General features: G+C 43.3%; 1 protein-coding gene across 1 annotated transcript; it reads left to right on the top strand.

Moving 5' to 3' along the window:
• Nucleotides 1–27,385: 27,385 nt before the first annotated feature.
• LOC147885584 (uncharacterized) lies at nucleotides 27,386–58,408 on the top strand. Its single transcript, XM_087396154.1, has 9 exons — nucleotides 27,386–27,467; nucleotides 27,557–27,612; nucleotides 27,701–27,734; nucleotides 27,835–27,929; nucleotides 28,019–28,177; nucleotides 28,261–28,299; nucleotides 28,617–28,709; nucleotides 57,944–58,042; nucleotides 58,283–58,408. The coding sequence occupies exons 1-9, from the start codon at nucleotides 27,386–27,388 to the stop codon at nucleotides 58,406–58,408; spliced, it is 783 nt and encodes a 260-aa protein (XP_087252280.1).
• Nucleotides 58,409–58,745: the final 337 nt, after the last annotated feature.

Raw genomic sequence — 58,745 nt, 5'->3', positions numbered from 1 at the left:
GACGTTAAATATTTTTAGGTATGTTTTGTGCCAAAGCATTCATCCATTTTTTATTTTGATAGAAAGGGTTTACTATAGTGGCAGATGTGCTTATGGATGCAAGAGCTCGTGGCCTAGAATTCTAATCTGGGTGTAAACCTTATGTGTTTTTAACTTGCATTGTGACCTGCAATGTGTATTAGTTCAAATGACATCATTTGGACACAATACTTTGCATGCACCTCAACCTAGGTGGTATATACTTGCATGCAAAGTGGTGCACCCATCCCATAAGTACTTGTTCAGATAACACACCTGGGAGCGCATTTTTTTATGGTTGTGCATAACACTAAGGGGAAAAACTGTGTATAATGCAAGATCGATCATGCATAGCATATCTGATGGCCATAATACTATGCACGCACCTCAACCTAGGTGGTATTGAGTTTCATGCAATGTTTTGCACCCATCCAATAAGTACTTGTTGGAATAACAAACTTAGGAGCATGTTTTTTTACGGATGTGAATCACACTGAGCCAAAAACGGTGTTTAATGCTTAATCGACAATGCAAAGCCTATCTGATGGACACAATACTTTGCACATGCCTCAACCTAGGTGGTATTTACATGATTGCAAAGTGGAGCACCCATACGATAAGTACATGTTGGAATAACACACCTAGGACCATGTTTTTATATGGCTGTGCATGACACCAAGGCAAAAATGATGTTTAATTCTTGATTGACTATTCAAAGCATATGCGATGCGCACAATACTTTGCACATACCTCAAGCTAGATGGTATGTACTTGGATGCAAAGTTTCATGCCCATACAATAAGTTCTTGTTCGAATAACACACCTAGGACACTGTTTTTTTATGATGGTGCATAACACTAGGGGGAAAATGGTGTATAATGTGTGATCAACCATGAAAATCATATCCGATGGTCACAATACTTTGCACGCATCTCAACCTAGGTGGTATTTACATGCTTGCAAAGTGGCATATCCATCCAATAAGTACTTATTGGAATAACACAATTCGGACCATGTTTTTATATGGTTGTGCATGACATTGAGGCAAAAACGGTATTTAATGCTTGATTGACACTGCAAAGCCTATCTGATGGACACAATACTCCTCAACCTAGGTGGCATTTACATGGTTGCAAAGTGGAGCACCCATCTAATAAGTACATGTTGGAATAACACACCTAGGACCATGTTTTTATATGGTTGTGCATGACACTAAGGCAAAAACGATGTTTAATTCTTGATCGACCATTCAAAGCATATGCAATGGGAACAATACTTTGCACACACCTCAACCTAGATGGTATGGACTTGTGTACAAATTTGTGCACCCATACGATAAGTTCTTGTTCGAATAACACACCTAGGACTATGTTTTTTTATGGTGGTGCATAACACTCGAGGGAAAACGGTGTATAATGCGTGATCGACCATGCAAATCATATCCGATGGACACAATACTTTGCACAAATCTCAACCTAGGTGGTATTTACATGCTTGCAAAGTGGCGTGCCCATCCAATAAGTACTTATTGGAATAACACACCTATGGCCATGTTTTTATATGGTTATGCATGACACTAAGGGAAAAACGATGTTTAATTCTTGATCGACCATAGACAGCATATCTGATGGACAGAATACTTTGCATGCATCTCAACCTAGATGGTATTGAATTGGGTGTGAAGTGGCACGTCCATCCGATAGTACTTGTTCAGATAACACACTTGGGAGTGCATTTTTTGACGATCGTGCATAACACTAGAGGAAAAATAGTATATAATGCGTGATCGAGCATGCAAAGCATATCTGATGGACACAATACTTTGCATGCACCTCAACCTAGGTGGTATTGAGTTTCGTGCAATGTGACGCGCTAATCCGATAAGTACTTGTTGGAATAACACACCTAGGACAATGTTTTTTTACGACACTAAGGCAAAAGCGGAGTTTAATGCTTGGTCGACCATGCATATCATATCCAATTGAATAAATACTTTGCACAGATCTCTATTCAGGTGATATTGATGTGCATGCAAAGTGGCATGCCCATCCCATAAGTACTTGTTCGGATAACACACCTTAGAGCGCTTATATTGACGGCTAGGAGGAAAATGTTGTATAATGCATGATTGAGCATGCAAATCATATCCGATGGACACAATACTTTACACACATCACAACATATATGGTATTAACTTGCATGCAAAGTGGTGCACCCATCCGATGAGTACTTGTTCGCATAACATACCTAGGAGTGTGTTTTTTACAAATGTGCATCACATTGAGGAAAAAATAGTGTTTAATGCCTATACGATGGGTGCATACACCTCAAACTAGGTGGTATTTACATTATTACAAAGTGGAGCACCCATCCAATAAGTACATATTGGAATAACACACCTAAGACCATGTTTTTATATGGTTGTGCATGACACCAAGGCAAAAACAATGTTTAATTCTTGATCCACCATTCAAAGCATATAAGATGCGCACAATACTTTGCACATACCTCAAGCTAGATGGTATGGACTTGGGTGCAAAGTTTCGCACCCATACAATAAGTTCTTGTTCAAATAACACACCTAGGACTATGTTTTTTTATGATGGTGCATAACACTAGGGGGAAAACTGTGTATAATGTGTGATTGACCATGCAAATCGTATCCGATGGACACAATACTTTGCATGCATCTTAACATAGGTGGTATTTACATGCTTGCAAAGTGTCGCATCCATTCAATAAGTACTTATTGGAATAACACACCTACGACCATGTTTTTATATGGTTGTGCATGACACTAAGGAAAAAACGATGTTTAATTCTTGATCGACCATACAATGCATATCCAATGGACACAATAATTTTCACACATCTCAACCTAAAGGGTATTGAATTGGGTGCGAAGTGGCGCACCCATCCAATAGTACTTGTTTAGATAACACACGTGGGAGCGCATTTTTTGACGGTTGTGCGTAACACTAGGGAAAAAATAATATATAATGCGTGATCGAGCATGCAAAGCATATCTGATGGGTACAATACTTTGCACGTACCTCACGCTAGATGGTATGGACGGGTGCAAAGTTGCGCACCCATACGATAAGTTCTTGTTCGAATAACACACCTAGGACTATGGGTTTTTATGATGGTGCATAACACTCGGGGGAAAACAGTGTACAATGTGTGATGGACCATGCAAATCATATTCGATGGACACAATACTTTGCACGCATCTCAACCTAGGTGGCATTTACATGCTTGCAAAGTGGCATGTAAGTACTTATTGGAATAACACACTTAGGACCATGTTTTTATATGGTTGTGCATGACATTGAGGCAAAAATGGTATTTAATGCTTGATTGACACTGCAAAGCCTATCTGATGGACACAATACTTTGCACACGCCTCAACCTAGGTGGTATTTATATGCTTGCAAAGCAGAGCACCCATCCAATAAGTACATGTTGGAATAACACACCTAGGACTATGTTTTTATATGGTTGTGCATGACACTAAGGCAAAAACGATGTTTAATTCTTGATCGGCCATTCAAAGCATATGTGATGGGCACAATACTTTGCACTCACCTCAAACTAGATGGTATGGACTTGTGTTCAAAGTTGCACATCCATACGTTAAGTTCTTGTTTGAATAACACAACTAGGACTATGTTTTTTTAATGATGGTTCATAACACTAGGGGGAAAACGTTGTATAATGCGTGATCAACCATGCAAATCATATATGATGGACACGATAATTTGTATGAATCTCAAACTAGGTGGTATTTACATGCTTACAAAGCGGCATGCCCATCCATAAGTACTTGTTGGAATAACATACCTAGGACCATGTTTTTATATGGTTGTGCATGACATTGAGGCAAAACGGTGTTCTTGATCGACCATACAAAGCATATCTGATGGAAAAAATACTTTGCATGCACCTCAACCTAGATGGTATTGACTTGGGTGCAAAGTGGATTTAGGTTTATCTTAGATAATGTATTTATATTTTTAATTAATTTTACATTAAATGTATCTTTAATTTAGTTTACAATGTTTTGCTATATATATATATATATATATATATATATATATATATATATATATATATGTATATGTATATATATGTATATATATGTATATGTATGTATATGTATATATATACATACATATACATATATATACATATATATATATGTATATATATACATACATATACATATATATATATGTATATATATGTATATATATGTATATGTATATATATGTATATGTATGTATATGTATATATATACATACATATACATATATATACATATATATACATATATATACATGTATATATATACATATACATATATATACATATATATACATATACATATACATACATATACATATACATACATATACATATATATACATATATATACATATACATATATATATATATATATATATATATATATATATATATATAAGAGGAAAAAAATGAAGGATTTTTTTTATGTCTATCATTTTGCCATTTTATTTTTATTTATTTTACATTAGTTTATAATTTATGTAATTACATCCTCTCTATTTCATGAGTTTGTAATTTTTATTTATTCTTTAATTTTTAATTCATTTTACATTAAATGTATATTTAATTTAGTTTAAAATATTTTGCTAAATTAAATATACTTTAATTATATGTGAAAAGAATCAAACATTATATATATATATATATATATGAGAAAAGAAATGAAGGATATTTTTATGTGTATCATTTCATCTTTTTATTTTTATTTATTTTATCTTAGTTTATATTTCATGTGTTTAAATAATCTCTAATTTTTATTTAATCTTTAATTTTTAATTCATTTTACATTAAATGTATATTTAAAATATATTTAATTTAGTTTAAAATATTTTACTAAATTAAATATACTTTAATTATATGTGAAAAGAATCAAGTTTTGTTTATAACTCTTGTCTTGCAGGTAACCTATGAAAATGAATATGAAAAAGAAATTATTTCTTGCATTTTCTTCGATTCGACGATTGGTATAGCTTAGATTAGCATAGATTAGTTTATCCACAGAGGAGAGAACTCCAAAACAATCAATCAAAGCCATGCTCAAAAATTCTCACTAGTTCCTAATCGACGTCAGTCCTATGTTCACATGCGATTTCATACTCATAACACAACCCTATGAGCAAAGTTTCAGATGATAGATGACACATCAGAGTCAAAGTTTCAATGGGCATAGTTTTAGTGGACACAATGTAATTGTTAATTAAGGATCATAGTTTTATTTTTGCTCATCTCATTGTAAAGCCTTATTGGCTATTATTTTTTAATTTATGTACATATATTGAGCCTTGTAAAGCCTTTGGGGCTATTTTTGATCATCCATTCAAAGATTTTGTTCAATGGACACACACTTAATTGTATCAGTGGGCACATTACAGCTTGGGCACATTACAGTATGATGGGCAAAATGCATTGTCTTTCAGCTTGGGCACATTACAATATGATGGGCAAAATGCATTGTCTTTTAGCTTGGACACATTATTGTATGATGGGCAAAATTCATCTTGGGCACATTACACTATGATGGGCAAAATATATTTTCTTTTAGTTTGTACTTTAATGCCTTATTGGCTATTTTATTAAAGCATTGTTTCTAAAGTCTTGTGAATTATTTTTCATGTAGGGTTTTCTACTATTATTGAGCACTCTCAAGAGATTAGAGATTTTGTCTCTAGCACCATCTTACATTTCAATGGGAAAGAGTATGCCCCTGGTAACTTTAAAGGGAAGTGGACTCACATGCACATGGGAAGAAAAGTTTGGTTTCTCATTCAAAGAAAAACTGAGCTACATCTGATGATGTCGAGAAAAGATATGGAGCAAAATGAGGAGCCATGGAATGCAAGCTTCTCTAAGAAAGATATAACTTCTAGCATGGTTGTGGGAATTACTATGGAACCAAATAGCCCATACTTTGATATTTTTGTGAAGTGTTCACAACCTAGTATTGGGGGTTATCATTTTACCTCATCAAGAGATCTAAACAGGTTCGCAATGCCACCTCCTCCACCATCAAACTTTGCAGAATTACAAACTCCATTATAGGCTCTCATGGATGAATCGAGTACATTTTCGAATGCAGAGGCAAGTGGGCTGCGTCAAAAGATTATGGTTGAGTACTTTAAGACATCATCACTCAAGATAGACCATGAATTCAATCAAAGAGTAGGGAGGGCACAAGCAGGATCAGGTGGATGCTAGTTTGGTTCAGAAACAAAGAGGAGACAAGCAGGATGAGAGAGCTCCTAGTTTGGCTCAGAAGCAGCCTAGACAAGGAGCCCCACATCAAGGGTCTGCACACAAACTCTTTGAGATAGAAGAAGAAGTAGATGTTGCGTTCCAAATGAAAAATGAAGAAGCGACACAACCATTGTGACCTAAAGAAATACAAAAGATAGAGGAAGAGGAAGGACGCGAGCCACAGCCACTTTGGTGCAACCTATCAAAGGAAAAGAAAGATGCAAAATAGAAAAGATTAGTACTGCAAGGGTCACAATTCCAAAGGCTACTTTCACAAAAAGACAACGTTCCTCCATTCAGAAAGTACAGGTAAAAGATAAAGAGGACACAATTCCAAAGCCTACTTTGAAAAACAAGCAACATTCCTCTACTCAAAAACTTTAGGTACAAGAGAAAGAGGAGGATAGAGAAAATATAGAGGAAGAAGAGTCAGATCAAGAGGTTGAGGAAGATCAAGATGAGCTCATGTCAATAAAGAATCTCAATCTGTGTCTCAATGAGACGATCATAGTCGATGATGTCAGATATATATGGGGACAAAAGCCCTATGCTGTGAATGCTCGAGATGTGGAGTCTCAGCATCTATTTTTACCAATAATAGGAATCTTGATATATCTTATGCGATGCAAATACTCAAGGCTTTGGTGGATGGCAAGAAACCCGTGGTCTCTAATGTGGTCTTACATCCAATCATATTCTATCCAAATATAGGTAGCCGTGACAATGGACTTATGTTTGAAGGACCTACCCATTTTGAGGAGACTTTTGGCAAATTCTTCACACAAAGCCTTCGACAAATTCTGCATGAACAGGGTGAAGAGGCAAATTCCGAGAAATTTTTAAAAGAGGCAAAGAGAAATTTCTTGCTGCATTGTAAATTTGAGCCGATTGATGGTCAGCATTATGCATATGCCTGTAATGAACTTGCTAGACAAGCAAGGGACTCAAGAAGGCTCACTGTAGAGAAAATGTCAAAGGTTCTTCCCTTCAATTTTTATATGGCTACAATATGCATTTTTAAGCATCAAACAAAATATTTGATTGAGTCCAAAAGACTGAATCATGATATTTTCGCAAAACGTAAGATAACCTCGACATCAGAAATCCTAATAAAAGCAAGGAATCTATGGACTACACTTGGTTCTCCAACAACACATTTGAAAAGAAATACCACAAAAGCGGATGCAGACACGTAAGTCAACTTTTATACATGTTTAAGTGCAGTTGTACCAAGGGGAAGTCTAGAACGGGAAGAATCTTTCACAAGTTTAAGGTAGCAAGAAATAGATATGCTGACTACACAAGTATAATTTTTTAACATGATGAGGTGTTTAAGCAAGTTGTGGCAGTTTGTAGTGCATACGAGAAGGGTGAGGTTCTTTCATAGCTACTCTCAGGTGGTCAGGCTTGATTTACAAATGTGTGGGCTAAAGGTGGAACGGATTTTACTTTTCAATGCTTGATGTCAATGGCGTTCGCATCTTTACTCGATGTAGCTTGATGCATGACACTTTGTTCTTCTATGTGCCTTAATGCTTTATGTGTGGATGCCATGCTTTGTGCTATGGTCATCTCATGCACTTGTGCTTTTGGCATGCTTTTTGACAGCGATGTGTGCATTCATGCTTTGATTTATCATTTGTTGCAAAGGTTTGATTTCTTTCAATATTGGCAGTGTCTAATTGCTAACAATGATTCTGACTTGACAGGCACGTAGAGTTCAAAAAGGCAATCACTTTTCCTTTTTGGAGTGTGTCATCCGAGCATGTCATCTTGGTTGAATAACAGAGAGCTTTGAAGCTGAGCGTGTGTCAGGAGCAACCACTTTAGAGTTTTAAGGCACTGGCTGGAGCCATACATCTCTCTACTATGCCTTGTTGTCTAAGGCTCTGACATGGGCATTACTGACTATGATGCTATTTCATCAGCCGTCAAGGCAAAGGTGGGATGGAAGTCGATTACGGATGGTGGGCGTGGGCTATAGCAGTGCCCTTGAGCTGCTGTTTCTTGAGCAAGCAGGGGCCATGCTTTAGCCGAGAAGTTAGTGGAAGTCGTCTTCTTGTGAAGCTGGTGAAGCATCCATTAGCTTTGGAGATGTGGGTCGTTGGAGAGCACTGCTTTCGAGAGTTAGCCACTGTCCTAAGGTAAGGAGCTAGAGCCTCGTATGGCTTTTGGAATCCTTTGATAGAGAGAGGCAATTGAAGGAGGCTATTCACAGTGTGAGCAGACTTGCAAGTCTTCATTTGTAGAGCAACATCTTTGTAGGAACACCTTTTGCAACAACACCTTCTTCACAGGAGCATCAATCTTGAAATGTCTTCCATGGACATAGTTTCACACATAACAACTCTCCCTAAAGATACTATGGGTGTGCCAAATTTTATCTTCTCTATACACAAAGCATGGGAAAGAAAAAAACTCACTAATCTACCTAAGCTTGTGAAGCACCTAAGCTCTGATACCATGTTAAAGTGCAGATCATACTAGCCTATACACACAAGATCAACGGAAGAACTAAGGAGGCTCAAAGCACACTAAATAAGACATGAGAGGGAGATAGCAAATCTATATCTCTTGCAATGTGTGTGTGTGTACTCAACCATACATGATAGGCCTCTTATATAGAGAGTGCCCTTTGAATGGTCAACACATGTGGGATCCTCTCATCCACATCTTTCCTTGTGGATATCCTCAATCCACATCTCCACATCATGTAGTCCACATCCTAGGGTGGCTACTTTAATACATTCCTTAGCACATACCTTAGCCTTTAATCTATGTGCTCATGGCACCATATCTCTCAATACAAGTGCCTCAACTAATGAGGAATCCCAATCCTCCGCATTATCCACAGGCTCCCAATCTTGCTCCAGTAGTTCCAATGCAACAACTCCAAACTGAAGAGTAGGAACCTCACTATGAGTATGAAATAGAATACCCTATGTACTACATGGATGGTGCTGAAGGACTCATCCCGGTGTATGCAAATCAATGTAAGACCCCCACATATCAAACACCCATCAAGTGTTTTGGTTGTGGAGAAAACCACCACATAGCAGAATGCCCACACAAGGGTAACCCCACTTCATTCCAACTTGTGTGTAGGGAATGCGGAGTGTTGAGATATCAAGCTCTATCCCCGACATATCTCCTGGATGACTATCATTTATGTCACCGTCTATGTTAGTTGTACTCGTGGTGTAGTTAGACTACCACGTATGTTTTGGTTTGGGTTCACATATGAACCACGTATTCTAGGTTTTGACATATAGGGTATTTCCCTCTTCTATTGTATCGTTGTTGTGTGCAAAAGTGAAGAAAGGCTTCACCCTTCAACCTTGTGTCCTCTCTCTTTTGTGTGTTGTGAAGAAAGCTGAACTTGAGTCTCCTATCTCTCTCCCTCTTTCTTTACACGGAGTTGGGCATGCTTGCATGGATTTCCCACTAAGAACAAAGCCTCGGCCAACCACGAAAGTAAAACTTAAAGTACCCTTGGGGATGATAAGTGTGGAAAATCATAGTGTGGCAACACCAAGTGTGGCATCACAGCCGATCTTGATCATAACAAGGCAAAAGAAAGAAGCGGCATGGCAAAAACTCCTTTCATTTCAAAAAGCAAAGAGCCCTCTGGCAAAACAAGCCATGCCAATCCCACAACACAGTGAGACCATGCCTAGCACATCCATGGAAAGTGCCACCCAAGGAGCCAAGGAAGCATACCCCAATGCTAAAACTAAAAAGACGTGCTACCAAGATTGAAGCAATTGGTTCAACAAGAACAAGAAAAATTTGAGGTAGATAGGATGGCAGCAGCAGAGGACAGAGCACCATCAGCACCTAGCATTGACACAGTGATTGATCCCAACAACTTCCAAGAGGTAATAGAACAACATGCAAAACATCCCCAATTGGATGGCAATGCACTAGCAAGCTTGATAAGCTACCCAGTCACGATGCCAATTGGTACCTTACTAAGAAATTGCCCTACAATGTGGGAAAGTTTCAAGGGATGGATTGAATCTTCACAATACTTCCCCCCACCTGAAGAAGAGGAAAAGACAATTTTGGTAAAATTCGATGCTCGAGATGACATAAAAAATGTAACCATCCCGCTGGAGCATAAAGCCTTTGGTCAATACCCGGCAATAGTGGATGGCAGAGCCGGAGTAAACATTCTGGCAAGAGAGCTATATGAAGAATGGGGTCTACCTCCAATGCAGAAGGCCACATTTAACATCCGCCTAGCTAACCACACAAAAATGAAGCCATTAGGTATCGTTGACAATGTGTCAACAAAAATTGCTGGAGTAAGATTCACACTCTAGTTTACTATCTTGGATCTTCCCAAGGGTGCCACAACATACCAGATATTGTTGGGAAGACCATGGCTTCGAGAAGCGTCGGTACTCCATGATTGGGGCACCGATAGGATCACTATCCAAAATAGAGAAACTGCTATAAAGATAAATCTGGGAACAAGGGAAATCAAACCCACTATTCCTAGAAACGTTGAAGACACGTCTTCCACTACAGCCACCAGTCATGCATCCCTTGAACCTACCAATGCACAAAAGCCCATAGAAGGGGATACACAAAGTGACATCAACAATTGGATACAGACGTTGGCTACAATAGATAATTGTAAAACAACACATCTAATGTTGCCAGATGTGGATGCCCAAATGATACAACTAGAAGCACCAATCTGGGATGATGAATCAGAAGTAGTGGAAATGCCAGTCTTCATGACAGGCGTCGAATGGGACAGTGACCCTGAAGAGTCCATAATAGAAGGCTATGGTGTCGACATAGAGTGGGATCTGGAAACAGAAGCTAATAATGCATCCTTGGAAGGCCAAGTATTTGACAATGACTTGGCAATCCTACAAGCACTCATGGCCATTGAATTCCCCAAGATCAACCCTCCATCACAATCCAAAGGCAAATGGTCTAGGAAAAAGAAGGAGGGTGTATAGTGCCACAAGGCCAAGATAGAGCATTACAATGAATTTGAAAGAATGCAGACAAGACTGGTAGAATTGTACTTAACTAAGCCCACAAAAGCACCTGAGTCCCCAAATTTTAAATGGGATCTCTAAGTGCTTGAAGCTCTTTGTATGGCCAAAGAACCACTCCTTGGGAGTGCAACTCGTGTTGAAAATCCATCACTGGTCTTACTAAGCAAAAAACTTAGAAAGTTCAAACCCAATGTGAGAATGAAGAGTGAAAAGGTCAATAGTAACAAAAAAGAAGAACAAGGGAACACAAGTGAATTGGACCAAACATATTCCAGTGAAGCTAGCAGCCAAGCAAGCACCTCAAAGTGCCATGCAGGCCTAAGGGAAGTTCCCGATTACTTCAAAAACTACACTAGAGGAGAAGCAACAATAGCAATGCCTAGGCTAGTCAGGGAATTAGAGCTCAAAGAAATAGATAATATTGAGGATACCCTAGTTTATGAAGGACTAGCCAAGACAAGGAAACTGAATCTTGCCTTGGACGATGAAGAAGAAAAGCCAGTATACATCGGTGAACAGCTCACTCTAGAAGAAGAAAATGAATTGAAAGCATTGCTAATGGAATATAAAGATTGCATGGCTTGGTCCTACAAAGAAATGAAAGGGATTTCCCCAGAAGTTGCAGTACATACCATACCAATAAGGGAAGGATCCAAACCAAAATTATGTGGACCTTACAAGACAAATCCCAAGTATGGCACCCATGTCTATGAAGAACTAGAAAAACTACTAGAGGCTGGTTTCATTTATGAGATCGAGCATACCAATTGGGTGTCACCAATTGTGATTGTTCCTAAGAAAAAAAAGAAGCTCAGAAGATGTGTGAATCTCAAGAACGTCAATACAGCAACAATCAGAGATCATTATCCCCTACCATTAACTGAAACAGTTTTAGAAAGGGTAGCAGGATTTGAAGTGTATAGCTTCTTGGATGGGTTCAGCAGGTACAACCAAGTACAAATTGCACCTCAAGATCAGGCAAAGACAGCATTTGCCATTGAATTGGGTATTTTTGCATACAGAGTCATGCCATTTGGCTTATGCAATGCCCCATCTACTTTTCAAAGGGTAATGTACACCGCCTTCAAGGAATTTCTCAACAAGTTCCTACAAGTCTTCCTCAACAACTTGTGCGTACACTCAGGAAAAAAGGATCACTTGAAATGCCTTGAAGAAGTGCTTTAAAAATGTAGGGAGTATGGAATCTCTTTGAATCCTCTAAAATGTCAATTCTTGGTCACACACGGAGTAGTCTTGGGACACATAGTCTCTCAACATGGGATTGCAACTTACATGGACAAAATAAAGATCATCATGGAACTTCCCCCTCACTAAATGCCAAGGGAATTCAAGTCTTCACGTGACATGTCGGATACTATAGATGATTCATACTAAGGTATGCCATGATTGCAAGGCCCCTATACAAGCTCCTAGTCAAATTCATCTGGACAGAAGAATGCGAACAAGCATTCAAAACCCTCAAGTGGAGATTGATCACAGCCCCTGTTCTAATGGCACCAAATTGGGACATAGACTTTCATGTACATACTGACGGTTCCAATTATGCAGTAGGGAGTGTGTTATGTCAACCTGGCAAACATAACAAAGACTACCCAGTATACTTTGCAAGCAGACAGCTAAATGATGCGGAGGTGAATTACACCACAACAGAAAGAGAAGCCTTGGCAATGATCTACAGTGTGAAGAAATTTTGACACTATCTATTGGCTACTGACTTTATCTTCTACACAGATCATCAAGCCTTATTATATCTTGTGAATCGGCCATGTACCACAGGCCGAATCACTCGATGGCTTCTATTGTTACAAGAATTCGATTTCAAAATCGTGGTGAGAAAAGGAGCTCAACATTTCATTGCCGATCACATGTCATGATTGAGGACAGGAGAAGAGCCGGAAGGAATAGAAGATGATCTACCAAATGCCCCATTATTTCAAATAGATGCTGTGCCTCATTGGTGTGCAGACATCATTGGGTATTTAACGGTAGGAAGACCACCTCCTAAAATGAAAGCAGTGGATGCTAGGAAACTAATCTAAAAGCTGCACCCTATCAACTCATTGCAAGACAACTATACAAGATGGGCAAGGACCACGTTTTAAGGAGATGTGTGATGCCACATGAGATCATGCCAATCCTCAGTGAAGCACATGAAGGCATTGCAAGCGGACATTTCCAAGGGGAAGCAATAGCAAGAAAAGTCCTCGTAGGATACTGGTGGCCATGTGGGTGGCCAACACTTTGGTCAAATGCCTATGAATATGTGAAAAGCTGTGATGCATGCCAACGAACTTCTAAACCACAACACAAAGACTTCAATCCCCTAACAACAGTCATTGCACAAAACCCTTTGAGAAATGGGGATTGATTTTGTGGGTCCCATCCATCCAACAGCAAAAGGAACACAAGCACACTACATCATTGTGGCCATAGGTTACTTTTACTAAGTGGGCTGAAGCTAAAGCCGTCAGAAAGGCAGATGCCAAAAGCACAGCAAGGTTCTTGTACGAGAATGTGATCACCCAATTTGGATGTCCCGTTGAAATTGTGTCAGATAGAGGCACACATTTTGTCAATGAGGTCATCCAAGAACTCTTGTCTGGCTTTATGGTGATCCATAGAAAGAGCACACCTTACTACCCCCAAGGGAACGAGCAAGCCGAATCCACCAAAAATTCTATGTATCGTCCTCACCAAGGTAGTAGAACCAAGGCATTCTGATTGGGCAGAGAAACTACATGTAGCCTTATGGGCATATAGAACCACACTCAAGGTCAGTACAGGAAATACACCTTTTCAATTGGTGTACGGCCTTGAAGCTGTGGTCCCACTGGAATTTGTCATACCTAGTCTACACATAGCAGTACATCCATATCTTCTCTCCTGTTATTCTGACCTTTGCCTCTTCCTGTAGTTCGTTGAAAGAAAGACTCTACCAATTAGAGAAGCATACAGAGACCAGATTAGTTGCCTATCATGCCATGACAACAGAAAAACGAAGAAGGAAGGCATGGTTTGATAGAAACCGCAAAGACAAAGACATCAAAGAAGGTGACTTGGTTTTGCTATACAATACCAAAGTCCATAAGGGCAAGCTCAAATTTCTAGGTCAAGGACCCTATAGAGTCAAAAAAATGAATCCCATCGGAGCTGTGCTGCTAGAAACACTGGATGGAGTCTAGTTCACAACAATAATAAATGGGAGCCGACTGAAGCGCTACTACATCAACATGCAAGCCATCCCCGACAATAATGAAGATTTGGGGGTCCTAAGTCTTCCATAGTTAGGACTAGATTGTTCCATGAGCACTTACTAGCATATGTACGCCTTCGCACATATAGGTAGTTTCAATCGATTTCAACCTAGGGCTCAAAGGTGATGACTATGTCCTAGTTGCCCTATGATTCCCTTAGCAAATTAAGCATATAGGAGGAATGCCTACCTCAGCAGTCATGCATAGTGCACCCACACATTTCGAGCACCACGAATAAATTACACAAATAAAAGCCCCAAGAGATACTTGTTGTAAATCCACACACACAGCACCCTCATCACAAAAAGAGTAAAATGCATTAGCCACTCACAAAAGAAACATGCACTCTTAGCACATGACACTACATTGGCACTGTCAATGACCTGATTCATGTGTGCAATGCCAGGGTGAAGACAGTCTAATAAGATGGAAAAAAGGTCTACAACACCATCGACAAAGCGACACCATGCCAAACGGCCTAAGCCTCACGGCCTAAGCCTCAATGTCAACAGCCCTCCTCAAATCACTAACCTAAAGAAGGACACGGTGCAGACTCACCTACCTAGAGGTTAGCACCAAAACAATCACACCTAGTGGTTCTGGACAGTGATACTGATGAGCAAATAAATGCAACATGCCAAGAAGTACTGCCACAGAACCAAGGGATACTAGAGGCAGGAGAAATTGAGCCAAAGCAATTGACTATGCAAGATGCTGGTGTAGAACACCTTGAGGACCAGACCAACAAAGAGCTAGCAATAGATGGAACAATACAGCTTGTATGGCCATGAGTCTCAACGTTCGCCATGTCACCCAATGCTTATAACTTCTTGCAGTCAAAGGGATTAGGTAGTCTTTTTAAGAAGCTAAAGTCCTCACCAACACCTGCTATGACCGAATACATTTGTCAATTGATAACATCATATAAAAGCAGAGAGTTGAAGAAAGATAAGTATGGAGCAGTAACATATAAAGAAAAGACCTTACAGATCTACCTTAGTAGATCCACTATGCAGGAGTCTTTCTCATTTCCAGATGTACAAGAAGAATATCTAAAGAAACATTTGGATGCAAGATTCTCTGAAATTCAGGATTTATTCCCACCTAACACAAAGTCACAAAGTGGGGGAATACGCCATGAAATGATTCTAGACCCCATATGCAAAGAGGCAGCTAAGTTTCTGGCTGACATTTTCAATCATTCAGGAGTGAGAAAAACCTATATGTCAATAAAAACTCTTATACTCCTTGGTAGAGCAAAACTACAAGATTGGGCTCAACACATACCCTTACTGTTGACCAATTATGTATCCACTACCCATAATGGCAAAAGCTACATTGCCCATCTATTGGCCATAATAATTGGGTTTGCAATAGAGCAAGAGGATGACTCTACACCCCTCTCAACATAAGATATAGAGGACTTTGAAGCATTGATATTATCTCCAGAATGGGAATTAGACCCTCCACCTACTCTCAATGAGGACAGCATGGAAGGGCAACAATCCGAATAGACTCTAGAGAATGACAATGTAGAACTCTGCCAAAGAATACTGCAACTCAGTTCAGTCTTGCTCCCGCAATAAAAGGACTCAAACATGGAAATCCAAAAGGATACCATTCCACATAATGACTTTGCAAAAGAGCTAAATAACATACCTCTCCAGGAATCACAAGTCACCAATATTGACAACTCCACGACTCTAGAGTCACAACCCCCAAATGTCTCTAATGGCACCATACAACAAACTCTTGTTCAAATCATAGATCAAAATTCCACATGGGCGCATGGGAATCAACTGTATGACCAATACAAGCAAGGCCATAGCACATTACAGATTATACAACATCATAGCCAATAGTTATAACAATGGTCTCAATTATTTGCTACCATGGTGTCAGATGAGGAGGAAAGAGAAATGGAAAGACAGATGCTCCCATCACTCCAATCCAAAGTGCAAAGTGCCGAGACTAAAATTATGAAGCTCAAGGAAAGCATGGCAGAACAAATGCAGCAACAACTCCTTGCACACAATGCTCTAGCAAAAAGTAGAGAGGATGCCCTACAAGCCACGGTTTCTCTCCAAGATAAACACCTACATCTATCTAAGGCCTTGAACCAAAAGGAAAAGGTCGAGTTATCCCTCTCCCATATGCAAGCCACTTGTGATGATATAAAAAAGGAATTGGTGCAATTAAATGAAAGAATATTACTTAAAGAGGATCAACTCCATGCCACATTAGACACAAACAATGAGTTGCAAAATAGCCTCAAAAAGGGTGAACATCAAATTCAAGCACTAAAGAAGGAAGGCATGGAATCAAGGGAGATACTTGTGCACACCAAAGTAGAACTGGACACTTAAGAACAAGAGATATTCAACTCCGCGTGCTTAATGATCAAGTTCCAGGGCATCCAAAAGCAGCTCAACAATTCAATAGTCTAAAGCTTGCATACATCTCCACATTGGGTAAGTATAAAGATAAGTGCATGGAGTGGCAAAATCCAAAAGCTATAATTTCCAAGTTGGGAATTCAACTACTGGGTCAAGCCGATGATGATGCGGAGGGATCAGCACAAGATCTTTTGATACAAGGCATCACTACATTATACCAAGAGCCAAGAGCTTGTTGCAGTCCTCCAGCAAGAGGATCACCTTGAAGGAAGAATACGCATACTCTGGAAACACTTGCAAATCAAAATGTTACATGCAGTATCTGGTCTTGATTGGACCAGACCAGTAAGCACAAAGAATCTCTAAGATCTATGCCAGCACATGGATGAAGGTGAGAGGAATGTGTTATGTCTCTCAGTACATGCAAATCTCATACGGGTAAAGGCTGATGCAATACTACATTATGAATGCTTGATGGGAAGCCCCCCTTTTCGGGTAATAGCTGGACTCCTACCTTTACTGCAACAATCACCAGCAACTTCCATGGGATACAACTCCCAGAAAGATCCAAAATTAAAGCTGTCAATGCCTACCAGAAGCGATAGGGATCTGCCAGAGAAATATGTGGTCTACCTTCAATCTAATCTCCCCTATCTTGCCACTCTCTATTCTGATCTACTCACATCCCTACTTAACTCCAGTACTATCCTCCATACCTTTCCATAAATCCACGCTAATCCATATTCCTTGCCATGCCTCTTTGCCCATGCCTCTCAACACTATCGTCTAATCCAAGAATCTAACTCCTATCATCCAGTTACACCTAACTTTTTTCCAACACTTGACAATCCATCCCTTGAGGATTATCAAGTTGCTAAGTCAACATCCCTACTTCTAACTTCTCGAATTCACTACTTGCTTCGACCTCAAGCTTTTCCCCTATAACATCTTCCGCTCCCCCAAGACCACATGTCCCTCCAATCTCCCTTGAGTTTTCTAATTCCATCAATGAGCTTCAAGAATTGGATAATCCAATTCACACACCCACAAGGGAGTTGCAACAAGATACAGATAGGATTCCCATGCCTGGTAATCCCATTGGTGGTTTTTGGAGGCAATACCCAAACATACAGTCAAGAGGAGGATGGGACCTCTCGGGAATTTTAATGAGTATCCGCCAAGCACAAATCACTGCAAACATTAGCATGAAATTAGAGCCATAGCCTGCTTGGCGTAGACCAAAGCTACTTAATAAAAAGTACCTCCTTGAATACATGCAGGCTCCATCTTCCTTTCACACGCATCCCACATTTGATGCGGTGCCCCGTTGCTACCGGTGGGATGCCAATCATCATGATCCAAATAATGTAGATGCTCCTCGTAATTGCCCTTTAATCAATAGAAACTCTAAAATCAAATGGACAAGCCAGGAAACACTCATTAGAGCCTTGGATAGACATTCATTAATTATGCAAAGCAGTTATGACAAAACACTCAAGGAAAGTGCAAAATACAATGAAGCCTTAGCAGTCATCTTGGAGGTGTCCCTCACCATTGACAACCATTTGCTCAACCTCAGCTTCAATCCAAATCAATAGATAGATGCTCAAACAACAAGGTGCCTCTTTCAAAGGGCCATATCTCTTCAAGGGCATTATGTGTGTTTGTTTGAAGAAATGGTTGACACTGGCTTCTTAAAAACTAATCAAGCAATCTACGGTGTTCGTGGATTACAAGGAAAAAATCGACAAGAAGCTCGCTCCATCTATCACTGCCGCCATCTTTACCATACTCATTGGGTAAAGACAACCGCATCACAACATCGTCTGAAGACCCAACCATAACCCGAGGATGGGTAATCAAATCAGTCCAAGGGAGTTGTCAACCCTGTGGCAACAAGGGCTAGAAGTGTAGTCTAGGACAACAACTATGAGAGCATTGTGTGTGTAGAGTAGCGACGAAGCTCCGCTTGTAATATCTTGAGCCTGAAAGATAGTATGATAATCTTAAAGGATGAGGATAGCCAAAATCCTCTCTAGAAAAGATCCAATCATACTTGCAAAATCAGGATCTAGAGAGAGAAATACTAAAAGCCTACACTTTCGGAGGTCCCTCCACTTTGAGTAGAAACCCGAGTAGAAACCCAAAAGGTCCCTCCACTTTGTGTAGAGACCCAAAAGGTCCCCCCTAAAAGTGGAGAGACCAACATGTATAAATATCTCTCAAATGGAATGAAGCTCACACTCTTTGGGATTCACTGTTCAAGCTCACTATTGTGTTCAAGTGATTGATTTCCATTGCGTCCATGCTCTCTTACACTATCGTGTTCTAGCATGCCCTTACCCTTGCACTCTCTACCCTTGAACTCCCTCCTCTTCCTCCTTCCTCCCTCCCTTGAACTCCCTCCTTCTCCTCCTCCCTTCTCCTCCAACTCCTCCTCCTTCCTCCTCCTCCTCCCTCCTCCTCCATCTCCTCTTCCTCCCTCCCTTCTCCTCCCATCTCCTCCTTCCTCCCTCCCTTGAACTCCCTCCTCCTCCTCCTCCCTTCTCCTCCATCTCCTCCCCCTCCTTCCTCCTCCTCCTCCATCTCCTCTTCCTTCCTCCCTTCTCCTCCATCTCCTCCTCCTCCCTCCTCCTCCTCCTCCTTCCTCCTCCTCCTCCCTTCTCCTCCTCCTCCCTCCTCCTCCATCTCCTCTTCCTCCCTCCCTTCTCCTCCCATCTCCTCCTTCCTCCCTCCCTTGAACTCCCTCCTCCTTTTCCTCCCTTCTCCTCCCTCCCTTCTCCTCAACCCTTACCCCTCGAATCTGCAAAGGAGACTAGCTCTCCACTCCTCAACCTTGGACTCCTCAACACTGAACACTTTCCACGCTTCACCCTACACCTCTCAACGGAACACGAGGGCCTATGCTACACTTGTGAACACTTATGCTACAACGAGCAACAACACAATTGTAGGTGACCAACACCCTCGGAACCTACACATGGGTAAAACACCGACAACAAGTGTATGAAACCATGGAGGCCCTCAAGAAAAAGAAAAAGGTGGACATTCGTTTCCAAATTGATGTAAAAAATGCACCATTTCTAAAGAGGATGCAACCCATCACAGAGAAGGGCGCATATTGCTAGAGTCAAATGAAATTGATGGTATACACTCTTCCAATGTGGATGCTCATTCATAAATTTTAGAATTTATTTGTAATTTTAGTTGTGTGATCTATAGTCAAGTTAGTGTATCAAGCTATGAAAAGGAAAACTTTGAGTTATTCAATGTTAATTGTAGGTTTCTAGCTCTAGGTTGCACCAATTCTATGCTTTTGGAGTTTATGTTGAAAACAAGTATTTTTTAAAATTAGGGTTTTGAGCCCTATATAAAGCAAAGGAATTGTAAATGAAGAAATAAAAATTTGAGTTATTGGATGTTAATGATGAGTTTTCAGCTCAAGGTTGAACCAAGTTTATGTTCTAGGAGTTTATGTCGAAAACAAATATTTTTTAAAATTAGGGTTTTGGGCCCTATATAAAGGAATTGGTGCTCATTTTCATTTCATTGTTTTAAGAGCTCCCACACTTCCACACTCCCAAACTCCCATGTTCCCACACCCCCTCCCAGTTGCCCCAATCCCCCATCTCATACCCTCTCTCCCTCTCTATCCATCCCCCATGGCCAGGAAAAAGTAGAAGGTGAGGAATCTAGGAACACTAGTTATGCCAGAAGAGGAGAGCTCCTTTAGTGATTCACCCTCCTGCCCACCATCAGTTTAACAACCCTGATGTGAGAAGCTTCTAGTGTGGAAGCTAGAGAGGCAAAGAAGAAGAGCGGGACTCGGAGACAAAGAGGGAAGAAGAAAGTGAAGGGGTGTGCTAACAACATCAGGAGCAGAGGTCAAAGAACAACCAAGAGCAAAAACATCATCCATAGTAGCCATGCCCTCCTTCACAGCCACATGGTCCACGCGCACCCTTAAGGAGAGCAGGTACCTCTACGTCCATGCCAAAGAGGTCCTCCTTGAGGGAGATAGTATAGGTTCAAATGAGGCACTGTGGCACTTTGGGAGATCCATAGATATCAAAAGTCTATTGATCTCCTCATCCCGAAGGCGAGCTTCTCCAAAGTCATTCGTGAGCCCATGTAAGACATCAATGAGGGCCCTACGAATAGCTAGTTTCGTAGAGGGGGTCCAATAGGGGTGGGGGCGGCCCCTTGGCTGATGTTGCCCTTCTTGCCTTGTAGCACACAGTTGAGGCCTACTTGATAGACCTCATGGATGATGTCTAGCTAGCTGCCATCCATAGGAGCAGGGTCACTATGACCACGAAGGATATGAAGTTCATCATACGGCTTAGGAGAACCAAGAATAGTTAGGTTTTTTTGTACTATGCCTTGGGCAATTCTAAATGTTATATTTTGCTCTTATAAATATAATATAGTGTCCTTTTCCTTACATGCAATATGAAAAAAGAAAATGATATTTTGCCTTTGTCTTTGCAACCTCATTTTAAATTACATGCAATTCAAAGAAAGGAAATAATAACAAAAAATAATATTTTCCCTTTGTCTTTGCAACCTCAATTTAAATACATGCAATTCAAAGAAAAGAAATAATAAAAAAGAAAGAAATCAATTGAAAATTGTTGTCTTTATTGATCTAGAGTGCGTTTACAATGATCAACCCTTTAGGGCATATTTCACTCTAGCTACACTTGTTTTGCTAGGTTATGCACCCTCTTTGGCTTGCCTGACAAGAGAGGGTTGAATGATTTCATTCTCAATTACTTGGGGGTCATTGACACCAGTTAGCCCTACAATGGCGATGATGCTATGGAGGGGTCCAAATCATGTGTCTGAGAACAAAAATGGAGTAACACTATGCTTTATCAAAAAAACACGATCAATGTGATAGATAGGCTTCATCTTTACCATCTGACTAAGAATCATGAATAGGCCCTGAACTTGATAATTTTTAATTTTCCGTTTGGCGATAATTGCCGATGGAAGACCAAAAAATGATGGGCACCGTGTTCACGTAAGAAGAATGCAAGTGAGGAAGAAGTGTATGCAAATTGTTGGGAGAAGTTTTGGATGTGCAATGATGATAAGGACCTACACATTGAGAGCAAGCAGACTCAATAGTATGGAGTTGGACACCAAAAGGAGGGAAGAAGTCAAAGAAGATCAAAATTCCACCTAGAAAGCAGAAGCAAGCCTAGTACAATGGTCTTAAGGTGTTGTTGTCTTTAAATTTTGGCTGGTATTGAGTAGTTAAGCTCATTGCCTTTCTATTGGTTGAATTTGTAACAATTGCCATTAACAATGTTCTGATGAATAACAAGCTTAGCTTAACTTAGGACATTGCTTTAAACAAATGGCATTATATCTTTACACCGGCTACTATTATATAAATGTGTTGATAATTCAAAAAAGTTAACTCTCTTGTATGGCATTGCAATATTTTGCAGGTTTTCATGTCAAATACTAAATTATTTAAGGTGGGTAGTTGTAATTGAACAAATTTTTTGAGTTTACACAATAAATAGTTCATTCCCAAGGTTAATGAAACATCTCACTTATTTTCTCATTAAAATGAAATCAATGCGATCATTAAAGATCATATAATTCCCAAAATTAATGAAACACTCTAATTAAAATCTCAAAAATAACAAAAATGAAATTAATTAAATTTGACATTCTTAGTTTAAGAGCCACTATAAATGCAACAAGAGATTCCCAAAATTAATTAAATAATGGACACAGCAACAAACAAAGATCCACTATGTATAAAACAAGAGATCCACTCCGCTTGAGCCAAGATGAAGATGGGCCAAAAAGATGATATCCTCAAATGGGAGAGTGTAAGGTTCTCTCTCCCAATTTCATCTTCCAGTCTTTACTCCCTTCCATCTATATGTTAATGATAGGATTGCATCTATCTACTACAATTAATTCGATGCTAACCACCCCTCTTAAATTGCATTGGATAAACAATTACAACCTTATATAACGTATTTATGGATTTTGTGGAACAAGTCAATTTGAATGCATAGTGAAAAAGATATGTACATAGTATACAATTACTTCCCCCTTTAAGTTGTAGCTAGTTCTAGGAAATACCAAGGTGCTACAAGAAGGAGTTGAATGGTTGAGAAAGTGGCTTGGTGAATCTATCTACAACTTGTTTTTTGAATAAGATCTATCTCACGATTGAGAATTTTCCTTGTGATGAAGTGATAATGCACATCAAGATGCTTGGTCCTGGCATGAAACACTGGAATGGAATGCTCCTCATGTTGTCAAAACAAAGTGTGGTAAGATCACCTGAAAGAATTTGAAGCTGCGAGAGTAATTTTCCAAATTAAACTACGTCACATGCAATGTTGGTTTATCCTTAAGGTGGTTACACACCGAATGTTGCCCCAAACAGATTAATGAATTCATGCAAAACATAATCTTGCTTTATGCACCGCTAGAGTTGGTTTCTCAGCTTTTATGCACATGGTTTGCCTTTGAGTGGGTAGAGAGGCTTGGCTGCCCATGTTTGGGCGCTCAATTTACAATGAATCGCTAGGTGACATAAACTTACTTGTAGATGAAGCGCTAAAAATGAGGAGACCATGTTTTGCAGAGCACGAAGTGCTTGGTGTGTAATGTGTGTGCACACACTGAGATTTTGGCTACCAATAGGTTAGGTGGAGCTTGAGTACACCTCAGGATGGACCTTCACAGGCTAGGTTCAGACCAAGTGGCAGCAAATGAGGCGGACAAATGGACCAACCATTTTGTGCCAGGAAGACGCACACCCCTTTTGCAAGATGGCGGGGCCTCGAGGTGTTTGCGTCACTACATGAAGGGTGGTGCCACGTAGGAAGGGGGTGCCAAGTAGGACACATGGTTCCACATAGGGATGGTGCTTAGCTGGTTGCAAAGCTCAAAGGAAGACAGACAACTACCGAGAGCAGGTAGCTACATTACTAGAAAATAAGTTTTATTTGAATTTTGTAATTTTAGCATATAGCCACACATGTTGTTTTTAGAAAATTGAAATTTGCACATAGCAATTTAAATTTAGCACATAGCACCTTGCATTCAACGCACCCTTTACATTTTGCACATAGTCCTTTGTGTTTGACACATAACCACACATTTGTATGGGGGGAGAGTTGGCACACTTCCTCTCCAAAAATTATAATGCCAAGGAATGTGCACATATCGATTGCACTTAACACATAGCAATTTGAATTTGGCACACATCACTTTGCATTTGGTTTATAGTACATTGCATTACCACATAACCACGCATTGTCTGGGGGGAGAGTTGGCACACTTCCTCTCCAAAAATTATAAGACCAAGGAATGTGCCCTTCCTTGGGTTCATATGAATTTGCATTTAGCACATAGCAATTTGCATATAGGACATGGTAATTTGAATTTGGCACATAGCAATTTGCATTTGGTTTATAGTACATTGCATTAGCACATAACCACACATTTGTGTGGGGGGAGAGTTGGCACACTTCCTCTCCAAAAATTATAAGACCAAGGAATGTGCCCTTCCTTGGGTTCACATATAGCACATAGCACTTTGCATTTGGCACATAACACTTTGCATCTAGCAAATAACCAACAATTGTGTGAAGGGAGGGTTGGCAAGCTTACTCTCAAAAAAATATAAGATCAAGGGATTTTCTCTTCCTTGGGTTCTTACCACTTTGTATTTAGCACATATCAATTAACATTTTGTCATAGCATGTTTCATATAGCACAAGAAAGAGAGAATAATAATAAAAGATAATATTTGGGGTGAATCTTATGTAAAGAAAAGCAAAGCAAAAACTTGTTGGAATCCTAGTTAGTGCCAAGATTAATGTCTTTTCACTCTTCTAAGTCTTCTCCATTGGTGAGTGCATCCACATCAATTTGCTAGAGTTTCTAAAGCTAGCACTAGAGCCCTTGAGCTCTGTCATACAAGGAGGTTCTTCTAAAGAGAGTTCACCAGGAAATAGTTGAGATAAAAAAGAATTCCATGCTCTGTCTGCAGATCTTTATAAAGAGGGTTGGTGCATTCTAAAACTTGATCTTTAGCCTTGGGGGTCTAGGATATTCTATGAAAACATAGCTTTAATATTTAATGGTATGCGCAACCCATTTCCCCTTTCATAAGTTTTCTCAAGCTTCCTCAAATGTTATGTGATCTCAGCTCTCACAAACTCCACCGTTGCAACCTAAATAGGATCTTTGCAACTAAGACCAAGAAGTAGGTCCCTCCTCTGTCACACCCATAGGTCTTTGAATGTATACGAAAAATAAAACAGGAAGATCTATCTAAGTGCACTATATTTCTAGTGTTCTCAGGACTTCCTAGCATCAATATTTCAGAATACCTCATTGTGATATGTCTTACTCTTCTTCTCACCAGCCTTGGATTGAAATTGCACAAGCTATTGAAGCTGCGAATCAGGCAACGTGGACTACCATGGTACTTCTTTCTTGCACGGGACACCATCACCCTGATCAAAGGCTCAGCGGACATTGTCATCGAGTTCTTCTGTAAGTGCTTTGCGCATAGGGACATTTTCGTCTCTGTTGCATGTTGTGGTGAATTGATAGGAAAAGAGACTCGATTGGGCTTTCGCTTGTTTCTAAATAGTCAACTATAAAAATCAATTGATCTCTGCATTTAAAGCGACATTTTCGTTGTTTGAAATGACAAAATACCTTCTTAAATACGTAGTGAGTGAGCAGCTCTGCATGCTCATGGAACCTCTTGGTTGCGGTAATGTTGTGCCATATATTTCGTAATGTATCAACAGCTCGTTGACTCCTGGTAGCATCCGTAGAGGAAGCAATGGCACAAAAGGCCCATTTGCAACCTTGTACAGGGTAGATGATAATGCGATTTGTAATTAAGAGTGCAAAAAAATCTAGAGATCAAAGTCTGCACTGGTGGAGCGAAGTACACATATGACTGGAAAATGTCCACAAACTGTATTGATTTGCATTTTTCTTGATCCTATATAGAGGCTACTTTAATATATATGTAGATGTAGATAACTTTGAGTTTTTGGAGGGATATTAGTAGATATGTATTGCCTTTGGATTTTCAAATTCCTTGTAATCTACTATCGCACAAGCACGAGAGATCTAGGGCATCATTGTTGGCAGCTTCTGTGGCTGTATTGCGGAGCCCTCTACTCCTAAAAAAGAGAGATGTCACGAGTAGCCAGCAGGGAGAAGAAACAATTGCGCTCGAACTCTTCCCCAACCATCATCCGCAAACTGATCTAGATGATGAATTTTCTATATTTTGATCCTTTGAACTCTATAAGCCAAGTTATTCATTTTATGCTACGAATTATCCCATCGTGCCCCAGGCTGTCGGGACAATCAATTCCTATACTAAAGATGAACTCACAAAGATTTGTGAACGTTGAATCTTGAATTCTACCACACGGCTTCATTCATACTCATTCCGCTTACTCCAACAATTGCGTTGTGCAATTTATCAGTAAAACTTGATTTTGTAATTGGATGATGGAGGGGAGATGTCGTTGACGGTTTTGTCACGGCATTTCGTTGACGGAGTTTTTTCTACGATGTCTGCGAGAACATTTTGTTGCCATTTTTTGGCTTTTGTAGTTCTTGTTACCGGCTCAGCCGGTTTGTAAATATTTTTACAATGATAAATAAATAAAATGTTTTTCGTGTTTTTGTAATTGAGTTTCTATGTGTTTTTGAGTGTAATATATTTGTTTTGTTTTAATTACAGTTGATTTTTTAAATTTGTTTGTAAATTTAATATGGTCTTCGTAAATTAGCCAGTCAACTTTAATGTGTGCGATTATGATTATTAGAGATCAAAGATCCAACGGTTGGGATGGCATTTCCGCCGACCCCAGCCGTTGAAGGAGAGGAAGAGAGATGTGCTGAATGATACGAGGAAAAGAGCAGTTACATTTCGTGCCCTTTCCAAAATATTACAAAAGAAATAAAATGGAAATTAATCATGACATGTGGCTAAGGAGAGCTGAGCTTTTCATTTCATGGCACAATGTTACATGCCTAAAAAGAATCTAAAGCTTTGAGAGTAACCTTCCAAATTAAACTACTTTACATGCAATGTTGGTTTATGCTCAAGGCGGTTAACCACACACGGGATGCTACCTTGGTCGGACTATGGGATGGTTTCTCAACCTTTCTGCAAATGGCTTGCCTTAATGAGATGGTTTCTCAACCTTTTTGCAAATGGCATCACGAGCCTTGGAAGGGGGATGCCACGTAGGAAGGGGTGCCAAGGTGGCGCCACGTAGGCAGCTATCCCAAGCTGAAAAAATGGAACACAGACACAGAGATGAGGGAAGCCATGGTGATCTTCATCGTCTTCTTCTTCTTCATCGCCCTCGGATTTCTTGCATGGTTCATCTTTCGATTTGCAACAGCCGATGGTAAATCTCTCCTCCTCCCTTCCAATTCTGCATTTCCATCCATCTCTCTGCTCTGTATTTCATCTTTTCCCTCCGCTTCCCCTTCGCAGGTGACCTTACCTTGCTCCGACACGGCCCTGCCCGTCGCAGCGCTGTCGGAAACAAGGTTTGCTTTCTTTTCGCTTACCGCTTGCTATTTCAACTCGATCAGGTGCTTTGGCTTGAACGTCTTCGCACGCCGTTTTTTCCTACAGGTTGTTTGGATCACTGGAGCGAGTCAAGGCATTGGTAATCTGCTTTTGACCTTTTGAGACTTTCGTTTCCAGCGAACACGGGCCTCGAGCACCGTCGTAAATTCAAAAATTTGTTTTTGCTCGAAAACTTCCAGGAGAAGCTCTTGCTAAGGAATTCGCACGGCTGGGTGCAAAACTTATTCTTTCCTCCAGAAGGCCAGAAGAGTTGGAGCGGGTGAAAGCTTCCCTTGTAGTGCGAATCTTTATCCTCACTCTTTTGAGAAAGAGAATTAGAATTTAGAATTGCAATTATAGATTGTGGATGCGATGTTAAATGAGCTGTTCACAGGCAAGAACGCGCCAGATAGTGTGGTAGTTTTGCCAGTCGACCTCGCCGCAGGTGTTGCGGCAATCGAGGAGGCAGTAAAAAAGGCGGAGGCCGCTTTTGATGGAGCGGGAGTCGACTACATTGTCCACAATGCTGCGTCTGCACGTCCCGTAAGTTGCTTCACTGTCGTATAATATGTCCAGTCACCAAGCTGTCCTACTTACTCATTTGCGCTTGGATTTTGTGTATATAGAAAATGGCGGCCCTTGACGCAAGCGAAGACGTCTTGAAGGTACACTATTACAGTTACATCGTGAGCTCGATTAAGAGGAGCCGGAAAGGAATACTGAAGAGGAAGCGAGCGTGAGTGTGGAAGTAAATGTCTTCAATCTACGCTACGTTGTTAATTGATGTAAGGTGTGGTTGGTGCATTAGTTCTAGCAATGTCCATAAGCATCACCCTCTTGAGATATAAAACACCCACATGGAAGAGGGAATGAGCTTGAGCGTAAACTTTTCAAATGCCCAAATGTCTGATGTGTGGTAAATGTGAATGTAATTGGGACAATACAACTGACACATTTGACGTGAATGTAATTGGTCCAGCAGGCTATATTTGACGTGAATGTAATTGGGACAATACAACTGACACGTTTACCTGTCCCTTCTATGATTGGCAGAGGCCAAGGCAATGTTGTTTTGGTGCGTTTTCTCATCATCCAATCGTGTTTTGATTATTGTCACACATTTCCTTTAATCTTCTACAGTGAAATCTATTTTCATGAAAAGTAGTGGGCTGTCTCTTAAGTTATGTCCTAATGGCAAAACGATGATGGATGCTTTTGGTTGTGTGAACTCTATGATGTTCGTTTACTCTACGAAAGCGTTGTCTTTTGGATGTTTATCGTTTTAGTGAGTCGAAGAAAGATATTATAAGCATAGTTAGAAAAGCTCATCAAACTCAGCTTATCATAATATGTACGCGTGAAGATAAAATGTTTAAGAGATATTGCTGTATAAATATGAGAAACTATTGAGTGTGAGGCCTGTTAAAGGGCCAGCCTCAAAAGGCCCAATCATATCTTGGAATAATTTAGCGACTCTCTGCTTGTCTTGAAATAGCTATGCGGAATTCTTCTTTGACATTCATTCCCATCTTTGAAGATGGCATATGGCCAGTTTGACCAGAAGCCTCCCTTGAGCTAGACAGGAACCTAGCATAGGTTAGACATAGGAGTAGATTGGAGGATAGGGAGTGATGGTGGAGATCCTCAAATCAACTCCTGAAGAGCACCATCATGGTGCCCGATGTGCTTGGTATTTTACAAACTAACACATATTAGGACACTTGCTGGATTAAAGACTGACTTTGGGCACCCACTGCGGAGAGGACTGTGCAGGTCTGGTGACCAGCAGTCATAGCGATAAAATTGAATCATGCATTATTGAGGTGCTTATGATCATTAGGGAGGACTGTGCAGGTCTGGTGACCAGCAGTCATAGTGATAAAATTGAATCATGCACTATTGAGGTGCTTATGATCATTAGGAGCTGAAGGGAATTCATGATCCCCAATAGCCAGCAATTGGTGCAGTTTGCCTGCAACAGTCTTGAAATTGTCTCAAACTGCATAAAGCAGTGAAGCCACCTCAATAAGGGTGTTTGTGACATCATCTACAGCATATTGTCGCTGAGGTAAGGCACCAAAACCGCCTCCATATGCTGTACCTTATGCTGTACACGCCTCTTCTCTGCCACACGTCGCCAGTATGCTTCAGTAGCTACCAAGGATGAACTTGACCTGCTCATCTTCTATGCACCAACTGTGGCTCTTCTACCTTGCTGTAGATCTGTCCCTATGTTGTGCCCTAGAAGGCTCAATCTCCTGCAGGCTGAACTTAGTAATGCCCCCCCAAGGGAGCCCTTTTATAGGGGCTGAACTGCCCTAGGATTGGCCGACTTGGCGAGTCCGTAAATTGTTACATGACTGGCCCCCAGATCTGACCCGACCAGACAACAGATTGTCGATTGTAGTCTGAGGCACTGCCAATCAGCTCCTTCCCTTGTCATATGTAAGGGCCTTGTTTGCTTTTACAGAGAGGTCCATTCCAGGTCTTACCATGCTTACGAAGGAGTTTTCATGTCTCATTGGCGTTTCCCCAGCCCCTTGGTGCACTCTTTGGGCTCATGGCTGGGCTAATACCAGCCTTATGCAAGCCTTGAACCTGTTTTCTTTATTATAGGTCAAGGTAGGACCTTTCAGGTGGAATCCCCCACAGTTCTCCTTGATATTGTGGATGACTAGTTGTTGGACTCCCTACATGGCAGAGGATCAGAGTTGTGGGATGCTGGGGAAGTGTTGGACCATTTACCAGAGACCAGGCAGGGAGGAGTATGCCTTGTTGAGGCTTTAGCTTAGGAGGGATGCCCCTTAAGAGAGCTGCAGTGGGACCCTTGACAGTGGCTTTTGGCATGCCTAGGAGGGCTGCCCCTTGAGGGAGCTGCAGTGGGACCTTTGACAGTGGTTTTGGCCTTTCCCCAGCCCCTTGGTGCACTGTTCGGGCTCATGGCTGGGCTAATACCAGCCTTATTCAAGCCTTGAACATGTTTTGTTTATTATACCCCCAAAGTTCTCCTTGACCTTGTGGATGACTAGTTGTTGGACTCCCTACAATGGCAGAGGTTCAGAGTTGCGGGATGACTGGGGAAGTGTTGGACCATTTACCGGAGATCGGTTAGGGAAGAGTATGCCTTGTCGAGGCTTTAGCTTAGGAGGGCTGCCCCTTGAGAGAGCTACAGTAGGGACCTTGACTGTCATGAGGGTGTGAGTTTTTGAACTTGCGTGTGGGCAGGACCCTGGAAAGATAAGTGGGCAAGGCCATGGGATGTGGGTGTGCAAAGTTTCCCCCTAGGGATTAATGCTTTGGGGGTGAATTTGTGGATTGGTCCAAAGAGGGGGCAAAGGACCCTTAGAATTCAAGTTGGTCCATTGGTTGGGTCCTAAAAATTGCCCCACTAGAGGGGGCAATGGTGGAAAATGAGAAGGGGATGCCACATGGCATTCCCCCAAGGCTTGGATGCATTTGGCAAGCTTGCTTGTGGAAGGACCCAGGAGAATCACATAAGAAATCACGACGAGGCTGGTCGACGAAAGAAGAGAAAACAACGGATTCTATAGGAGGTTTGGCTAGTTCTCAAGCTGCACACCAGCAAATTCCGTGAGTTGCACATTGTAGTATGGTGGCATGGATCATGAGACTGAGTACGGGGTTGCTATGTACGGAGCTGTTGTATGGACAATTGTGTACGGAGCTGCTGTACGGATGATGAGTTCGGCTGCACGGAGTTGCAAGCCTGTGTACGGATCTCCAAGCTGCACTTTTAGGTCCATTCTTGCTATTGTGACCTCTATACAAGCATGGCGAGGAGACCATACACGATTTTTCAGTGGGTAGTTCAGATGCTACAGCCACTATTGAGGATGATCCTTATGCTTTCTTGACTTGCAGTTAGGATGCATGCTCTCTTAGTGTCAATGAGACACTGAATACTTGGTATTTTGATAGTGGTGCTTCTTAGCACATCACTTCTAAGAAGAGCCTTTTTGCATCTCTGCATCCTCCACCTACTAAAAAGAAGGTGACTTGTGCAAATCATTCTTCTTATTCAGTGTGTGGAGTGGGGGACATTATTCTCACATCCAGTGATGGCACAAATTTCAGAATTTTGCTAAGTGTGTAGTTAGAGACAAAGAGAATGACTATGCTTTGATGTTGTCGGGCACTTTGTATCGGGGTCTTTTTTAGCTTGATATATATGAGAAAAGATCCGATCTTGCACTTTCAGTGAGCACTCCCACTGCTGTGATGCAGAATGTGGAGTTATGGCATGCCAGGTATGGGCACATGAGCTATGGCAGCTTAATGACACTTCAGAAGCATGCTATGGTTGATGCATTGCCTCCTTTAGAGTCACGTCCTCCTCATGCATGTGAGGGTTGCATCCTTGGCAAGATGCATAGATTTCCTTTCAAAAAGGATGGTGTGGTGAGAGCTACACGCAAATTACAGCTCATTCACAGTGATGTCTGTGGTCCCATGAGCACACCTGCTTTTGGGGGTTATCTCTATTATGTTACATTCATAGATGACTTCACCAACTACACTTGGGTCTATCTTAAATGGTGCATTGCCCTATCAGCTAGATTTAGATTTAGATGCTCGTTGGGGAGAGACTAAAATGAAAACGCTTAGACTTCACAAGCAATTGTAGCTTGAATGAAGAGATTTTGGACTACCTTTTGATTAGCCTTCTCCTTTAGTGCTAGCCTTCGTCATGGCTGAGTCTGCCCTTCACCTCCGCAGTGCCGACAGAAACTCAGTACGAAGACTTTGTATAAATGGATGCTCAAGTATGTGTGGGTGTGTGGATTTGTATGTGTGAGAGCATATTTTTATACTATGGTCTACACCCACTATTAAGCGCTGATGACGTCAGTGGGGATGTCATAGTAGCTAGTCCCTGCTATGCATGATGGAGTTTATGGTTTTCAACCTTGTGAGTGACTATCATGAGATTGAAACTGCACTATTTTGTGTTTTTAGAGGATGAGTTTGGGAATGTTCCTGGATTCATCTAGGTATACTCTTGGGTCTATGGTCTTAAGGCAAAATCAGAAGTGTTTATGCATATTCTGTGCCCACTTCATCATGAAGGAGACTTCCACCTTGAGAAAATCCGCACTCTTCTGGAGTGGTCAGTAGTATGTCTCTGATCAATCTGTGCCTCAAGCGACAATCTGATAACTCCTACCGCCAAACCACACATCGACTTCTCCCACGTGAAGCACAGCTGAAAATTCACCTTAGCACCATGGGCGTGCCAAAGGTCCAATCCTTGTGGCCCCATCCACTCGTCCGTCATGCGTGAAATCAGATCTCCCAGCATAGCATCAAACACCACTGGGGACGACTTCTCCAACCCTGTGGAGGCGAATTGGAATCTCCAAATTGGGTGTGTATGGGAGCCCACTACGTTGATCAAACCCCCTTGCGGGGCTGCAAGATCACAAGCGTTACCTCTAGGGACGGAGGGTAAGAGTCTGGAATCTCTAGATAATTCCAGGGCCCCAATCTCCAAAAGTCCCACGGTGAGGGACGCCCAGGCTGGAGAGCTGCTGACCGAGAGGACGAGCCTCTTCCCTTTGGCTCCCCTCCGAATGGAGAGAGGGGACGGGATGTTGCGATGAGGAAGCGGAAGGGGTCGTTGTCTTACCCTTGCTACTGCAAGGGAGTCGAGGCAGGTCCTAGGGAGGGGGGGGGAGGTTGAAGAACTTGCTAAGGAGGTGGAGGGGGTGAAGAGACATGGTGGTAGGGAGAGCACCAATCTAGTACTAGAAACAAGGAATGGAATGGAAAGATGGAAAGCATGATGGAAAAGACAAGAAAGTACAAGTGCAAGGCAATAACCAAAATACTCATGATATTAAGCTTGATGTTGACTGATGTCATAGACAATAGACAAGTACAACACTATATAGTATGACACTAGACTCTAGAAAGCCATAGTGTATATGGGATAGCTCCCAATATGACATGTGGCATGTCTAGGACTCACTAGACTATAAAACACACCTAGAACACTCATTTTAGACTCACTTTGGCTTCATATTCCAACACCCCCCCATGAAGGCAAGGTGAGAGACTACTGGAATGGAACCAAGAACAGAACATGACAATGACGGTCTAAGGTGAGGGACTATTGGAATGGAACCAAGAACAAAACATGACAATCATCAAACTGTGCACCCTATGTAACTCAAAGGCTAAAGTCTGAGCGTGTTTAGAGGTTGATCCAAGCACTCTCATGGCTTGAGACTCAACATGCTTAGAGGGCCGAGGCTCACGTTATAGCATGGCTACATGACCAGCTTATAAGTCTAGGAATACACCAACATCCTGGAACTCGGCCAAGCCTGATAACGAGACCTATCAAAGCCAATACATGGCTCCCACAATACATTCCCCTCTAAACCTATCAAAGACAATACATGGCTCCCACAGTACATCCCCTCTTGGCTTCATAACAAGACATGTTAGAAAGCCACACACCAAAATAGAAAAACCAATACATCTTTTTAGGAGGACTATCCAAGGCAGAGGACCTTTAGACTTAATGAAAACCAAACACTCAATATATATCATTTTAGGGGGACTACCCAGGGCAGAGGACCCCAAAATACATTAAGCGTGTAGTAATAAATAAAAATCTCTCTTTGTGAAAGAGATGTCCTCCAAGTAGTTAATGCACATGTGTGCACATCCCTGCGAGTTGATGACGATGTCAATGAATCGCTAGGTAGGAATGCCCCAAAATATGTGTCGGTGAAGTTCATGGGATGATGACTCTCAAAATGCAGGAAGGAGAGTCATCAATGTCGAAGTAGAAGCCTCGGGTAGCACGACCAATCGGGAAGTCAATCAATGCGAAGTACCTTAGGCACCAATTGAATAAGCAATGTTGACTGATATTTAAAGACTCAAGACAAGTACAACAATTTATATGCGCAACTAGACTGCGCAACTAGACTCTAGAAAGTCACAATGCCTGGAAAGTCACAATGTCTGTGGGAAGCTAGCCCTCTAAGTGGAAGAGAGGACCTTCCAATGAGGAGGAGGAAAGGTGGCTTCATGACTACCCTCTTACCTCAACCTCTTGGAGGTGGCTCTGATACCAAATGAAGAGACATGGTGGTAGGGAGAGCACCAATCTAGTACTAGAAACTAGGAATGGAATGGAAAGATGGAAAGCATGATGGAAAAGGCAAGAAAGTACAAGTGCAAGGCAATAACCAAAGTACTCACATGATATAAAGCTTGATGTTGACTGATGTCATAGACAATAGACAAGTACAACACTATATAGTATGACACTAGACTCTAGAAAGCCATAGTGTATATGGGATAACTCCCAATATGACACGTGGCATGTCTAGGACTCACTCGACTATAAAACACACCTAGAACACTCATTTTAGAGGGGACGGGTGGTAAGGATGACCGAACAGCCCCCCTCTCATCGCCTTCCAGTTCTCCAACTTGCTGTCCCTCTGCTTCATCGTTCTCCCTCCTGACGCAATCTCCTAGCAGCTCGTTGCTTGCAACGTGCTTTGGGATTCCGTCGTCACTGGTGTCCACTCCTTTCCTCACGATTCTCTTTCCCTTCCCTTTGGCCTTCAGAGCTCCTTCACTCCACATTCTTCATGGCCGATTCAGTAGACCCTGGGCTCGCTATGGGTGATCAAGATATGAACTACCATGCGGAGGACCAGGGTCTCTACGACGATGATTTGATTACGAAGTGAATTCACCACTGCTCTTGATGAAAAGTTTGAGCAGGTTAACACGAATCAAATGGGGTTGACACAACAACTCCAAGGGATTCAGACTACACTCATACTTTTGACTAGCACTGTTTAGGCGCTCACACTTGTGGATGCCATGCCTTCAGTGTTAGGTCCGAACATCACTCCAGATCCTTTTCCCGAAGATCAAAAGTCTCGTACCAAGGAGGTTGTTGACACTTGGTTGCACAAGTGGCAAGTACACTTCCAGTTTCACCCTTACCCGGATGACAAGAAAATACAGCTTGCAGTAGGGTTTATGTCAGGAAAGGCTTTATTGTGGTGGAAGGAACTCCGACCCAAGCTTGCAACATGGATAGAATTCGAAGAGGTCTTCAGGAAAGAGTTTCTGAAGGAGGAAGATTATGATATCGTAGGCAAGCTCAAAGCCCTTGAAATGTCTAAGCTGAATCAGACTTTTGAGGTTTATCTTCAGAGGTTTCTGGATTTGCAAACCAGAGCTACAAAGATGGATCCAGTGACCTTGTTAGGTTTCTTTGTGGATGGTTTGCTTGACTCGTACAAGTTATAGATCAAGAACAATAAGTGTACCACTTTGCAAGAGGCCATGAATTACGCGCGCATCTATGATGATACCATGGCCAGCGCAAAGGGAACCACAGTTGCCGACACGGGTGGGAAGAACAAGAGGAAGTTCTTCCAGTCTACCACTGGTACCGGGGAGTCGAAGTCTTTAGACAATGCCTCCAAGAAACATTCGACTCAGGCGAAGAATGGTCGTGCCCGTTTCCTTCGTACCTTGAAGCTAAAGAAAGAAGGATGTTGCTTCATATGCGAGGAGCGGGGCCACACTAGGAATGATTGTCCTAAGCGCAAGAACCAGAAGCAAGCGCCGGGACCGAAGCTCCATGCGGGTCTAGGTACCAAAGCTAAGGGAGCTAATCAAGTTTCGATGACAAGTATTTCTGTAAATGTCATTACCAGCCCACTTTCTTGTAATTGCACTTTTAATAATTCGTTATTTGGCTCCCATGATCTTTTCCGAGTTTATGGAGAAGTCAGGGACCAAAGAGTGCACATTCTCTTTGACCCGGGCAGCTCTCACAATTTTGACCACTTGTTTAAGCTGTATGGTTTGCCCTCTGACATAGTTAGCGACAGGGACTCGAAGTTTACAAGTAACTTTTGGACACTTGTTTTTGAGAAGTTAGAAACTAGTTCCTTAGATCATGTACAATCTGATGGCAGTACAGAGAAGGTCAACCAATTGGTTGAAGATATGCTTCAGGCATATGTTTCTAAGAGACAGTCTTCATGGGAAGATTATCTACCTATGATAGAATTTGCTTATAACAGTGCAAAGCATTCGAGTACTGGTTACAATCCTTTTATGCTTATGTATGGGTTTCAACCTAAGTCATCAGTTATGGTTGGGTTAAAGGGATCCAAAATGTTGCTGCAAAGACATTCTTGCAAGACATCCAAGAAATGTTGCAGTTTGCCAAGGAGTCTATTAGAAGTGCCCAAGATCGGGACAGATTTTATGCTAATAGACATCGTTCACCTAGAGAGTTCTCTGAAGGAACGATGGTATATTTGTGTATTCCCAAGGAATCCAAGAGCCTAAGTACTGGTTTGGTTCCGAAGTTATCCCCCAGATACTGTGGTTCGTTCAAGGTTATTAAAAGAATTGGACCAGTTGCATATAGACTAGAATTGCCTCTTGATGTTAAAGTACATCCAGTATTTCATGTCAACAGAAGAGTTATTGGGTGTGGATGATCTATTTGTTTCTCCTCAAGAAATAATAGAAGTTACAGATTTAACTTTTATTCCACATGAGCCTAAGAGTATTCTTGAATTTCGTGAAAGGCAGATTCATAATCGAACTATTACGGAATACAAGATCAAGTGGAAGGATCGTGTTGAGGAGGATGCAACATGGGAGACATTACAAAACCTTCAGAGGACATTCCCGGGTTTTTAAGCGAACTCAAGAGTGAGTTCTTAGAGGAGGGGAAGTATGTCATGTGCACGGATTGGTATCCAACGTGTACTGGGTACACAAGACTAGCTCAGGTAGCCTGGGGAGGCTTAGAGCTAGGTAGGCTTGATTCTCGGGTTGAGTGGCAAGGTATGAACCAGTTAGAAGTCTTCGCTATTTTTGGCGCTTGGGGCCCGAGTCTATATAAGGGGCCCAGGGGTTCATTTCTCAGGGAGCAAGTCTTGTTCCTAGGTGCTAGGTCTGATCCTGGATTGAGTCGCGGACGCGCGCCTGCATCATAGCGTAGCCCAAGGCCCAACAACAGATCCCAGGCTTCACAGCGCCACCTGGTGGTCTGGGACACCAAGCTAGTTAGGATCTGGTTGGGAGTTCGTGCCTGTAGCTCAGCTCGTGGCTTGAAGGGGACATCTCCTGATTTGGGATCGCATCCCGTAGATGTCATGGTTGGGCGGTGAGCAGCCTGCTCAGTTTTCTCACGTTTGGTGTGTTCTTGTGTTTGCTTGCAAGTCAAAGGTTTCAGGAGTGCTAGGGTTGTGTCAAAGGGTGAATGCGGACGTTGGACCTCCATCACGAGAGGATCATTTGGCTGAATAGTGGCCCCTGCCGTTGGGGGGTGGGATCTCCACGTATGGGCTCCTGCTGCCCACTGCTCCTCCGCAGGTTCCTCTTGAAATACTCTCTCTCTCTCTCTCTCTCTCTCTCTCTCTCTCTCTCTCTCTCGTCCTCTGCCTGCGGCACTTTCGAGCCTACTTGCTTGGTTTCTTTTTCTTTTTAATCTGGGTCCAGTCCCCTTCTGAAGGGGTCACCTAGGGGGTCTGGGACTCCTGCTGCTCTTGTCTGGGGGGTGCTGGGCCCTGGCCTGCTGACTCTGCCTTCTCTGCGGGGGTGGGGGGGAAGGAGCTTGGCCTTGGCCGTGGGGGCAATCTCTGGCTAGGTGACCCATCTGTCTGCAACGAAGGCATTGGCTTGGTAACCCAGAAATGGCTCTCAACCAACAGTCTGATCATGGGGACCCCATCGTCTGCTACCACTGATGCAGCCGAATCTAGCGGAGACTCCAACACAGTGCCAAATGCTTGACCAGTGTAGGGGAGGATGGCTCTATATTCCTTTGGGAGCCCCGGGAAGCGGAGTGTAACCGAAAAACGGGGAACATGGTGAGTCGTGTCCATGTCCTCCACTGTAAAGCCATGGTACCAAGGGAAGAGGTACACCAAATGCGGGCCAAGGAGGATGGGGCTCTGCTCCACAAGTGTCCAGGTAGTGTCAGGTGTCATGTGCACGGATTGGTATCTGACGTGTACTAGGTACACAGGACTAGCTCAGGTTAGCCTGGGGAGGCTTAGAGCTAGGCAGGCTTGATTCTCGGGTTGAGTGGCAAGGGTACGAACTATTTATAGGTCTTCGCTATTTTTGGCGCCGGGGCCCGAGTCTATAAAAGAGGCCCAGGGGGTTCAGTTCTCAGTGTGCAGTTGGGAGCAAGTTTCGTTCCTAGGTGCCAGGTCTGTTCTTGGATTGAGTCGTGGACGCGCGCCTGCATCTTAGCGGAGCCCAAGGCCCAGTGGCAGATCCAGGGCTTCACAGCGCCACCTGGTGGTATGGGACACCAGGCTGGTTTGGATCTGATTGGGAGTTCGTGCCAGTAGCTCAGCTCGTGGCTCGGAGGGGACATCTTCTGATTCGGGATCACATCCCGTAGATGTCATGGTTGGGTGGTGAGCAGCCTGCTCAGATCTGATGTTGTGTGTGGTTTGTTTGCAGATCAGGGGTTTCAGGAGTGCTGGGATGTGTCAGTTGGTATCAGAGCCAGCTCTTGAGGTAGGAACTTCTGATGCGGGAATTTTTGACGAATTTTTCCTCCAGGTATGCGCTAAAATTCGAAATTTGTTGCTGCGTTTTCTGCTGGGTTCCTGGGTTAGCAGGGGTGGACAGAGGTAGGAAAAGGAAGAAGAAAGGAGGGAGAGATTTCGAGATTCCTGAAGGAGCCTGTGAGAGAAGGCTGTAGGAAGCTGGAGAGAGAGCAGAGAAGTAGGGGAGAGAGGCAAAAAGGCTGCGAGGGAGGCGGAGAGGTGACGACTAGGCTGTACGGAACCAGGCGGGTACATGAAGAGGCGCTGTAGGGCAGCGAACAGGCTGTGAACAGCCTGTGTAGAGGGTGCTTTTTTCGAAAAAAGCACCCCCTCCAAAGCTGGGGGAGCTTGGCCTTTTTTGGAAGCAGGGCTTCCTAATAAGGCTGCCCTGCTCCCTATATAGATGGGGCAGGGTACTAGCCCACCCACAACCTCGCAAGGTGCCTTGTACGCCTGCGCCAGCCCTGCGTCAGCCTATCGTGCACCTGCGCCAACCGCCATACAGCCTGCGTCAGCCGCTGTACGGCTTCCGTCAGCCACTGTACGGCCTGCGTCAGCAGCCGTACGGCTTACGTCAGCCGCCGTACGGCTTACGTCAGCAGCCGTACAGCCACGTCAGCTGTCAGTACTGCTGCGACACTTGTACGGTCAGCACGATTCTGGGATCGCTGCAGGACTCCGTACACTACATCCGGCATCGATTTCAGCTAGACTCCGGGATTGTTGCGCCTCCGGGTTCGCCAGTTTTCAGCATCTCCTTCCGTCATCATCTCTTGGGACGGTTTTCCTCTGCTCCATTCTCCTTTTGCGCTTCGATTCAGTCAGTTATTTCTCTCAGTTTCTATTCAAATCAGATTTCAGTCATGTCTGATGCTCCAAATCCCGAGTTCACCATGGGAGAGTAGGATTTAGATTACACTCCTGTGGGAGAGGAGGATCAGGGTCTCTATGATGACCTGATAACCAAAAAGGCCTTCAGTGAATTTACGACTGCTCTAGATGGAAAATCCGAGGAGGTCAATGCTAATCAATCGGGGTTGACACAGCAACTCCAGGGGATACAAGCAACTCTCACACTTCTGGCTAGCACTGTGCAGGCACTCACGCATGTGGATGCCATGGCTTCAGTGCTAGGCCCAAATATAACTCCAGACCCTTTTCCAGGCGACCAAAAGTCGAGAACAAAGGAAGTAGTTGACACTTGGTTACACAAGTGGCAGGTACACTTCCAATTCCACCCATATCCAGATGAGAAAAAGATCCAGCTTGCAGCAGGGTTCATGTCAGGTAAAGCCTTGCTATGGTGGAAGGAACTCCATCCTAAGCCCGATACATGGACAGATTTTGAGGGGATCTTCAGGAAGGAGTTCCTGAAGAAGGAGGATGATTACGATATCGTTGGCAAGCTCAAAGCCCTCGATATGTCAAAATTAAACTTGACCTTTGAAGTTTATCTTCAAAGATTTCGGGATCTGCAAACCAGGGCTACTAAGATGGATCCAGTGACCTTGTTAGGTTTCTTCGTGGATGATTTGCCAGACTCCTACAAGTTGCAGATAAAGAACAACAAATGCACAACGTTGCAGGAGGCCATGACTTATGCGCGCATATACGATGATACCATGGCCGGTGCCAAAGCAACCACAGTTTCCGACACGAGTGGAAAGAACAAACGCAAGTTCTTTCAGCATACGACTGGTATTGGGGAGACGAAGTCTACGGACAACGCCTCCAAGAAAAACTTGACTCCAGCAAAGAATGGTAAAGCCCGTTTCCTTCGCACTCTGAGGCTCAAGAAAGAAGGACGATGCTTCTATTGCGAGGAGAGGGGCCACACAAAGAATGAGTGTCCCAAGCGTAAGAACCAAAAGTTGGTGCTTGGACCGAAGCTCCAGGCGGGTCCACGTACCACAGCCAAGGGAGCGAACCAAGTCGCGATGACAGGTATTTCAGTAAATGTCATTACCTGCCCACTCTCTTGTAATTGTACTTTCAATACTTCGTTGTTTGGTTGCCATGATCTTTTCCGAGTTTATGGAGAAGTTATGGACCAACAGGTTCACATTCTCTTTGATCCGGGCAGCTCACAATTTTGTTAATTACAAATTTGTGCAGAAGATGGGGCTGTCCACAGTACCTAGCAACCATACCTATGAGGTGCAGCTTCCAGCTGGGAAGCAGTTTTGGGATCGCAAGGTTGAAGCGCTTCCTATCCGGATTCAAGCCTACACGGGAGCTCTTACATGTTATGTTATGCATCTGGAGCATGTAGACTTGTTGATCGGGATAGAGTGGTTTAAAACCCACAATATTCAGATCGGATGGACGGAGCATACGCTTTCTTTTGTAGATAAGGACACCCAATTTTGTATTCAGTGTGATAAAATTCCCTCTTCTCAGGGGCCTATTGTATCTGCGATGCAGCTTCGGAATATATTAAACAATTCTCATTATGATGTCTATCAGTGTGTTTTGATTCCGCTTTCTTTATTTGTTGTTTCTGTAATTAACAAGAATGAATTAAGTGTGTTTGAACACCGTGAATTGAGAATGTTGTTAGATAATTTTCAGGACGTATTCCCAGCTCAACTGCCGGAAGGTTTACCTCCAGAACGGGCAGTATCGCATAGACTTAGTCCCAGGGGCTCAACCTATCAGTGTTCCACCTTATAGGATGAGCCAGGTAGAGGAGGATGAGTTAGCTAGCCAGCTACAGGATTACCTGAATATGGGCTATATTCGCCCAAGCAAATCACCTTGGGGTGCACCTGTCCTCTTAAGAAAGAAGAAAGATTCTTCCTGGAGAATGTGTATAGATTATAAACGATTAAATAAGGTGACAATTAAGAACCGCTATCCTTTACCTCGTTCTGATGATTTGATAGACCGTTTGGCCGGAGCGAAGTATTTCACTAAGATTGATTTGCGTACGGGTTATCATCAAATCCGTATCTATGCTAAACACATAGATAGGACCGCATTTGGGACTAGGTATGGTCATTACGAGTTCCTCGTATTACCTTTTGGTTTGACCAATGCTCTTGCTACTTTTCAGCAGATGATGAACGATTTGTTTAGGGATTTTCTGGGCAAATTTGTTGCAGTGTTCTTAGATGACATCTTGGTATATAGTCGAATGCTAGAGGATCACATAGGACACCTCCGGGTTGTCTTAGTTGTTCTAAGACAGCATAAGCTCTATGCCAAGATGAGTAAATGTGACTTCTTTATGAAGGAGATCATTTACTTAGGACACAAGATTTCTTCTGAAGGTATTAGCGTTGATTTGGATCGTATCCAGAAGGTTTTAGAATGGCCTATCCCTCAGACTGTGAAACAACTTCGTTCTTTTCTAGGATTTACGGTATTTCTTCGGAAGTCTGTGCGTGATTATTCATATATCATGGCACCCTTGACAAACATATTGAAAGGTCGTGGACGCAGGTCTACCCAGCCGATCTCTTGGAATGATGCAATGAACAAGGCTTTTGAAACCTTGAAGCTTTCTATCAAGGAAGCACCTGTTCTTGCATTACCCGATCCTACCCGGCCTTATGTTTTAGAGGCCGATGCGAGTGATTATGCGATTGGGGCAGCTCTATTCCAAGAGGGCAGACCTGTAGCTTTCGAGAGTAAGAAGCTAGACGACACTCAATATCGTTGGCCCACACTAGAGAAGGAACTTTATGCTGTAGTGTATGTTCTTAAGGTTTGGAGACACTACTTGTATGGTTCAAAGTTCCTTGTATTGACTGATCACCCGTCAATTAAGTATGTGTGTGATGGATCAGAATTGAGGGGAAGGAAAGCTAGATAGGTAGAATTAATGCAGGATTTTGATTTCGAAATACGTTATCGTAAGGGTTCGTTGAATAGTGTGGCGGATGCCTTAAGTCGAGTTAAGTTTGTAAATGCTCTGTCATTTACGGAAATATCCTCAGACCTATTTCAATCCTTGAGAGGGCTATACGCAACTGATAGTCATTTCAGTTCTTATTGGCAGAGAGTCCAGAATGGGAGCTCCATGGTTGACCAGGACTCAGGGATTGTGCCACCTAGGATACAGGCGGCGGGAGGTCAGTGGATGATTAGGAACGGCTTGCTGTTCCGGAATGAAAAGATTTGTGTGCCTGATGTTCTGGACCTTAAATCCAAGATTCTCTGGGAGTGTCATGATGCTCCTAGTGCTGGACATCCGGGTATACATAGGACTCTGTCTCTTGTGAAGCATACCTTTTATTGGCCTAAGATGCGTGCATTTATAGAGAACTATGTAGGTTGCCGGGTTTGTCAGGTTACTAAGGCAGAACGCCTTAGGAGCGCGGGCTTATTACAGCCTTTACAGATTCCAGGTAATAAATGGGAAAGTATTTCCATGGATTTTATTACTGGTTTGCCTCGAACGCGCAAGGGTCATGACTCTATTTGGGTCATAGTCGACCGTTTGATAAAAATGGCTAGGTTCTTACCTACTAGAACAACTATTTCAGCTGTTCAGTTGGCTCACAAGTTTGTCGACCACTTGTTTAAGCTGTATGGTTTACCATCTGACATAGTCAGTGACAGGGACTCAAAGTTTACAAGTAACTTCTGGACACTTGTATTTGAGAAGTTGGAAACTACTCTAAGTATGAGTTCCTCGGATCATGCACAATCCGATGGCAGTATAGAGAAGGTCAACCAGTTGGTTGAAGACATGCTTCGGGCATATGTATCTAAGAGACAGTCTTCATGGGAAGATTATCTACCTATGATTGAATTTGCTTACAACAGTGCAAAGCATTCTAGTACAGGTTACAGTCCTTTTATGCTTATGTACGGGTTTCAACCTAAGTCACCAGTTATGGTTGGATTAAAAGGAATTCAAAATGATGCTGCTAAGAATTTCTTGCTAGACATGCAGGAAATGTTGCAGTTTGCCAAGGAGTCTATTAGAAGTGCCCAAGATCGGGACAGATTTTATGCTAATAGACATCGTTCACCTAGAGAGTTCTTTGAAGGAACGATGGTATATTTGCGAATTCCTAAGGAATCCAAGAGCCTAAGTACTGGTTTGGTTCCGAAATTATCCCCCAGATACTGCGGCCCATTCAAGGTCATTAAAAGAATTGGACCAGTTGCATATCGACTAGACTTGCCTCCTGATGTTAAAGTACATCCAGTCTTTCATGTCAGTAGACTGAAAGAAGTTTTGGGTGCAGAAGATCAACTTGTTTCTCCTCATGAGATTATAGAAGTTACAGATTTGACTTTTATTCCTCACAAACCTGAGTGTATTCTTGAATTTCGTGAAAGACAGATTCGTAATCGTACTATCACGGAATACAAGATTAAGTGGAAGGATCGTATTGAGGAGGATGCAACATGGGAGACATTACAAAACCTCCAAAGAACATTTCCAGGTTTCTTAGCGAACTCAGGAGTGAGTTCTTAGAGGAGGGGGAGTATGTCATGTGCACGGATTGATATCTAACGTGTACTAGGTACACAGGACTAGCTCAGGTTAGCCTGGGGAGGCTTAGAGCTAGGCAGGCTTGATTCTCGGGTTGAGTGGCAAGGGTACGAACTATTTATAGGTCTTCGCTATTTTTGGTGCCGGGGCCCGAGTCTATAAAAGAGGCCCAGGGGGTTCAGTTCTCAATGTGCAGTTGGGAGCAAGTTTCGTTCCTAGGTGCCAGGTCTGTTCCTGGATTGAGTCGCGGACGCGCGCCTGCATCTTAGCGTAGCCCAAGGCCCAGTGGCAGATCCAGGGCTTCACAGCGCCACCTGGTGGTATGGGACACCAGGCTGGTTTGGATCTGATTGGGAGTTCGTGCCAGTAGCTCAGCTCGTGGCTCGGAGGGGACATCTTCTGATTCGGGATCACATCCCGTAGATGTCATGGTTGGGTGGTGAGCAGCCTGCGCAGATCTGATGTTGTGTGTGGTTTGTTTGCAGATCAGGGGTTTCAGGAGTGCTGGGATGTGTCATCAGGGGAGCTCAGTTGGATGAGGAAGACACCTCTTCCGTAGATTGTGACCTCCTGAATGTGGTCACCCTCTACTGCCAAGCTCACCTGGATCCACTCTCGCACTTGTCTTGTTGTGGGTGTAAGGCCCATAATTCTCTCCATGAGTGCCTTGTCTTGGAGGGACGGAACTGCTTGCTGTACCTGTTGCTTGTTGGTTGGAGAAGGACCTTAACGGCTGCGGGATTTGAGGGTGCTGCCATAAAGCCCCTTTGCCCAGACCAAGGGTCACCACCACGATTTTCTTTCTCTGAACAAGCACAAAAGCTTCCGCTGCAAAGAGAGAAAAGATAAAAACTGGGTAGGAAAGCGAAGAGGAGGGGCGGGATGAGGCGGAGAGATGTCGATGGAGAAGGTGGAGAGGAGGCGAGGAGGGGAGCGGAAGAAGACATGCTGAGGGAAGGAGGGAGAAGGCGGGGAAGGAGGCGGAAAAGCAAGGAGGGGGCGAAGAGGCGGGGGGTAGGAGGTGGTGAAGGCAGGGGAGGGAAGGAGGTGGGGAAGGCGAAGGGGGAGGCAAGGGGGCAGTGGAAGGAGGTGGAGGGGCAGTGGGAGGCGAATGAGATGAGGAAGGCGAGAGATGGCGGCGGGAGGACGAAGAGAAGGCGGGGGAGAGGAGATAGCAGGGGGAGGAGATGACGGGGGAGAGGCAGACGAGGAGGGCGGGGGGGAGGCGGAGGAGGCTGCGGGAAGGAGGATGGCGGGGGGGCAGCGGGATCGGCCAGGAGGCAGCGGGGGGCAGCAGCTCACGTGGGAGCTCAGGGATGCATCATAAAATTCGATAATCGGATCGGTACAATCCTACTAAGATGCCATTCTATTCAGCTCGCCTTTTCACCAACTTCTTAAGGAGGGGAGGCTATGGTTGTCTCTAGTGAAGTATTCCCTACTATAATCGGGTTACAACAAGGAAAACTCAGCAACTATGTCTTACACTGATGGAAATTGGGATATGGAAGGGCAGTCCTTTAGGATGAGCAATTTGAGCAATCTACGCATGAGGGAGCCTCTTAGGATGATCAGAGTGTTGAGGCACAGCAAGCTGTAAATCCCTTTGGTGTGAGTGCCTCTCAGTCTAAAGGGTCAAAACAGGCTGAGGATGTAGAGGATGACAATGCTTTGTTTAAGGCACAATTGATGAGTGGGAACACTCACGCAGCTCTCTCAGGACCCATGGTCTCTTGAGTTTATGCATGCTCCTTTGAGGTCTAAGGAGAGAGAGGCATTCTCATGCAGGGGAGCCCAGTGGGGTCTAAAAATAGTCGATTGGTTTGATGCCATTGAATGGACTGCCCTCAATAATGCCAAAGGCATAGGGTGCTCCATTGCAACAATTTTTTCATGGTCCTGGTATGGATATGCATGGCCAAGTGAATAATTTTCAGAATGCAAATCAGGGCAGCAAGCTTTTCCCCAACCCTCTTTGCAGGTGTTCCAGGAAATGGCTGATCAAGCTGTAGATAATCCTGGAATGCTTGGAAACTACCCAATGGCTCAGCCTAGTATGCACGGAATGCAAGGGAATATGTTTGGGGGTATGCAGCCCGCAATGCATAACATAATGTATGGGAATATTGGCAGGCAGCCAAGAATGCAAGGTAATTTTGGAGCTCCCATTTGTATGTGCTTTAGCGATTTGCTTAGTAATGAAACACCAGATTTTCGCGTATTTAGTTTTGCAAAGGATACTAAGTCAGGCGATCCATAATTTGTTGTCTCCTTGGATAAAGAGGGGACGGATTTTCTTAATCAGTTTAAAGAGTGTTTTTTTGACTCATTGCCAGGGGAACTTCCACCCAAGAGGCTTGAGGATCATGGGATTGATACAGTGCCATAGAGTGGTCCACCAAACCAGCCACCATATAGGGTGAGTGTAGCCTAGCAGGAAGAGATCATGAGCTATGCGAGGGACCTTTTAGAGAAGGGGCTGATTCAGCCCGATTCATCTCCTTACTATTCACCGGTGCTTTTAGTGTAGAAAAAGGATGGTTCATGGAGAATGTGCATTGACTATCGTGCATTGAACATAAAAGTTTCCCTACTGCAAGAATAGATTATATATGGGATAGATTGGAGGGATCCACTATCTTCAGCCGCATAGATCTCACTCTTGAGATGTGTCCAAGACAGCTTTGAGGACCAGCTTTGGGCTGTACGAGTTCTTGGTTATGCCATTTGGGCTTATGAATGCTCCTACCACCTTCAACTGGATGATGGATAGAATCTTCTGGGAGCACAGATCTTTTATGGGCACTTTCTTTGATGATATAATATTGTACTCAAAAGATGAGGCAGAGCATAAGAAGCATTTGACAAAAGTATTTGCAGAACTCAGCAAACGCAGGCTGGTCATAAATGCAAAGAAAGTGAATTCTTTATGTTTGAGATTCACTTTTTGGGACACATTGTCTCCAAAGATGGAGTGTGCAGGGACCCTACTAGGATGGAAGCAATCCGCTATTGGCCACAGCTGAAAAACTTGCATGAAGTACGAAGCTTTTTGGGCTTATGCTCGTACTACAGGCGGTTCATACACCACTTTGCTGAAATTGCTTCACTCCGCTATGCAATGTAGAAGAAGAGATCATCTTTTATATGGGCTGATAATCAAATTGTAGCATTTGAGATGCTAAAGGAAAAGCTTACTTAGGATCTAGTATTGATCTTTGCAGATCTTCAAAAAGCTTTTGCTGTCCAAGTAGATGCATGTGGAAAGAATGGCCTTGGAGCCATCATTGTGCAGGATGGATGGGTGATGGCCTATGAGAGTAGGATTTTGCAGGATGATGAAAGACACCTGAGAATCTATTAGAAGGAATTGCTGGCTGTAATTCATGCCTTTCCTACATGGAAGCACTATTTACTTGGGTCTGATTTCATAGTACAGACAAATCATCAGTCTTTGAGATATTTTCTCACTCAGACAAAGTTATCTGAGAAGCATATGGGGCCAAACAAATGGCCAGAAAGGCCCGAACTGGCCGACCAGAACTGGCCGACCAGATTTGGCCGACCAGAATTGGCCGACCTGATCGACCAGAACTGGCCGACCTGATGGGTCAGGCCTATAAAAGGCAGTAGCCCCCTGGCTACTAACTCACTTTTCTTGGAACAGGCTGCTGCACACCTGCGCTCCAGCATTTCTGCCGCCTCTGCCTCCTCTGCCTCCGCTCTTGCATCCTCTCCAGCATCCTCTGCATCCTCTCCAGCATCCTCTGCTTCCGCTCCAGCATCTCTGCCTCCTCTGCTTCAGCTCCAGCATCTCTGCCTCCTCTGTTTCCGCTCCATCATCCTCTCCTGCTGCTGCTCTAGATCAGCATCGACTTATTTCTCTACTGCTGCTGTATTATTTCCTCCAGATCTGTAGCAAACCTTTGCTCTTCTGGCAATAGGTTGTTGACCCAGATATGGTTCAGTTCCAGCTTGTGGAGCTAGTGCAGAGCCCACTTCAGTTGGCTGCTCTGGAGGACTGCTGTTCGCTCCCTCCACAGTTTCTTTCTCAGATATCTCTTCTCTTGTATTGAGTTCCTTTGGTGATATATATATTTCTTCTTCAGCTATTGTTAGTCTTCAGTGTTGTTTTATTTGTCTCCAAGTACTTTCTTTATATGGTATCAAAGCAAGGTGTGCCTGTCGACACCTGAGCCTTGACCTGGAAAGCTTGGAAGATAGATCATCAACTGAAGATGTCTTCTCCTTCTTCCCCGAAGCGATCTGAGCCCGAATCGACCTCTATTCAACCACCATCCTCGTCATATGTCGAGAGAGAGTCTGCAAGGATCGAAGGTGATGAATACCTCTCCAAACTCTTTAAAGAATTTGCTGAATTTCAGAAATGGAAGGAACTTGAAGCAGGTACTCGCACACCTCGTGCTTCTTCTTCTCCACGGTTTTCTCGATACGTCAACAAGGACCTCTATTCAACTTGGAAGAAGCAGAGCAACATTTCAAGTTCGGTGCCGACGAAGAACAAGTATACCCTGACGAAAGAGGACAGGCCGACATGAGGACAATGGGTTATTCGACAATGCCTATCCCACAAGAATCAGTGGAAGGTATGTTGCCCTATCCCCTTGGTGCAAATCCGTCTGTTATGCAAGGCATAGGAACGAGTAATCACGAGGACACAGATCCATACATGCATGTGAACACTCGTAGACGAGAAAGGAGAAATGCGTCAGACAATGAGTTTGCTTTCGGTTCTCATTCTTCCTTCCCTCCCATCCCTCCCATATCTTCCGCTGCCATCTTTCCTCCAGTGGCTTCTCATCGTCCGTCTTCTCCCATGCCACTGGGCTCCTATAGTTTATTTCCCTCTATCTCTCCCGCTGTCCCTTTTCCCCCTCTCATGTCGTATCCCGCCTCTCATGTTTATCCCTCCCCCTCAGGGCCTTCTCCGAATCCTTTTGTTCCTCCGGTGGTGCCGCCTCTCCCTCCTTCTCACTCCGCTCCTGTTCTGAGTCCTCTCATGCATCCACCGGTTGCTTCTCCCTATCATTCCCTTTCTTCCTCTCACCCTGTCTCTGCAACAGCCAAACATGCTTTTACTGATATGACTCGTTTTAATGGGTCTAATTATACCACTTGGTCAAATCTCATGCGCCATGTGCTTGATTCTCAAGACTTATGGGAACTTGTTCAAGGTACTGAACCGCAACCTGATCCTCATGTTTATCCTTATGAGGTAGTTCGCTCGTGGCGACATCGTAATGCCACTGCCATTGTCGAAATCATGCAAGGTCTTTTGCTTGAATTTCACTCTCAATTACAGCATTTTGACCTTGCCTCTGAGCGATGGGCACATCTCACTGACCGCTATGCGGCTCGAGATCGTACTCGTCACATCAATCTTGACCACGATCTCCAGCAATTCCAGATCACTTCTGACGATGATCTCAAGGTCAAACTGGCAGACTACCGGCGGTTAATTGCTGAATGTGCCACAACTGGTCCTTCCAAATCCGAGGATGACCAAGTTATTTTCTTTTTGAACAAACTCCCGTCCAAGTATTTTAGTTTTATGCAGCAAATCATTTCTCAACCCTCCCTTTCTACTTTTTATGAGTTTGAATGTCAACTCTTGCGTTATGCTCGTCTCTACTCTCAAGTCCACCAAAAACATAGTATTCCTGCTTCAGAGGGGGCTTTTCTCTCAGGGATTCAAAAAGCTCAACTCAGCTCTGGGAAGCCCTCTCCCACTCCTGACTCCAATAATTCCTTTGGTATTAAACCCGCCTGGCACAACCTTCCTAAAAAGAACCGGTTTTGTCAGCATTGCCAGAAAGTTGGGCATGTTGATGATGAATGTCGCTCCAAAGCCAAAGGCATTCTCCCACAGCCCCCCACCACGACTCGTCTGCCACCTCGTTGGCGCCCTAGGAGTAGTCCTCCTCCACCTAAAGCTGGCCCTTGGAGACCACAAGGCCATGTCACTAATCATTTCACCCCATCCCCTACCTTCATCACTCCCGAAGGCCTATCTGACTGGTCCACTGGAGATTCTCTAGACTTCACTTCTCAGGCCTTGATCCATATCACCGAGCTTGACTCCTCCCCATCCATGTCTGGATCAGCTTTTCATACTCTTCCATGTGGCTATAAAGCCCCTTGGATTGTGGATAGTGGAGCCACTCATCATATGACCCCTCATCGTGATCTCTTTATTTCTCGCTAACCGGCAACAGGGGGAGTCCGTTGTGGCAATAACTCTGTCGCTCCTATTCGTGGCATTGGTTCAATCACATTTGATACCGACAAAGGCCCCAATCTTGCTCAGTTGGATCAAGTGTTTTATGTCCCCCAATTAGGGGTCAATCTTCTTTCCGTCCATCAACTTTGCCTTCTTGGCCGCACGGTGCTATTTACAAAGATGCATGTCGAATACATAGATGAGACATCGGGACTGTTTTTAGCTTGGGGCGAAGCCCAACCTCATGGTCTGTACCTCATGACACAATTTCTTGAGACTCCCTCCAATATTGGCTTTGAGTTTCATCGGCTTCATGATCTTGCTACCCTGAAAGATCCAACTGACATAGAACGATTGTGGCATTATCGTCTGGGACATTTGTCCTATGACTCTTTATATGAAATGTCTCGGGATCATTTGGTTGATGGCCTACCTCAATTATCGCGAGCCAAAGATATTTGCCGTCCATGCCAATTAGGCAAACAAAGCCGAACTCCTTTTCCTCCTCATTCCACTTCTCGAGCCAGTGAGATATTGCATCTGATCCACCTCGATATTAGTGGCAAATCTCCTGTTCCTTCATTGAATGGCTCACAATATTTCTTCTTAATTGTGGATGATTACTCTCGAGATCAATGGGTGTTCTTCATGAAAGAGAAATCTGACACTTTTTCCTTCTTTGCTACTTGGGCTCGATTGGTCATGAATCAAACAGGGAAGCCTATTGGGATTGCTCGTAGTGATAATGGTGGTGAATTCATTTCCCATGAATTCACTCACTTCCTTCACGAGCATGGTATCCAACGCCATCTTACATCTCCCAATTCGTGCGCTCAAAATGCTCGTGTCGAAAGGAGACAGCGCACAGTCATGAACATGGCACGCTCCATGCTTTTTGCAGTCGAGTTGCCCGAACGTCTCTGGCCGGAAGCCGTGAACACTTTTATCTATCTCCTTAATCGTTGCCCTACTGAGCCCATCCCGAACATGACGCCTTTTGAGGCTTTCTATGGCTACCGACCCTCTATTTCTCATATCCGCATCTTTGGATGATGCACGTACACTCATACTCCCAATGATACTCACGGTAAACTAGAACCTCGTGCTGAACTTCTACTTCTCGTTGGCTACTCAGCTGAAGCCAAAGCTTATCGCTTATTTGATCCTCGCACAAACAAAGTTTTGGTTCGCCGTGATGTGGTCTTCGATGAAAGAGATGTTCTAAAAAATTCCTCTATTCTCCCTGCTGATGATGCACCTACTCCCGTTCCCCTCGAAACCTCTTTCTCTCCCCCCGAAACTTCTTTCTCTCCACCCATTGCTTCTCCCATTCCTCGATCCTCTTCTCAAGACCCGCTGCCAGGGATTCCGGGATTGTTCCCTTAGAACTTCCTCCTCCCGGTCCTTGACGCTCTACCCGGACAGCTTCTTCCACTACCACTGCCTCCATTTTTACCACAGTCTATATCGTACATTCTGAACCTGCCACTTTGCAGGAGGCAGTTCAACATCCTGAGTGGCATCGTGCCATGGAACAGGAGCTTGAGAGCATTGATCGCAATGAGACCTGGATTTTGGTCGATCGACCCAGTCACAAAAAGGTCATAGGAACAAAGTGGATCTTCCGAACAAAACTCAAAGCAGATGGAACACTGGACAAGTACAAAGCTCACTTAGTAGTGCAAGGATTTTGCCAAAAACATGGTATCGATTATGAGGAAACCTTTGCACCTACTGCTCGATTGATATCCTTTCGCCTTCTCCTCGCCCTAGCCGCTCATCACAGCTGGTCTATCTATCAGATGGATGTCAAGAGTGCCTTTCTCAATGGCTACCTTGATGAGGAAGTCTATGTGGCTCCCCCACCAGGTTTTTCTCCTCCTGGCCATGAAAATAAGGTATTCCGTCTCTGCAAAGCTCTTTATGGGCTTAAACAAGCACCTCGGTCCTGGTTCCACCGAATAGACACCTTCCTCAAAACTAATGGGTTTCATTCCACTCCTTTTGATCCGAATTTATATATACATCAATCTTCAGAGGGGATCTGCTTTATCTTACTTTACGTGGATGATCTTTTGCTTTCGGGCTCTACCACCACCACACTTCAATTCATTAAAACACAACTCAGCACCACATTCGAGATGACCGATCTCTGTCTTCTCTCCTATTTCTTGGGCATGGAAGTTGTCCAGCATTCTGGTGGTATCTTTGTTTCTCAACAGAAATATGCTCTTCAACTCCTTGATCAGATCATCCCCCACGAGCCTAAGCCAGCTGCCACTCCCTTGGATCCCACAGTCAAGCTCTCAAAGGACTTGGAGTCTCCTCCCTTTGATGAACATCTCTATTGTCAGGTTGTTGGCAAGCCGATCTGGCTCATTCACACTCGTCCAGATCTTTCTTACTCAGTTTCTATTCTCAGTCAGTACTTTAATGAACCCAAGCACACTCATTGGCATGCATGTATTCGTATCTTGCGGTTCATATGTGGTACTTACTCTTATGGTTTACATTTCAGACCAGGACTAACACTACAGGGATACACTGATTCCGACTGGGCTGGCGACTCGGACAATCGTCGTTCTCATGGCGGCTACATTTTCTTGTTCGGCTCGGCACCTGTTTCTTGGTCCAGCCGTAAACAAGAAACTGTTGCTAGATCTTCTACCGAGATTGAATACCGGGCCTTGTATGATTGTACCACAGAGGCCATATATCTTCGGCAGTTTCTGGCAGAGCTACACTTTCCTTGTATTGAACCAACGGTCCTCTACGTCGACAATAAAAGTGCCATCGCTCTAGTCGGCAATCCCATTTTCTCCAACCGCACCAAACATGTTGGCGTACACTTTCATTTTACTCGCGAGCAAGTGGAATTGGGTACTATTCGATTGATATATGTTCCAGTTGCCGATAATCATGCTGACATTCTTACCAAGCCGGTTAACCGACCTATTCTTGAGCATTTTAGCCCACGGCTTGGGATTGGTGTACCGCCTCCTTCTCCTTAGCAGTATTTGTATACTAGTGCTTTAAGGAAGTGAACAAATCCCCTGCGAGGGCACTCCTTAAGCACCTCTCTTTCTGTACTCTATGATTGTACCATCACTACTGGGCATTTAGCGAAGATGAAAACCTACTTTGTAGGCATCTCCATCTAAATGAAAACCCTCTTACCAAAAAAAAAAAAAAAGGCTGATGAAGAAGATAGATCACCCCTAGAACCATTTTTTGATTACCCTTGGAACCATTCTACCTTGGACATTGAGAGGGGGTGTTAAGACAGGCAATCTTCAAACGCAGAGGCCAGGGCCAAACAAATGGCCAGAAAGGCCAGAACTGGCCGACCAGATCGACCAGAACTGGCCGACCTGACCGACCAGAACTGGCCGACCAGATGGGTCAGGCCTATAAAAGGCAGTAGCCCCCTGGCTACTAACTCACTTTTCTTGGAATAGGCTGCTGCACACCTGCGCCACACCTGCGCTCCAGCATTTCTGCCGCCTTTGCCTCCTCTGCCTCCGCTCTTGCATCCTCTCCTGCATCCTCTGCATCCTCTCCAGCATCCTCTGCTTCTGCTCCAGCATCCTCTGCTTCCGCTCCAGCATCTCTGCCTCCTCTGTCTCCGCTCCATCATCCTCTCCTGCTGCTGCTCCAAATCAGCATCGACTTATTTCTCTACTGCTGCTGTATTATTTCCTCCAGATCTGTAGCAAACCTTTGCTCTTTTGGCAATAGGTTGTTGACCCAGATATGGTTCAGTTCCAGCTTGTGGAGCTAGTGCAGAGCCCACTTCAGTTGGCTGCTCTGGAGGACTGCTGTTCGCTCCCTCCACAGTTTCTTTCTCAGATATCTCTTCTCTTGTATTGAGTTCCTTTGGTGATATATATATTTCTTCTTCAGCTATCGTTAGTCTTCAGTGTTGTTTTATTTGTCTCCAAGTACTTTCTTTATAGGGAGGGTAAAAAGAATGTAGAGGCTGATGCATTGTTAAGGAAACCTTAGGTTTCCGCAGTATCCATTGCCTACCACAGTGGGTTGGATGCAATGAAGGGTCAGAATGCTCAGGATGAGGATTTCTCAAGGATTTATGACCAGTTGTCTGATAGTCAGCGTCATGAGCATTATACTCTCAAAGATGGCTTTCATATGATGCATGGTCGCCTTTGTGTCACAAAGCAGTTGAGGTCAAAGGTTATGATAGAAAGTCATGCTCCATTGTGTGCAGGGCATAGAGGCATTGTATGCCAGGGTGAGTGCAGGGCATAGAGGCATTGATGCCACGGTGAATACAGTGGAGCATTGAGACAGATGTGGATGCTTTTATTAGAACTTGCATCATCGGTCACAACGTCAAGTTTGACCGATAGAAGACACCTGGATTGTTGCAACCATTGCCAATCCCAAATAGACGGTGGAGAGCATTGCCATGGATTTTATAATCGATCTTCTTAGGACACCTACGGGGAATGATGGCCTTTGGACTATTATCTTCCGGTTCAACAAGCAGGCACATTTCATTCCAGTGAGAAAGAAAATTACAGTGGATCACATGGCAAGATTGTTCATGTAGAACATTTTAACTATCATGGGATGCCTCAGTCTATCGTTAGTGAGAGATCTACCTATGACAAGTCTGTTTTGGAGAGGGATCTTTGAGAATATGGACACTTCTTTGAAGTCTTGATCTTCTTTTCATACTTAGATAGATGGGCAGTCCAAAGAGGCTAATTCCACTCTACTCTACTTCCTGAAATATTATGTGTTTGAGCACAAGACAAAATGGTAGCAGTATTTGCCCTCAGTGGAGTTTGCTTACAACAATATTGTGCGTACTCCTATCAAGAAAGCTCCATTTGATATAGTGGAAGGAGGAAGGAAAGTCTCGTCTATCTTGCATACTAAGGATAAGATGTTTGAGGCTGATAAGTACGTTGAGAGCATGGATGTGGCATATCAGAAGGTGAAGCAAGCTCTCCAAAAGACTCAGGCAAAGCAAAAGAAAGCAGCTGATTGTCACTGCCATTCGCTAGTGTGTAAAGAAGGTGATTGGGTTCTTTTGGGTTTTGAAAAGGCAAGGCTGAAAAATAAAAAGGACAAAGACCGGTTGTTCCCCAAGTTGAGTATGAGATACTATGGGCCTTTTCAAATTTCAGAGAACATCCGTGATGTACGTTACAGGTTCAAGCTACTGGATCATTGGAGGATTCACAGTGCTTTCTATGTGAGTCTCCATTAGCCTTTCTAGGGGAATGTGCTAGAGGATATGCCTTTTTAGATGCATCTAGAGGTTGAGGAGCTGGATGAGATCCTAGTTTCAGAGCTGGTTTTGGCACATAAAGAAAGGAAGGTAAGAGGTAGAGTTTCCCGTCGCTACTTGGTGAAATTTTGGGGAATTATTCACCATTGCATCCAAAGTGGCTGGAAGAGGATATAGATACACTTCAAGTGTTACAACTCTATCTGGAAGCTTTTCAGCTTGAGCCAACTTTGTTGTGGCTTCTTTAGGCTCACAGGCTAGCGTAGGTCTGGAGCATTGCCTGATGCTCAAGAGGGGGGTAGTACCTTTGTTGCTTTGATATAGACAGGCTCAGAGATCTAGAGGTTGCTTGGTGACATTGTATGTTCATCCGAGTTACTGTGTTTCCTGATAGTATAACTGTCTTGGGACTTCTACGATCAGTGTGCTCTTCTACGATCAGTGTGCTAGGCTCTCAATAATCATATATGCTACGTGCGTCTATGATGGTATATTCACATGTATTTCAGTTATTGCATATCCTTGTAACATCTAGGTGCAATTGAGGTCACTTGCCATGTTTCAAGAGAGGGGTATGTCATGACTCATGAGGGCATGAGTTTTTTAGCTTGCATGTGCATAGGACCCTAGGGATTAGTGCTTTGGGGGTGAATTCGTGGGTTGGTCCAAAGACGGGGCAAAGGAGCACTTTAGCTCCCAATTTGTATTTGAAGTATTTGCTGAATATTATTAATGTGAAAGCATTGGCTGGTTAGTTGTCTAGTACCGTCCTCTTGTTGGCTGGTTAGTTGTCTATTACCGCCCTCTTGTTGGCTTTGACAATGGTTTTAGCATGCCTAGAAAGGGCAATTCAAGAGGACAGTGCTATGCCCTTCTTCTTGTACACCGCAGATGTCTGTAGGTAGCTAACTCCCCTTGGTTCCTCAGGAGACATTGTTTGGAGCAGCAATTGCTGCACGTGTACTCATCAAGTTTTGGTCTCGATTGTCGATCAGCCTTTGGCCGTAGAAGATTTCCTATTTGGTGTGGCTAGTGGCTCATGGTGGCCTTCCCATAGGTCCATGGCTAGTGTAAATGCAGAGGGGTGGTACATGCCAGTGCTGTATGGCAGGCGACTAGGAGACGGTTGCCCAATACTTGTCAAGCTGCAGACACAGATATGATAGTGCTTGCTTAGGATTGTTGTGAGGATTGATGAGCGCATGGAAGCCTGTAGAGATGGTCTCTCTTCAATACTTGGTGGACAGTGAAATATTTGCATGCCAGTAGATCTAGGATTTTAATGCCACCCTCTTGATAGCTCACCCAAAGTTCTAACTTGTCTTCGGAGGACAGTGCCTGGGGAACAGGTGCAGGCATCACTATGTGGAATGTTTAGGTCCTCCACACTGGTTGTTGGCACCTGCTTCTAGCTTTGCAGTGAGTTGGGACCAGGAAGGGCACGATAGCCAGTTTTCTCTTTCAGCGCCTCACAGATAACTGGCCCGTTGTATGGTTTTCAAATATCTAATAGAGATGTGAATAACTTACAAAAAATAGATTACCGTGTATGTGTGTGTGTGTGTGTGAGAGAGAGAGAGAGAGAGAGAGAGAGAGAGAGAGAGAGAGAGAGCATACAAGATATCTATGCAGGTATGTGTATGCCACCTTTTGGATTCTTACTACTTGCTTTCACAAGAAACGAACCTTCTATTTTAACTGTTTGGAAATTTTTTATCTTTTAAGAGCTAAGTGCTAATCAATATTAATTGAAGTGCCTTTTCAGGTCAGTAGTGTTGTTGGAAAGATTCCATCACCTGCACAAGCTATTTATTCCACTTCAAAGCATGCTGTCAATGGATATTTTCATTCTCTTAGAGCTGAGGTGCATGCTCTTCAGAAGCTCATTTTGCATATGGAAATATGAAGAGTGCAAGCTGAAAATATTTTCTTAAACAGATATATCACTAGTTTCTTTGTTCTGTTTGAAGTAGTTTATTGATTGTTGTGGACTTCTTTCTAGATGAATTGAAGACATGTTGACATTGAAAACTATATTAGCATGCACTATTAATGACAGTAAATTACTAGACTGTCTTGATTTTTGACCAATTTATCATTGTAGTTACCAGGGAATGGGAACGTTGTGGAAAATTGGATGTCGGAACAGGAACGTTCCGGGAAGGGGGAAAGGGAACGAGAACACGACGTCATACACGACATGTCATCATATGACATAAAACTATGCTAGAAAATGAAATTTCACCTTGTGAAGTTTTCTTCCAAGTTGCAGCCTGCTGGTATTGTGATAATTCTTTCTATCTTAAATGGTGCGTTGCCCTATCAGCTAGATTTAGATTTAGATGCTCATTGGGGAGAGACTAAAATGCAAGCAGTTGTAGCTTGAATGAAGAGATTTTGGACTACCTTTTGATTAGCCTTCTCCTTTAGTGCTAGCCTTCATCATGGCTGAGTCTGCCCTTCATCTCCGGGGTGCCGAGAGAAACTCAGTACGAAGACTTTGTACAAATGGATGCTCAAGTATGTGTGGGTGTGTGGATTTGTATGTGTGAGAGCATATTTTTATA

The sequence above is a fragment of the Dipteris shenzhenensis genome, chromosome 25, assembly GCF_047967505.1.
Source record: "Dipteris shenzhenensis isolate YYH24624 ecotype China chromosome 25, Dip_SZ_1.0, whole genome shotgun sequence".
Taxonomy (NCBI): Eukaryota; Viridiplantae; Streptophyta; class Polypodiopsida; order Gleicheniales; family Dipteridaceae; genus Dipteris; species Dipteris shenzhenensis.
Note: the sequence above shows the minus strand (reverse complement) of the source record. Positions and strands in the feature narration are given on the sequence as shown.

Coding starts and splice junctions, on each gene's coding strand:
- LOC147885584 (XM_087396154.1), top strand. CDS start 27,386: ATGGTGATCTTCATCGTCTTCTTCTTCTTCATCGCCCTCGGATTTCTT. Junction 27,613..27,700: donor GCAGCGCTGTCGGAAACAAG/GTTTGCTTTCTT, acceptor TTTTTCCTACAG/GTTGTTTGGATCACTGGAGC. Junction 28,300..28,616: donor CAAGCGAAGACGTCTTGAAG/GTACACTATTAC, acceptor TTGGTCCAGCAG/GCTATATTTGACGTGAATGT.